General features: G+C 49.5%; 1 long non-coding RNA gene and 1 other non-coding gene across 2 annotated transcripts; one reads left to right on the top strand and one right to left on the bottom strand.

Moving 5' to 3' along the window:
• Window positions 1–33115: 33115 nt before the first annotated feature.
• On the bottom strand, window positions 33116–33254 carry LOC130601574 (small nucleolar RNA SNORA14). Its single transcript, XR_008972705.1, has one exon. It is a non-coding gene; the product is annotated as a small nucleolar RNA SNORA14 (small nucleolar RNA).
• Window positions 33255–66696: 33442 nt separating this feature from the next.
• On the top strand, window positions 66697–68327 carry LOC130601529 (uncharacterized). Its single transcript, XR_008972692.1, has 3 exons — window positions 66697–66813; window positions 67516–67584; window positions 68207–68327. It is a non-coding gene; the product is annotated as an uncharacterized LOC130601529 (long non-coding RNA).
• Window positions 68328–71157: the final 2830 nt, after the last annotated feature.

Genomic DNA, 71157 nt, shown 5'->3' with positions numbered 1-71157 from the left:
AGTGTTGAAGAAACCTGGGAACTGACCCCTCTGCAGATACCCTCCTGAGTGAGAGCCTGCCTCTGATACGTGCTCTGTAAACATTTATGCAAGCTCACCTGCTCCAAACCTTCCTGGATAAGCCCTGGGCTTTTGCCAGGATGCTGATGGCTCTGAGGGTCTGGGGAGCCAGATTTGCTTCCCCTTGTCACACTCCGTGCCTTGTGATACAGATGATTTTCTTTCATTCTGAGTGAGCTTTAGATCCAGCTGAGTTCAGGGTCAGAATAAACCAGGGTGCCACTCGCGTAACTGCAAACCTCTCTGGTTCTGATGATGACTCAACATCTCCTGTGCCTCTGTTTCCTTTTCCTTACCCGGGCTGGGAGCCGTGACTGCGGGCAGCAGCCTCGCTCCTGCAGCAAGCTCTACCCCAAAGGCTGCCCTGTCAATGCACTGGGGCCCAGCCCCTGTGTGTTCTCTTCCAGCAATGACTCCTGCCTGGAGCAGAGATCAGAGGGATCACAAAGGGAAGCTGCTGAAGCAGGAGGTGTGGAGCAGGGAGAACAGGCACTGCCCTGCCTGCGATGGAAAGTAAACCCAGCCTGTTGCCATCCCATCACTGGCAGGGCCCTGCAGAGTCCAGTGTGATCCATGTCCTCAGAACTGGCATTTCTGATGGCTGTCCCCTGTTTTGTTTTTCTATTTGCTGACTTGGGAACAGGTTGCAGGTTACAGCTCCAAGGATGCTTCACTGAGCTGCAACCACAGGAAGATGTCCTGCTGTCCTCCTACCTGTGAGCTGCCTTGGATGCTGCTCTGGCTATGACAAGGTGCTGTCACCACTGACTTGGTGAAAAGACAAACCCTGCTTTGCCTGTTGCCCACGCACATGTTGTCTGCCTGGATATCCTGAGTGTGCCAAGAGGAGCAGGGCTGGAAGGAGCATGCAGTTTGCCCTTTTTGGAGCAGTGAGCTGTGAGGCTGCTCAGCCACCTGCAGCAGGGTAATGTGCAGCTCCCGTGCCACAGATCTGGTAAGATGCTGTAATGAACAAGCCACAGAGGCAATTAATTGCTAATGGCCAGCCTTGACTGGCCAACAGCAGGGTTGTGGGCAGGAAACTGAGTAAAGGTTCTGCAGGTTGTTGCTCTTGCTGGAATCCCCTCACTTCCCCTGAGGCATTTCTAAAGGACCCGAGTGACAAAGCAGCCTCTGATGGCACTGGGAGCATGCTCAGCCCTCTCCTGCATCACTGCCACATCAAGTCACGCTCAGGTCAGCAGAAGAAGCAGCAGGAACTACAAGAGGCAGTGTGGTCCAGTAGCAGAAGAAAGATTGGGCTGTTTGCCATCCTGTATCCTTGTTGGGTAAACTCCCAGCTGTGTTTCAGGAGATGCTGTTACTCATCTCCTGGCTAGGAGCAGGGCTTCCGGGGACACTGACTCATTCCTGGATCACATTAAACCTTCAGATGCTCCCATGATGCCTGTCATCCCAAGAGCTCCCCACTGCCCATGGGTGCCGATCCTCAGTTTCAGCAGCTTCATTTCCCTTATACATACCAGAATTGGCTTTCACAACTGGCATTTGCTGCAGGCTTTCTGCTCCTCCCGTCATGAGAGCCCTAGTACACTCTGCCTGGTTTTGAAGAGCTTTATGCTCAGCTGGAATTTGCTGACTCTCATCACCCTTTCCAGGGAGGTATGTCCCAAACCAGAGTCACACTTATCATAGAAAACCCTGGGGCTCAGCTTCGAAGAGGAGGAGCTCTGGAGCTCACTTTGACTCTGACTCTGTACTAAAATCCCTCTGGAAGAAGTGATGCACATGCATGTCATCTGTCCTCCTGGAGGCAGGATGGCTGTAGCTGTGGGCTTTAGCTGCTTGCTCTGAGCATGGTGAGAGCTGTTGTCCTGGCATTGCTTGGCCCACGGGCAGACCATGGGTAAGGGACATGTATGTGTGCAAAGGGAGGAAATCTCCCTGCACAGAGCAGTGGTACCCATGGCCTGGAGAGATGCTGAGCGGGAGCAGAAACAGACTGCAGTCCAGCATGGTACTGCCCAGACATGGTGTCCTCCCACAAGGACACTTTTTCCCTGCAGCTAGGACCGACCCAGAGGGTAGGTTTGATCTGTTGGATGCCAGAGATTGTAGGGCATCAGGGATGTAGTGATAGGACAAGGGGTGATGGGTTCCAAACTGAAACATGGGAAGTTCAGGTTAGTTATAAGGAGGAAGTTCTTCCCTGCGAGGGTGGTGGGTAAAGGCCTTTTTGTTTCCCTGCTGCCAAACCCTGCAGATTCTGGGGTGCCCTGCTTAAACCCCAATGCTTCCCCCTTGATGTGCAACTACAACCCCGCATCTGAGGTTAGAAACCCCTCAGGTCTGGCAGGTTTCTGCGATGCTGAGGGGCCGATGCAGCAGAGCAGCTGGTGGGGTGACCCATCAGGACATCACGGAGCAGATCACAGCGTGTGTGCTGGGAGTGCTGTGCTGCTGACGGGCACAGCAGCTCCTCTGAGGTTCAGTGGAGCTGAGAGGTCATACCTGTCATTTTCCAGGAAAAAACACAGGTTTGCTTCCCTCTCTGTGCTTGGAACACTTCGTGGCTCCGGGGATGACCAAAATTGCCCTGGGCAACATGGTCTAGTGTGAGGCATCCCTGGCTGTGGCAGAGGATTGGAACTGGATGATTTTAAGGTCCTTTCAAACCCAAACTAGTCTGTGATTCTATGACTAGCTGGAGCTCCTGCTTTTTCAAGAGGAGGCTCTGTTGTATGGGTTTTTTCCCTGGTCATTTGAGTCCCAGGTAGGGTTGGTGTATCTGAGGAAGATCTGTGCTCTTAAACATTAGTTACCCTTCATCTGAGAAGTCTCAGGAGAGTATACATGGGAAAGTTCATTGTGTTGGTGCTTCGTTTTGCCCCAGGTGATGCTAGGAGGAAGCCTGGGGGATTCAGCAGGGAGCAAATCTTTGCCTGCCTCTGGTGGCCAGGATGGAGATGTGGACGCAGGGATGCTGCCAAAGGTGGAGGTGCTTTGCAGCCAGGAGCTGCCATCTCCTTTCTCCCACGTCGAAAGCAAAAATGATCAGTGTCGTCGTCACCCTCCCCCCCCCGCCCCATCATCCCTGATGCAGGAAAAGCCTCTCTGATATTAATAAGAATCTAATTTTACATTTATTGTTCCATGAATTAATTACATTGCAAGTAGAGTTACCTTTTACACAGCCATTAAACTTCAGGAAGGCCTCTTTATACCACTCCATGGATAATTTAATTAGCATAGTAATGTCTTATTAGCTATAAACCCAAAGCTGGTTTAGAATCACTTAAATTAAAACTCAAAAGCCTTCAGCCACCTTGTAACCCCTCTGCCTGAGTGGTGGGCAGAGGATGGAGTGTGCACAAGTGGTGGGCTTCACGCTGCCACAGGCAGAGCCTCCAGGCAGCTTTCTCAGCTGCAGTGCTGCCTGCACAGCATCCACGGGGCTCAGATCACTGGTAGGAGCCCCTCAGCTCTCCTCCTAATCCTTATTTTATTTCCTGTTAGCTATCGTTGGTATTTGCATTAATTGGGTTACTCTGGAAGAGCCATGATAATCCATTATGGATGGACAATTACAGCTGCAGAGGGGAATTTAGGAGCTGAGGCAGGAGCATCTGTGGCATTTCGAGGAGGGTCCTGTCCCCAGCCTAGGGCTCCCTGGGGCTGCAGGGTTGGTGCCACCTTCTCCATAGGTTTTCAGCAAAGGAAACCCCAGAGCTGATGATGGGGCTGGTTCCCAAAGCATCCACCCAAGGCGAGCAGGAGCAGAGGGCATCCGTCTCATCATGATACCAGCACAGCATGTCCCCTTGGCCCCTGGGGTCCCCTCTGTCCCCCACCTCCCAGCAGCATCATCCCCTCCATTAAAGCACTGTGACTTCAATGTTGTGACTGCACTGAGATTTATGCATGGAGCTGGGATTATGTAGCTGTGTTTCACATGATCCCAAACATCCCACTCACACTGGGGTCAGGACTGGCACCTCTGTTCTTAAATATCACAGTTTATGTATTAAACCCATTTTAAAATGACCCCTTCTACTCTTCAATTAATGAGGGTAACTTTTTTTTCTGTAACATATCTACTTAGCTAATAAATAGCTTAATTTGGAGGTTTGGAAATTGACTCAGAGCAGAGTTTAACGAAATCGAAGAGCAAGACTACGGCTTGAATGTGATAATCTGAAAATAATTGATTAATTTGCATGATCCTTCGTAATTGCTTCAATTTACACCCAAGAGGCCACTGTCATCAATAGATGAATAAGACATAATTTTTAAAGTCCCAATAATGCATGGGCTAGAATGGAGGCAATTCACTCATCCTGAAGCACGGCGCAGGCTCCTTCCAGCACAGTGCGGGGAGAGCTCTCATTGTTAGAGAAATCATGCTGTAATTTAATTCACTTGTTAAGAATGTAATTATGTTCATCATCCTCAGGAAAGAAGAGGATCGAGTCCTATCAGAGTGATGCTAACCTTTAGACAGAGAGATTTCAACAGAATGAGGAAGCCAGGAGACAGCATCAAGAGTCAGAAGTAAAGAGATTAAAATGCTGAGATTTGGCACGGATGCTCTTTAAGGAGTGACATAGCAAAACAGCTACCTTCTGCAAGGTACTTAACCACATGCTTCAGCTTCAATTGCCATTAATGAGATTTCAGCATACGCTTAGCTATACCAGGACCTGACAGTACCAAAGGCTCAAACTGCCTGCCTGGGTCTGATCAGCGAGCACGGGAGGAAGGCAGGAGCAAAAGCAGGTAAATGGCAGGGTTCAGGAAGGTGTTTCGGCGCAACAATGGTCCTTCAGAAAATGGAAATCCAACCTTCACAAGGTCAACAAACAGGGGCAGAAAATACAGCATGAAAGAGGGGAAACAGGAAGCCAGCAAGAAATAGCAAGACTTGGTAAGGATGGAAACAAACAATAGATAATTCAAGTCTGCCAGGAAGAGGAAAGCCTGCAAAGGAACGAGACAGGTCTGCTGGCTCCCCAGGAGTTAAAGGGAACAATTAAGGAAGATGAGGACACAGCTGAGAAGTGAAATGATTTCATTTCATAAGTTCTCACCTCAGGGGATGTTGGGAGAAATCTGCTTTTGACTTGCTCTTTTCTGGTAATAAAGGTGAGTTGCTATTAAGGATTAAGGTATCAAATGAAGAGGCGCTGGTGCAAATAGGTAATTTAAAAGATATTAAGTCACTGGCTCTAGATGGGACATTCAGGGGTTTTGAAGAAACCCAGTAATACGGTGGCTGAGCTGCTGGGTGAGCTGCAACAATATTCATCTCACTGCCAAAGCAAGTGTGGGATCAGAGGGCTGGAGGGCAGCAGCAATTGCTGTGCCTCTGTTTCATAAAGAAACACAGAGAAACCCAGCAACTGCTGCTGGTGAGCCTTGTGCTGCCAGACACATGGGTGACACGGTCAGTGCATGCTGAGATCCATCCTTGTGATGCTGGGGGTACATGGGCATGGGGGTGACCTGTCTCACCTTGGGTTGTTCTTCATTAACTCCTTTTACCCTGTCTCATTCCCTTTCTGTTTGCAGGACTTCACAATCACAGAGATGAGGCGGCAGCAGCTTAAGAGATGTCTCGGTCTTGCACCTTCTGCCTGGCACTCCTTTAGAAATCTCCCCAGAGGAGAAGGAAGAGCAGCTAAAGTGGAAATACAGCAAACGTACTGAGGCAGAAAAATTACTCAGATTTAAGGCTGCCTGCTCAACCCTTTGTGCACATATATTAAGGCACAGTACATGGCTATGATTCAATTCCCCTCAAGTTTGCTTCCTAAAAGATAGCTCGCTGTGCCTTCAAATAACATTTCCTTCCACCCTAAGGCGGGCATCTAAGAAAGGTGGGATGATATCAGGCTAGGTGACACTCAGAGGTCCCTGCTAGCCTGAATTAGCCCATTACCATAGGAGTCTTCCTCCAAAGGAAGCCCAGATGTTCAGAAACAGAGCTGTCTACTGAGATGATTACAAACATATTCCAGGTGATTTCTTTCACCTGGACCATTGCTTCTTCCCAGTTTGTGGCACCACAGCGTGCTGCCACCATCCTAACCCTGAATCTAGGGGTACAAACATTGGAGGAGTTAGAAGAAAGTTGATTTGGTGATAAGCCATCTCTAAACAACTTACTTTAGAGGTCCTGCTTGTCCTGAAACAATTGATGCCAGAGACGATATTCTGGCTTAGAGGGATCCCTCAACTGATGCAGTCCAGCGGTGCCTGTGCTCCAGTTTAGACATGACTTTCATGACATGCAATCAGAGTGGAAACTCTCCACCCAAACATGAAACCTTGTTATAAAATCATAGCCCAGCAAACAGGATATTTTAAATCCTGGGTATCCCTCCTCCCAGCTCTCCTTTGCTCTACCGTGGGATTTCATGCTGAGTTTTGCAGCCTGAGGGCATTACGGTTATCTCCAGCAAGGCGCTAAGGTATGGAAATGCAAACATGGTGCTTGGGAAGCCCTAACCATGATTTGTGGTGATGATATGCCACAGAGGCTTGACTGGGGCTGTAGCATTAGGGTGACTTTTAAAATCCGTGTTCAGCTACACTGATATTTAGAGGTGTGATAAATTTATCTTATGCTTTTCTCCTTGCTAAAGCAGGGAAGGGGTATGACGCTGGGGAGTTGTAAAGCCTCTTTGCTGCAAGAACTCCTGCCTTAGCTCTGCTGCCTATGTACCTGAGGAGAAAAGCTGCCTCGCTGCTGCACCTGCCCCCCATTTCCTTTAGGTGTTGTAGCCATGAGGCATAGAAGAGATTAAAAATCAAGGGGAAAACAAACAGTGTGTGGGGCTGTCTACAGGGTCAGTGGTGGTAAAAGCCCGTTTTCAGAAGAAAAACATCTGAGATGATTCTGAGATCCTTCAAAGCATTGCAATGCCTCTGGGTATTTTTCACCATCCCTGTATTTTTCTTGTTAAATGTGTAGTTTATAATATTTCTATCTTAGTGCTTTACTGGGGACCATAAACACCTGATGAAAAGCACTTGCAGACTACCTGGGATGTTCTGAAAAGCATGAGAGCCATAATAGTCCACAGGAACATCTGCATCCTGACAGTATGAGTTTATCTGGGTAGAGCTGCATCCGTGTAGAGCTTCCAATTTAATTTCCACTTTTTTCCAAAGAAGAAGAAAAATGTCTTATGTTTCCTGGGTGACTGGAGGAAGGTTTTACTGTGCCAGGCATCTCTAATCTCCCTGTGCAAGATTTCCTTAGTGGCAGACAGAGCGCAGCAGTCTGACTTGACACGGAAAAGTGGATAAGGTCTGGAAATGATGCTTTATAGAGGTGCGGGGTTTCATCACATTCTGCTTCACTTTCGATAGATCGATGATCATGAAAGCAATTGATGGGCTTGGGGTCTCAGTGAGCTCAGCCCTGCTCCTGCACAGCTACAAATAAACAACGTCCCCAAATCCCTCTCTGCTTCCAGAGAGCCACAAATCTCTGCCCTTCCCTCTTGGAGAAGTCCCAACCGCGCTGTGTTGATGGCAAGCTCATGCCTCACAGAAGCTAAATTAGTGGGAGGTTGGCTGCTTCTTGGAGGGCAGCCTTGCAGGGGCCTGGAGCTGCGAGCTGGAGTGATCAACAGTGCAGAGGGCACCATCGTTGTGATGGGAGCTGGGTGCCAAGGAGGAAGGAGAAGGTGGCATGAGCAGCGATGCAGAGCGAGGTGCTGAGGTGCTGTGCATCTCCAGCAATCAGCACCCACCCAGCACAGGCACAGACTGATGGAGCTCAAGCCCTGCCTGTCAATACATGCAAACGCTGGGGATGGCAGTGACATCCAGCGTGCAGCTGCTGCAAGGAATTCAAAGTGGATTGCCAAACTTTTCACCCTTACAGGAGTCTACCAGCTTACAGCTGTCCCCTCCGCAGCAGGAAGCTGCTTCCATTTAGAGCCGAATGAAGTGGAAAGGGGGGGGGGGGGGGGAGAGAATCATGAATATTAATTTGAATTCAACTGAATTTCAATTAGGCTGTGTTCAGTCTCCACAAATATTTGAGCAGAGCTATTGCAAATATGGTGAAAAAGCAAATCTGTAACTTTAACACACAAATACTCACAAAAGAGAAATTCTGCACTGCGTGCCCACAATTCGTGTCAGCTTGACTTGAGTTCCGCAGTCATGCACTATTGTTCCTGTGCCCTGGTCGGGTGATCTTTAAGGGAGCAAATGGAATGAATACACCAACTTAATGTAGCCTGTTAGGTGTGGGTGAGAGCATGAAATCATGGCACGTGTTCTGGCATGTGCAAGCCGGGATGCTGAGGCTGGTGAGCCATGCTCCTGACATGGTGAGCTGCTTCGTCTTTCCTGACCGTGTAACAGGCTGCCAGCCCAAAGAGGGCAAGGTCATGGCACAGAAATGGGCTGGATCCAAGAGTGATGACACTCACAGATGGGGCTGCAAGGGCTGGGGAGGAGCCAGCGGCAGGAAACCACATTAGGATTGTTAGGTCATAAAGAGAAAGAAAAACCCAACTTGCTGAACATCCCACCACAAAGCATTCAGTGCCATTGACTTCAGGTCACAAAGCATCAAGATATGGTGATTTTTCTCTACACTTCTACTGTGAACACTGGCTGCACATCCCCATGGAAAATGGCCTGAATGAAACCAAAAGTGGCTAAACCATGTCAACCAGAGGAAGGTCTACCCAACGTTGAGGAGCAGTTTGATCAGGAGCTGGAGGTGGAGGTGGGGAAATCCTACCCACTAAGTAACAGGAGTGCTCCCAGGTGAAGGGGGGCTCAATAACGGGAACCTCACCCTTGCCACAGGTGGGTTTGGAGGCCTCACACTGCACAGCTGGTAACAGTTTGGAAGGATTTCAGAGGACAAAGGGAGAAAGGAGCAGGGCTCAGAGTTTGGTACTGTGGTGGTATGGAGGTGATGGTAGGGAAGTCACCCAAGGACCGAGTACGCAAATGCCACAGTGGTAGGAGCACTCACTAGCAGTTCAAGGGGCTTAAGTGGAGAACAACAGTATGTAGGATACTGAATATGAAGGTGAGGAAAGGAAGATGGAGAGGAGCTGACTACCTACTGGCAATGCTGATTTATTAGACACCATGGGCTGTCACAGCCAAGCAGGAGGTAGGCAAACAATAAATCTTATAAATCTGCTGGAAGAGGGACTGTGTGGCTCTCAGATGTTCCACCCAGTCCAGTGCTCTTCCTGCCACTGGTTATACTCAGCTTCATATGAAGTGTGGAGCAGCCAGAGAGTGGGGCAGTAGGATATATCTGCCAGACAGGAAAACCCTTTCCTTGGGGATCTGGTCATGGCACTCCCTACAAAGGGGGGAGTACGTTTTCTTTAAGTTCAGTGGTCTGTGCTGCACCCCACTCAACTGTTCAGGCTATTTTTAGGGGAGGCTGGAGAGAAATGAGCATTTCACAGCATGGCTGGTTTGTTTTATCCTAGGGTTGATATTTCAAATGCATCAGATGAGTTGCACCCTACGTTTCAGTGTCTTTTCATCAGCTGTAGAAGGAGGCCAGGTGAGTAGCTCAAGTGTAAACATCTCTAATGTAAAAATTTCCACTTAGAAATCCCCCTCTGTGTCCTTCACCTACCTCTTTTTTCCTGTGAATAACTGCTTTTTCTGTATACTGGCCAAGCCTTTCGGGTGAGTGATATTCAAACAACAGGCAGCTGCCCTGCTGCTCCCATTGAGTCCCATTGTGAAGCTGGTGAACTGATTGATTGTTTGGTTTCTTGAGAACCTGATGTTGTTTCTGCCTTTTCTCTGGGTGGCTGAAATGTTTAAGCAGGAGAAAGGAACAATAGCAACAGAAAATAAAGAGGGGAGAATTGTGAGAAATTAAGTCTATAGAACAAATGATTAATAGTGCATTTCCTGAGACAAACAATAAGCATTGGGGCTGGGACCTGTGCGTACTGAGAGAGTGGTGATGCTTTTACTGACTCCTTACACAAGATAAATGATGGGGATGGGGGATCCCTTTCATGGTCGGTTGACTGTGGGGCCCTGACGCACAAGTGCACTGTGACAGACCTAGTGAAGAGTCTCAAGATGCCTATTAAAAGCCAGGCTAACAGAGGCAACCTTCACATACTAAGAGGGTGTGAGGTGTTTTGTGTAAAGGGCTTTGTGCTTCCAAGCATGTGGAGGACAACTGAATGTCCTGATCCTGCAGCTTTATGCCTATGAGTGGCATAGGTCTTTATATCCTCCTCTCCTTCCTCTGTCAACAGCGGTTGGGGTGGCTTCTGTCACTTCTGTCACACAGACTGCTGCTACCCCTGGAATTCATTCCCGTTCCCCCAGCAGATTCAAAAACTTTGCAATAAGTCAAAGAAATTTAATTTTAAGCTCAGTGCTGAAGGATAATGAATCTGAAATATGTGATCTTTTGTAAAATTATATTCTTTCAAATGCTTCGATTCGGGCAACGCTATCTCATAAGGGAAGTACACAAAAACCCTGCAATCAAAATGACCTATACAAAACATAAAGAAGAGTTAATAGGATTGCTGTGAATTCTAAAGGGGGTGGTGTAGAACAGCACAAGTAGGCCTTGCAGTGGGGCATTTATAATCTCCCATTCCATTAACAAATTTTAATATAGTCTTTGAGGGTAGAAAGTGGTCGTTAATAAAACTTTAAATTAAAGCATACTGGCTGTCAGATTAGATCATTAAAATTGCAGGGTACTGGCGGCTGACTGGCTCTGCAGGAGGAGACGGCATTGCTAAACCTACATTGTCGACACCATGAAATGATTCCAAAGCAAACAGAGGAAAAAAGTAATGAAACTATTTTATATATGTGAATTACGATTCTATATCATGTTTAACGAAGAGAAAATGCAATCATATTTCATCAGCTTTCAGTGTAATTAATGTTTCTTAACAGTAGGGGCTAGGCGCAGAGGGAGAGGTGCACACATGGTGCGTCAGCAGCTCATTGTACAGATGGACAGCAGGACAAGAGCAGCTTCTAGACTGGTGAAGATCATTGCCCTGGATCAGTCCAAGGATGGAATTGGCTCTAAAATCTTCTAGAGAAGCCACATTTCTGCTAAAGAAACTCTCTCCTTGGGAAAGGTAGTTTTGACTTCTAGAAACAGTTGTTGCCTGGGGATCCGGGCAGCTGCAGGATGAACACGCTTTTCTTGTCAATACTTTCCTAAAGGATTTAGGAAAGAACCTGTAAAGGGGTCCTGGAAAACAGAATTGACAGCTGAGCACACAGCATTACTTGAAGCTGCGCAAAATCTTTTTCTGAGGACAGATATATATCTGTAGGAATCCTTTTGCTTCTATTTATACTTCGCATCTCATGCAAGACTAAAGGAATGAGTCTGGTTCTGCTGTGCCTGACACTGGAAAAAGAACCCCAAACAAATTGAATAGCAAACCAACAAAACCCCCAAAAGATGTGTTTAAAGTTATCAAGGGTGTTCCCAGATGACTCATGTTTCCATTATCTCCCTTCTAAAGACTGTTTGTCCAGATGAGAGGACCCTGATAGAGCTCCCTTACCTCTGCTGGTGGTGTTGGAGGTACAGGTTTGAGGCAGGAGAAGGTAGAACCAGCACTACCAGCACATTTGCCTGTCTGTGTGTCCCAGCAGTGTCCCACGAGACTTAGGTTCAAATAGGAGTGGGGGTAAGAAGTAGAGCTTGACTGATATAAATCCCATGTTCCGTCTGGATATCAAAAACCTTCCCAGTTGCTCAGTGAGTTCCTCACCATTTCACAGCTGGAGAAACAGAGGGCAGAGCATGGACATACTCGACATGGGCAGACACAAGTCTCTGAGAGCTGTAGAGCTCGAGCAAATCAATTCTGTGCCTCCATCACGAGTCTGAAGAAACAAGAAATGAAGAAAGAAGAAACAAAATTACTCCCATTAAGTAATTCAGATGTGCCACACTAGCTAGCGCCACTGCTTGTGGAGATGTTGTTGGTGTCACATGTTGGGACAGGCAGAGGGAATGAACCGGTATTTTGGGGTAGGTGGCAACCAGTGACATTTTGAGGGATGGACCTACAGAACTGCTCCACGTTTGTGAAAGTCGAAGCCGAAGAAAAGCATGTTCAGGTTCACAGACACAGCGAACAGCAAATCTGTTCCTTCAGCGCTGCTCCTAGCTCTTCATATGAATTGCTTGTGAACACATTTGCCTTTCTATGAATTATTCAGCCTCTTAAATGATTGGGCAGATGATTTATGCGAACGTTTCTTGGCCTATTGGGAGATTTTTGCTTGTACAAACAGCCATGCTGGATGTGTCCGATTGGTGCACGGGCAGCCTTACATGAGCAGTTGTGACATTTTCCCTTCCTTCAAGCTTTTAAGTAAACAAAGTGTGGTCGTATGAAAGTCTAACCAGTGTCACTGTGAATCTAGGCATGTATGAAAAATGAATACTTCTATTTAGTCCATGCAAAACATCCTTTTGATGTCGAACCTCACTGGTGAGTGTTTTCTTCACACACAATCTTCTTTCTTCTTGAAATAGACTTTTAGACAGAGCATGAGTTTTAGTTATTTTCCTCTGATGGGTTATTTCTAATTGTGTCTCTCTGGAAAACAGAAGAAAGGAAGGAATTAAACACTGCATACAGGAGAGCCAAGCACCAGGGAGCTGAGTGCTACCTCAGCATCCCGAAGAGAATTCAGCTGAGAGCAGGACTGGCAGCAGTCCCTCCTGCCTGGCCTCCAGAGATGGAGAAGCAGAGGTGGCCTCTCATTGTGCATCCTTTCAGTGCTCTACAGCACACACTTTCATCTGTTCCTCTGAGTTTCTGTCTGTAGACCTGGCTCCTGCAGCACATTTCTGTTTGAATAATTCTGGTACTTATATATAATAAAAGATTATTTTTTTCCTCTGCCTTATGTGCAAGAGAAAAGTAAAGATTTCTTCTGCTGTGCTCCTCAGCTGCGTTCTCACACGTTATACTAGATTTGAACCTGAAGCAGCTGGGTACAGCATTTCTGGGTTGCAGCTCTGATCTAGGTGATGAATCGTGAAATAGTTAGGGTTGGAAAGGACCTTTAGATCCTCTAGTTTCAACCCCCAATATCGAGGAGTATTGAGCTATACCTGAAGGACTCTCACAGTGGATTCTCCTGTGGCTTACCCTTGGACACTCATGAAAGGGTCCTGGGCCCATCACCATGGGGCAGACCAAACACCTGCAACACCTGGTATTCTGCCAGTGACCAGCAACCAGCAACACGCACTACAGCAAAGAGTATGAAAACCAGCCCAGCGCTGAGTGCTTCTGGCACGGTGGTGAATGGCAGCTCATTGGAGCATCATGGGCTGCTGGTGGCAGCCAGACTGCTGTGACTGTGCCACTGACAGCCCTGTCCACCTTGAGCACACCATGTGTTGTTTGACATGCACAAATCCCTGTGTGGAAAAAGTGCTTCCAAGTCATCATTTTAAACCTGCTTCCTGATGGTTTCATTTATTACTGTAATGTCAGAAAGAGAGAGCCACCAACTCCAATTTGCTTTCTCCAAAACATTTGGGGTAGATTTCCATAGCCTTTCCAAGTTGAATAACTTTGGCCTGTTCAGTGTCTTGGCATCAGGAACATCACTGGGTCAGCTTTTTCTGTTGTTTTGGGGTTGGTTTCTTTATGCTGTGTTCTTTGAGATCCAGGATCAGACATACACTTGGTATTCAAAACAAAGATGGGCTGTGGCTGACCATGATGACAATTCCTGTACTGTTATCTCTCTCTGGAGCAGTGTCCAACATCCACTTTGCTTTTTCACTTGGGTATAGGTCTCAGAAAATTTCCCAGGGCACCTTCCACGGTGCTCTGTGAGCTCTTGGATGAGTGGAGGCAGCTAATTCAGAGCTAATAGTCTGTTTAAGCTTGGTTGCCATTCTGGATCTTTTTTCCTCACCTTCACTGACATTACCTTACATGTATTTACACTGAATTTCATCTTCTCTTTCACTGTCAGTAACTCAGTCTTGGAAGATCCTCCAGAGCTTTTCACTGTCAGTGTTAGATTTCATGATCCGGAATAATTTTGTCACATAGGCAAACACTGTCACTCCATTATTCACCACTTTTCCGGATCATTGATGAGTCTGTCACAGTGCAGATCCCAGGACAGGCCTCCAAGGGACCTGGTGGTCTTTGGCCACCATGAACACTGAGCAGTTATCCTTCCCTTGCTTACATGTTTTAAACCACTTATAAATCTGTGGAGGGTTACTCTGTAACATCATAGTGTCTCCAAGCACCTTTTGTAAGAGACTTTGAATATAACTTCTGGAAAATGCAATTTAACTACAGCACCAGCTAATCCTTACCCAGACCAGTACTGACACCTTCAAATAAATTGGATAGATTTATGAGATATGATTTCCCCTGGAGAAGCCCTGTTGACTCTTCAACAATATATCCAGGTCTATCTAGGCTCCTGTTCATTCTGTTGTATATTACAGTCTCGTCTGATTTGCCTGCCGCAGAAAGCACACTTCCTTGTCTCCAGTTCCTTATGCCCTTTCTAAAGAGAAATGATGTCATATTTTCTGCCTCCCACGCCACTTAATACCATGTTGGAGGAGAGCGGAGGAAAGCTGGAATGATATTTTATCCTGTGGCCACATGAGAAATGAAAGCTACCTCAGCAGCCCCTCAATCAAGTTATGCAACTGAAGTGGTGAAGAGTTAGCACCTGCGCAGACACAGATTTACACTTGTACATTCATCTGAGCAGGTCAAGATGCAGCAAGGGCAAGGACAGGATTTGCACTGAGCAGCTTAAAGGGACCAGTCCTCACCTGTGTTTGGCAGCAGATGTAAGATAAGAGGATTGATGTGTGTTGGCACTGCCTGTCTCGATGGTGACTGCTTTCCCTCATCGGGACAAGTCTATAGCTGATATGCCAAGCACATGGTCATGTGGATGGTCTCACTACTTGCCAAACAGGATTTAGGAAGAACTGTGCCCAAGAAGCTGCAGGAGGGCCTCTTCTACACAGAACATGCCACTGTGTTTTTTATCATCAGCATCCCAACATGACTTCTCCATCCCCCTGAGAGTGTAGCATAAGGATGATCATGGTGGTCCAGACCCCTGGTCCTTCTATTCCTGTCTTTAGTAGTCATCATAACTCTGGTAATCTCCCTTGTGTCTTCTGTCACCCAACACCTCTTGTTCAATGTCAGAGATCTCTAGGCTAAGTCATAGTGCTCCGGACTTCTGGCCTAGCTAACAGGAGGGTTGCAGCGATGCTCATTAGCTTTTAAGATGCTCTGTGTCCTCAGGCATGCTGCAGAAGACGGTTCCTGAAGCATGCTGCACCCATCCTGGGCTGGCTTCTAATACACCCTGTTCACAACTTGAAATACTCATTTGAGTAAGACTTTGAAGGTTTCAGTATAAGGTAAATGAGATCTGGCTTGCTTCTGGCAACCTGCCTCTGCATTTGTCCTGGACAGGACATAGATTGCCCCAGAAGACCTTAATCACCCCTTCTTTGAAGAAGGAAGACTGGGACTGTCTGGTCTCAGGATCTGCGCTGGTGCAGGCACCACTAGTGTGATACTGGCAGAAGGGAGGCAGCTTCTAGATCTGTATCAGGTTCCTCAGCCACAGTGCCAGCTCCCTGACTCCAGCCGTAATAAATTCCCCTATCATAATTTTCCCATCATAAAATTCCTTTCAGATCATCCTTACAACATTTTCCAGCCACTTCTGTCCGTATTGGTGGCTATACTCTTTACGTAATACCTATCAACAAAATCAGTGCTCTCAGCTGAGCCGGCCCATTAGCAGATCAAAGTTAATGACTTGTGGTTTCTTTTCCAAAGCCACCAATCTCTAAGTAATGTTGAGTTACAGTGAGTTACAGTCTGTAAGAAGTGACTGATGGAGCTTGCTTTTAGTCCCAGATCCTCGCTCTCACTCCAGGTCTGTTTTCTCTCTGCTGCCTGTTCCAAGGTCCTGCTCTTTCCTTTTCTCTCAAGTTCTAGGGGAGCCCATGCTCCCCTTTCTTACTTCTTTATTTTAGGCTTGGCTTCCTTCCCTGGAGTTACCCCCTCTTTACTGTGGTGGCTACAAATCTTCAAGTTCCAGTGGGCACCCATCCACCACCCAGGCACTGGTGAATAACCAGGCAGGAGGCATATCCCCTTGGCATGCCAAAACAACCTCCAGCTCCAGCAAAAGGGTCCTGAAACCAAGCAGGTACTGCTTACTCAGAGAGCTGTGGCCAAACCGTGCCTGGGAGGAAAGAAGAATCTATTATTTTAGTGTCCCATCCCAGCCTGATTTTCCCTAAACAATGAGGCTGGTGCTTTAAGCACTATTTTTTCCTGGCCCTGTTTTATTTTATTATATCTGTATTGAGATTTCTGCCCAGCTGCTGCCCCCACACAGAGCACCTCAGACATGAGAATAAAGCTTTGCCAGCAGCAGGCTCTTCTTGTGACAAAGCACAGCGTGTTCTGCAGCCAGGATGAGAGATGGGAAAAGCCGGGACGAGAGGCTGCTGTGAGTTTGCAAGTGACTGTCATTGTCCGTTTTGTAATCCTGGGTCATTCCAAGTAGTTTCTAAATTGATTTGTCCCCGTGCAAGCATCGCTGCCCAATTCAGAAAAGCCACATTCTCCTCTGTGCCTCTTAGGCAAGTGTAAGTCTCTACCACACGAAAGTTGAATAGTGCAATCTTTGTCAAGCCTCTTTTTCCTCTGGGTTGCACAGTTTGGGATATGTTTTGAGAAGTGGAGATTGCTTACATATCAAGGGAAAAAGCTGCCTGCCTTTAGCATGCCTATCTTGGCTGTTGCTGAGATAGATACTCTCCCGTGCTGGTTTGATTTTAACTGCTACATTAATAAATCATCAGCAGCAGCCCTGTTGGGGAGGAATGCTGATCACCCCTAATGCGTGCCCAGAGACACTGACTTCTGGGCTGTTAGGACACCCTGCTGTCCCAAGAGGCTGAGAGATGCCACGTTTTCCCTTCTCTCAGCAGATGCTGAAGACATTGAGCTGGCAGGATAAACCGTGAATCTAACTCTGCTCCAGTTATGCACTGGTTTGAGCATCCCCAGTGCTTCAAGTTATTACAGCTCCTGAGGCAGACTCTGAATGTGAAATAGGTGCCACAGCTCCTTCTTGGAATAAAATAGATAAAAAATCAATGCAATTGAAAGAGAAATAAAAAATAATGTCTGGTAGCACTAATATTCCTCTATGGAAGACTGTAAGTGCGGAGCCTCTCACGGCAACCTTGGTTAAGAAAAACATCTTGCTTTAGAGGGAGATTGAAGAGCTAAGAAGATGACTTCTGGGTGATAAGCATAATTACTGATGTACCAATGGAGCTTTGTGTATGTGACTTAGAGCAGAAAAATAAGGACCTGGCCTGGGATCATAAATTCAAACCTAATCTGAGAAGTAGCAAAGCTTCTTGCGTGCGGGCAGAAGGTGTGAATCTGTGTTAGCTCAGGTGTCACACTGCTGCTGGGAGACCTACTCCATGAGTTTTACCCATTGATTTTAGTGAAAGCAAGATCAATTGTGTCTTTGGGCTCCTGTGTGGGAATGAGATTACGTGGAATATTCATTTGGCTTGCAATGGGGCCTGACTGTAATTTTCTGTCAGCAAAGGAGAATTCATGTATTTCCATAAATTCAGATACTTCCATCTATTCATTCCACATATTCATAGACATTATCTCAATTCCCAGCTCTAGTTCAAACAAAAGTTAGTTCCTTTTACAAATAAATTATTTTTCACTGCTGATGATATTGCTAATTTTTCTAGGCAAATTTATACATTTGAACAAAGGAGACAAAAAGTATCTTTGATGTAGCAAAGCCTTTCTGAGAGCCGCACAGAAAGTAAAAGAGAAAAAGATAGCCTGGAAAATTCAGGAACGGATGGGAATGATTCCAAGTTACCTTGTACTTAATTGAAGTTCTCAGAAATGTTCTTTTCTTGTTTTCTGTATTGGATCTCTTCCTTGAAGTACGCATGAATGCCTCTTCAAACTGGCCTTTAATCTTTGACTGTGTTTCTTTCCCTTGTAGAAACGGGAGGGCTCTTTATGGAATTTCTCATTCTTTAGCATCTCTTCACCTTGGTCCCTAATTTTTGGTGAATGTTGCTGGGAGATATGATAGCACCATCCGTATTGTTCGGAACAGGATTTTCCCACTTCCTGCTGCAAATCTCCCTTGTGCAGCACTGATTTCTGCTATAGGGCGACAGCCTTAGCCAGTACAAGCCTGCCTTGCTTCACTGCTCTCAAATTATTCCCACATGAGGATTTCCTTGGGCATCTTCACCTCAACAGAATTATTGTCCGGTAAGAAGGAAATTTGGCTATTTTCCCAGGATTTCTGGATGTTTAACAGCTTGAAGGGGGCAGCAGATGAATGGTGGACACAGGTCTGGAAACCCAGAATATGTTCTCATAGAGCTGGTGCTTTTTGGCTCCTTCAGCAGCTGCTGTGGTGCACTGAGGCAGCACAGGGCACGCATGCATCCCTTTGCCTCCAACCCAGATCCGTCTGGGTGAGGATGAGATTCACATGCAGTCCTCAAAGGCGAGTTTTGACCTTTTTAAAATGTTTTTAATCGTTCATAGACTAAAAATCTGAGTGACTTTGAGTGCTTTAAGGTGCCCAAGTGCTGTGCAGAGCAGAAGCTTGCTTTCACTGTGGTAGATGGAGGTGTGGTGTCAAAGAGAGATAGAAGCGACCAAGCAACATCATGAACATTTTTGTTCCCTGAAAGCCATTTGGCCACCTCTGCTCTCTAATCTGAGTTTGGCAGAGCAGCACCCAGGTGATGTGCAGCACATAGGATCAGAGTTCCCCATGATGAGCCTTGCTGCAAGGTGCTTGTGCCACCCCACTATGGGCACAGGGCAACACCCTGTTTGACAAGGGGAGAGTCACACTGGTTGAAACACGCTCATCCCTAAGGCACTCAGTGCTCCCCGGCAGTGGCTGGGCCTGGTGGCTCTACAGCCCCATGCCCTGTTGGAACACCCTATCCAGCAGCCCAGCTCATTTCCCTCCCAAACCTGCCTCCCCCCCAGCAGCATCCAGGTCAGCAGGAGCCCTGCTGCACTTTATTGAGAAACATGCTTGCCATTCCAGCATGCAAGCATAGCATCTCTGTCTTCAATTACTACCTGCATTTGATTCCTTAGATTGAACTGCTTGAATCAGGGATGTGACTGACCTCTATGGAGCCACTCTTTCTGCCCGTAGTATACTAATCATAGTGGTAGAAGTAATAATACTAATGACAATGTTGTTGGGATATAAAAACTACTAGTGCCACAGCTCCCAGAGGAATCTTAAAAGGATCTATAATTAAGTCTCCACAGACTACAGACCTGCAGCACATGAGAGATGCAAGAAGAAAAGAAGAAAAGACGCAGACTTCCATGTGATTTCAGTATGGGCACGCAAGGAGCCAAGGTTTCCAAAACCTCAATGCAGAATGGAATAGCAGGAGGCGACTTGGAGTTTCTTAAGACCAGTAGGAAAAAAATAGCAGGCAAAGAAGCTGTGTAAGGTAATGGGGCAGCCACGGGTGTGCAGCACAAAGAAGGGGCTTTCTGCAAAAGTATCTCAGAGAAAACCATTGCAGTGTGACAGGCATGGTGTGAAGCCAATGTCAGCTCAAAGTCATTGGGGTACTTTGTTCCAGGGGAAAGAAAGGGAAGAGGGGAAGGGGAAAAAAATGGGTGACTAGGAAAAGACCAGGTTCTTTTCTTAAAGAAAGCATTCTTGATAAGCAGTATACAAATGAATGTGTGAAGAATTAAATTTGTATAAAGAAGGGTGTGAGTAGCAGGGAAGAGAATTAGCAGTGATTTATTGCCACACTGGCAATTCCCCAGGGAAAGATACGTGCATTGGAGAAGAATAAAACACTGGGAAAAGTCAAGTGTGGGTATTAAAATGTATACAGAGAAAGAAACATGGTTTTGGCAACTCTCATAAGTTAGTATGACCTTAGCCTCCTGTAAAATAGCAGCGCAGATAGAGAAAAATCCTATATCTCCACACAGCTCAGAGATAATGGAGCAAGAAGCAATAAACAATATCATTTAAAAAGAAAAATCACTGCAGAGTGACTGCCTTTGAAAATAACAATTAAAATAGATGATTTGGTCAAAATATGCCAAATACTTCTGTACAAGCAAAACGTTATTTAGAGGCAGTCCTGAGCTCAGTATAACTCTGCAGCTGGGAGGTTTGCATCTATAAATGTTTGTTGGATCAGAGTACTTGTGGGTAATGGGAATGCAGCTCCCAGGATGTGAAATGAGAGTCTGGAGCCCCAGTGTCAGTTTGTGGGGCCATGGTGGGCTCTGCTGGTTGAGGGGGGAGAAGAGTTCACCTCTTTAAGATTCCCTGAGAGATGCTCAAAAGAGAAGAAAAAGTTACAGCCATCTGTGTGCATCGAAATAGCGTAAGTGGGGGAAGGGGAGGGATTGCTCCGTATGGCACCTGGAGGTGGAATTTGCACTACTGTGATGGGAAAGATAAGAAAACCTGCATGCCAGCAGGGAAAGGTAAATTTGAGCGAGTATCAAAAGCTTCCCCTAGCATCTGGAGAAGGCTGCAGAGGGCCACGCTGGAGCTGCAGCCTGGAGACACTGCAAACTCGCTTAAACAAATCATTAGCAAACATTGAGCGGGATTCATTAGAAAATATGGAGTGGGATATGGTCTTACTCTTGCAAGTGAATGGCTGTGAGAACCTAATTAGTTATTTCAATCAGGCTCCCTGGAGTCAGTCGTGTCTGGATTTGCCTTTCTGACTCTGCAACCGGTTCCTTCCCTGTTTTTGGGTGGCTGGGAAGAGCTGCGTGGGGGAGCCCTGGGGAGCAGGACCCAGTGCATGGAGAGTGCGGGGCAGAAGTGCTGGGAGCCTTAGGGGCAAATGTAACGGGTGAAGAGGACAAACCAGAGGTGACAGCAATGTGGAGAGAAGGGCAGCAGAGAGGCTTAGGTACTAGCTGCAGATACGTACAGCTTCTCCCTGTGGGCACCCCAATTGCCTCAGTGATCTGTGCTCCAATCTCAGTCACCCCTTGGCTTGGGCAGCTCCCATGCTCTTATTTAAAGTTGTGTGCATGCTGAAAGCATGGCAAAACTGCAGTTTAACAGTGCTCAGGTATTCACTGGGCTGGCTGCTATGAGTTACACAAGGCCCCAAACCTCTCTGATTTGTATCAGAGGGTTAGGCTGGGCGCTTGCAGACAACCAGAGAGCAACCAGCCCGGAGGTGTCTTTCCCCTTGCTCAGCGAAGTGAAAATGTCCTGAGGTCTCAAGCCAGAAACTGCAGTGTTGTCATAGCTGTACAGCTCCAATGGTGCCGCTGATTTCGCTTTGCAACTGAAGCAAGTGTCAATTTTCTGAGTCTTATTTTAGCCCTTTATCTGCTTGTGACACATGCCTGAGCATTGTAAAATGAGGTCCTGAAGACACACAGGCACGTGATCGCGTTTCTGTTGTGTGTGATACGGAGCAGGTAGCACAGGTATGGGTTTGTGCCAGGTTTATGCCGCCTGTGGCAGGACAGGTGATACGTGCTCTGGCACAAAGCCTGGTGGTACAGAGTTAGCATTTCAATACTTTCTGGCTGGTGTGAGCCAGCAACTTGAGTTTATACTGACATGATTCTTACCATCATGTAAGCATGACTGTCTTGATCCAGTATCCCTGGTGTTTGAGTTCCTATTGAAGTGTGGCTATAAGGAACCAAAGCCTAGAAAATGCTGGGTAGGATGGAAGCTCTGCTAATGGCTTTACTTCTCCAGCTTCAGGGTGGGCACCTTGCTGGCCAGGAGCTGACAAAGTTTCGGCAAGTCAAACCAGTCCTGGTGCTTCTCTAGGAGATATAATTGGGGGAAATTAATCAACTTTGTGTAGCAAAATCTTCTGGGCCATCTTTATCCATATGGCAAGGGAAGCATAGGCCAGGAGAGAGTTTTAACAGAGTGGTAGCATCCCAACTCTGAGCTGGAGGGAACAACCCACCATAGAGATGCCACGTGTCCAACAGCAGCCATCAGTCACAGTAATGTGGCACCGTCCCTATCCAAGAAAATACAGAGCCAGGATTCATAGAATCATAAAATCCCAGAATGGTTTGGATTGGAAGGGACGCAGAAGGTCCCTTCTGCAGGGAAAAGCCAGACTCGGGCACCAGGACAGCTTTTAGGGAAGTGCTCTGGCTTCAAGCCATGGCTTTGCTGATTGCCTTGGCCATGTGAAATGTTTGCACAGCCATGAGCAGGAGTGCTGGGGGAAAAGCAGAGGGAAGGAGAGCCGGGGAGATCTCAGCCTGGGAGCACAGGTCAGAATGCACCCGCCTGGCTTTGCCGGGGCTGCTTCATTACTGTATTGACTGGCTCTGCTGCTGTGCCCGCAACGAGGGAGCAGGCGGCAAGGATTCATTGCTGTGTACAGCAGGAAGCAGGGCTGCAGGAGTGCTGGTAGGGAAAACAGTGGTAGGGGGGGCTGCTGAAGGACAGCCCTGGGCCAGCCATGCTCCGGGGACCCCTGCAGGTCCCTGCTTTCTCATGCGAAGCAGGCATCTGTACCAGCACATTCAGTTAAAACTCTTCCGGGAGCACTACATCAGGTTGTGATACGGTGATGGATGATAGCACTGTGAGCAAGGTACAGGCTGCTTGAAGCCCACAGCTGGTTAGCACCCAGCGAGGTTCTCTGAGCTGTTTGGGGTGGGCAAGTTCCCCTCTGTGAGCAGCTGGGGTGGTCCTGTCTTGGGGGCTCTGAAGGTGCTGGGTTTGCAGCTCCTTGCTGTGCTGCAGGATGGTCCCAGCTCTGGCTGAGCCCTCCTGCCTGCCCCGATGCTTTGGGCACAGGCTCTGTCCCCTCCTAAAAGGGGCCATCTGACACAGGCACCTTTTTCCTGGCACGGCTCAGGACAAGAACACAAAACAAGGAAGCAAAGACAACCTCCATGGCACAGGGCATGGCCTTTCCTGAAGCTGCCAAGACTTTTCCCAACTTCCTGCTCTGGGTAACGGAGCCATGAGTGATGGTGGGATATTCCAGCCCTGCGTCCTGGCCGTCACACCCCATGTGCGTACGATGGCAAAAGGGGTATGTGGGCACCAGGGAGGATTTCATGCCCTGTCCTGTGCCGCAGCACAATCAGGGTAGTTTTGCAGTGGCAAATGCCCCTTTGGCCCAGGCCAGCAGGCTGGAGCTGGCTGGGGTCCCAGGGAGCCCACAGCCACACAGGGGAGTGCTGAGGGCTGGAGACATTCTCTGTAGATGGATTTCTTTGCTGAAATTATGCTTTAATTTCCTCTCCTTCTGGTACCAATGCCTATGTTTTAATGAGCTCGCTCCCCTAGCATATCAAACAAGCCTGATCCCTGGTGCTCCCTGTTTGCAATTCCCAGTGGCTCCTAACCAAGAATTGCGCTGTTTAATTTTGCCAGTCTTCTCGTTTACATTGAAGCATTAAAAAAAAACTATAGGCGAAAGGACCATATTTCTCCAGGCCTATTGATAGAGCGTGATAGGTATTAAATTCTATAATTCTTTCACTGGCCTTTAAGCAGCCTTGGTGTTAATATTTAATGATGAAAGATGCTGGTAATCAGGCCTGTATCCCGAGTGTCGGAATGCTTTATGATCTTGCCTTTGGGAGCCTAATTGTGAACCCAGTCTGCCAGAGCTCTCCACCCCAACTTAATAAACTTTGCCATTCCTGCCCAGCACATCATCTGTCTCCAGGCAGGATCTGGCGCAGAGATCATCAGGTAGCACAAGGAGGAAGGATGGAGAAGAGCATGATAATGAGGGTAAGCATGGAGGCTGCTGGGACAGAGATGGGTATTAGGCAGGCAGTGAGCCTGGCCCCTGCAGGGACAGCACAGCCTAGGTAGGAGCATCACCTGTTGATCTGGCAGTGCTCTGGGGATGGCTCTAACTCCAGCCTTGTGGCACAGGCTACCCTGCAGCCCAGCCCAGAAACAAGGGTGCATTGACTATGTCCTCCCCGAAGCAGCCACTTATTGCAGGCTGTGAGCCTGGGGTCTGCATATGCCAGACCTTGCTGGTCCCAACTTGCTGGTGGATGCCTCCCTTTACCCTCTGCCCAATGCTGGTGTCTCTCCCATCTCCGTCAGCTCCCTGAGCTCCTACATGACACTCCTCAGCCCTGATAAAGCCATGCATTTGATTCTGGACTCACAGCTCCATCTCCAGCTGGTTTCCGAAGCCTGGTGGGATGTGCTGGCTGATGTGGAGGTCTGCCACAGAGCAGGTAGTGCTGCTGAGAGTGATGCTTCACTGGGCTGGAATGGCCTCAGGCAAAGTCAGCAGAGCCCTGTACCAAAGGAGAACTGCTGTTAGTTGCTAATAGTACTCAGCACTTACACGTTGCAGAGACATTTGTGTTCAAAGTCATGCACAAACATGATCTCATTAACTGCTGGCATGGGAGCAAGCACTGCCATTCAAAGCCAGCTGCTGGGAAACTGAGGCAACAGAAGCAGACATCATCCGTGTGCCATGACCACATCCCACTGCAGGTTACAGTGCTGCTCCCTCCCTGGCACAGGGCTGCAGCCTCTGCCTCTTCTGATGCCAGCCCTTGGCTGACTGGTCCTGGACCCTACTGGTACCATTACAGCAGGAGCCCTTCCCGTAGCACTGTGAGCACTGTTGTAATGGTAGTGACGTATTTCACCTGTAGGTGCTTTATTCCCATTTAGGAGATGCAATAAGCTTTCTCCATAAGGCATAAAACTTATTTTGCTTTATATTTGTCTGCCTAGGGTTTATGCTTGTATAATGAGATGAGTAAGTAACCTTGCAAGCTGATTTTGTTATACGGCCACATTTAACCATGGCAGAGGCTGGGAGCAAGTCTTCCCTCCCAGGCACAACCCTGAGGAAAGCTTGTCAGAGAAGGCAAAGACAAACACGGTCCTAGACCAAGGAAACATGAAACTCATTGAGGGTGGCTCACATGCAGCAGGTGCAGATGCATGTTGTCCAACAGGAGCTTCACGGGGGCCAGGAGGTGCCGGTGGGATGGAGGTAGAGCATCTCCCCTGCTGCTCACTCAGTATATCCAATTCATCTTCCTGCTGTGTTGCTTAACCTCACGTCCCCCTTGAGACAGTGGTAGCTGAGCCCTCACTCTGCCAGGCAGTGTTTTATTACTGGAAGAAGAGGGAGGAGCTCCTTCTCTTTGTGCCACAGACTCCGATAAAACCCCTTGCCTTCCCTGGTAGCAGACCGGCACCCCTGAGCTCTTACAGGAAGGCTCTTGATACACCACTGCCCCTGGTGAGAAGGGCTCAGCTTCCCAGAGCGAGGACTTGGAGGGCTTGCATCTGGGTTCATCTCAGAGCTTCTTTCATGCAGGCTGTATGAGCCGCAGCCCAACCAGTGCTCCTTCAAGGGTGGAAACTGCCGACGGGCGACGCTCATTCCCTGTAGTGTCCTCAGGTCTGAGCTCCCACCGGTTTTGAGCACCTGCAGGGGCCAGAAAAAACTCTTTCCAAGGGCTGGAAACGCACCAAATTCCTGCCCAGGCATCCCAGGCATCCAGGTTTGACTAAAAGAGAGGAAGAAATGTTGTGTCACAGAGCCAGCTCCTGGGACAGTGAGTCCTGCTGCCCCTGCAGCTCCTGTCTGCTGCTGCGGTTGTGACTGGCACGGGCAGGCAGCTCCCACCTCCTGCTTCAAAGCACGATGAGGGACGGGGAAGGCGGTGATGTGCTGGGAGAGCACCAAGCCGGAGGCTGACGGAGGCAGATAAGGCTGGGCGCTGGCAGGCGGTGGGCGCTGATGTGCAGGCAGAGCTGCCTGCCTGTCTCGGAGGTGTCACGGCTGCTGGGGAAGCAGCAGGCTGGGATGTGGCACAGGATGCTCTCACTGCCCAGGCAGGGCTTGGCACAGCTCCTGCGCAGCCACAGCTCTCCCCATCCCATCACCATCAGCCCTGACGCCTCTCATCTGAGGCTATCTGAAGCCATCAGGTGTCCTCACAGGGGCCCGCTCTGCAGCAGGCTCCTGCGTAGCTGTCACTCCTGCAGGCAGGTAGCTCCCACCCAGCCCTTGGCATCTCCCTCCCACCATCACACAGCCAAACCATGCCCTCCCACTTCTTTAGTCCACCATCACTTGTCACCAGGCCCTCCAGCATTGCCCCCAGCACCTTGTCAGTCAGCATTAGCCATCACTCATATCCTTGTCTGAAACAAGGAGTTTCCCCTGTGCTGCCTTCACCAGAAGTGAAGCTTTAATGAACACCTTGTAAATACAAACCAAACCATGGAAGGGATCAAACATTGCTGGGGCTCTCTGACTTCTCCCTTCTCTTTCTGACTCGAAATATCAAAGGCAAAATCAGATTTTCAGTGTACCAGAGAGCGGTGGAGGAAGGCACACTGTAAACAAACTAATGAGTTTAGTGCCAGTGAGAATAGCCCGCTCTATTACATCTCTCTTCCCAAAATGAGAGAATCCTTCTGATACAATTTACTGACATCATTAGCGAGGCTTCCGGCACTGCTGCAGAGTCTTCCCCCACCACTGCTTCCCATTTGAAGCTTGCAGGCTTAAAATGTTATTGTTTTAATCTTTACATAGCAAGAATCGTTTTAGAATTGGGAGCTAGGTTTGTCTGGGGGGGTTGCTTTAAAATGCTCACATTCACCTAAAGGGATGTAGACTCTGAAGTATAACAATGACAAATTAACTTGCACCGCTAGTAGCCATTTCAGGGAAATCATCTGCTTCTGGCTTGTTCTTTTGTCTTTTCTTGTTGCAGACTGCTCCTTGTACTTCCTTAAGGGAGCTGAGCTGCTCCAGCCATTTTGGGCAATGCCAAAGTGATCCAGCCACCGTCAGCGGGGACTTTTGGAGTGGCAGCGAGATTGATCTAATAAAATATCCAAAAATGTGGATGGTTAGAATTTTGCCTCTGGAAATAGAAAATTTCTGCCTCCAATCCAGCGGGTGTTTGCATTTTGCTTCATTATTCAAGCTAATCGGGCTGCAGAGTGCCCAGTTTGGAGTAACACTGGAGAACCAAGTGGTGTCGGGATGCTTTGGAGTCCATCATTAAGTCTCTTTTCTATGGCAGCAAGGGATGTTAATGTGCCTAACAGAGTATGTAATGAATATCTGGAGTAATGCATGAGTAATCCAGTTTGCACTTCAATACGCTGCTGGCCTGCTTCGTGCCACTACTCTAGACTGCTGAAAAAGCTGCCTCTGAAACCGCTGTAGAATCACAGAATTATTTAGTTTAAAGGGGTCTTCAGGAAGTCCACATTCTGCTCAAAGCAGGGCTGCCTTCAAAACCAAGTCAAGCTCTGAATGAAGATCCCACCACTTCTTTGGGCTGTTGGCCTAGTGGTTCATCTGCCTCATAGGGAAGAACCTTTTCCTCATGTTCAGCTGAGATTTCCCTTATAACTTGTGCCTGTTGCCTCTTGAGCTGTGGTGTAACCTCCAAAAGAGAATTCCTTCTCCATAATCCCTTGAGGTTTCAGTGATACTGTAGGACTGCACCATGTTTCTACTGCTGCTTCCTAAGCTGCAACAAGATCTTTTCCTGTTGCTGCTTTAGCTGTGGAATAGCAGAAGTAATTAAAGAACTTTCCAGATAAATCATCTTCCATTCTCTTTCACCATGCTGGAGGAATCCCAAAATATAATACCATAGAGACGGGAGGCCTGGCCCCTCCAGGAGCCACACAGGGCTCCTGCAGAGAGAGCAGGTTATCTCTGCAGGTTGAATTCCCCACTGCCGCCCCACCTCTGGATCTGCCCTGGGGGGAACCTGCCTTGCTGCTGGCTGCAGATGGAGCCTTTGGATGCCTAAACCTTCATGGGGCTGGCACTCCTTACAGTGCTCTTCCAAGTGCCGGCACAACACGTACCCTCACTGCACACTCACCTCCTCAGATTTGCATTTATATTTAACTTAGGAGCAGCTAACTCAGATTGAGCTGTTCCCTTTCCAGACAAACTTGTCAGACCTTATTTGTATGCCTCTCTTGTCCTCCTTCAGAGCCTCTACCTTTTGCGTTCCTGATTTGTAATTAAAAACCTACATGTGTCCTACAGACCCTGGGAGCAATTTCCAGGTCCAAGGCAAACCACAGCCACATTTCAGATTCCTGCTGGTGCAGGACTTGTACACACACATCCATCCCCTTCTGTCCAAATGCTGTTTTCCATCCAATCAACCAGCTCAGATCTTTGTCCACACAGAAGCTGCGGAATGTTCTGGGAGGTGAAAACATTGATGATGGGTGAACCTAAGTCCAAAGGTACTGTCTAAATACAGGGAATATCTGCACTATGTACTCCCTTGGGGACTGTGGAGACCACCCTCAAGGGTTTCGAGGTCAAATCATCAGTGCGAGGCCTTCCTGAAGAGACTCAAACAGCTCAGTATTTATTGATGACCTGGAAGGGAGAGTCTTTAGGGATAAGAATTAAAGAGGATATAAAATGCAGCAGGAAGACAAATGTCACCAAGGCAGCATGAATCACTTAGTGGGCTGAATTTGTTCCAGAAGTCTGAATTTTGGTACAATGAAATGGAGATCCATTTCATATCCAGGAACAAAGGTATGTACACAAGTTGGGATTGCTGTGGAGAGCATGGATTAGAAAAGCATGGTGGGATCAGATGGAAGCCTTCTGAACTTGAAGTTGCTAAAGATGAGAATGACAAAGAGCAACACACACTGGCTTTGTGTTCACGTGGGACTGTGCATCGCTTTAATAAAAGTACCAGTGTGCTCAATGTCCACTTCCAGGGTCACACATAATGAAAACGTGGAAAGAATCCAAGAAAGAGGTATGAAAGTTAGTGAAACTCTGAAAAAAAAACCCAACAAAACCCCCTGCACCTTGTTTTCTAATGAAAGGTTTAATGAACAGCACTTTGAATAGTTATTTGACACAAGTCTGGAAGTACCCAGCAGAAGAGAATATATTTGAGACTAGAGAGCTCTTTAATCTGGCGATCAAAGGTGTAACAAGATCTGGTGGCTGGAAGCTGAAATTAGACAAATTCAACCTGAAAAGGAGACACATTCCAACAGTGAAGTGAATTAGCCATTAAACAACATCCAGAGGAGATGGTTGATTCTTCCTCACTTGGAGGTTTTTTTACTTGAAATTGGATGTCTTTCTAAAAAAGCTGCCCTAACTCAGCCAGAAATTATAGGTTTGACACAGGAATCACTTGGTAAAACTATCTGGCCTTGGTGATGAAGAAGGACAGAGTAGCCTTTCTGGCCTCAGCATCAATAATCCATGACATCCTGTCACGAAGACATTTGCTCATCTTGATCTACATGACTTTAAAAGCCACATGAACATGTGTAGCTGTGCTTGAGTTACCTTGGGGTATTTACAGATTACTCCACCACATGCATCAAGTTCTCTTTCAATTCCATGCTTGTCTGTGTGACCCGGACACATCTCCTGCTGCTCTCTGTTCATCTCTTCTCCAGGATTTCAACTTCCTACTTGCCTCTTTGGCACAAAATCACCCCACTCAGCAGAGTTCACCCCCTTCCCCCTGCTTCAAGGAGACTCAGCACAACGAGAGGCAGCCATCCTAAGTCATCCCTGTGCTGAGCACAGCAGCAACTCGTTGCACACCCCCGGAAGGGTTATTGATCGACACCCTATCTTTGGGAAGCAGCAGCAGGACAGAGGTGATCATGTTGGCAGTGCCACAGGATGCTTGTGGTGGGGACCGTGCATCCCGCTTTTGGCTGATTTAGGGTGCAGAGTCAGTGCTGATGGGAGGCTGGGTCACTCCCCCTGGAATGGGACAAACCCACCCCTGCCACAGGCTTGGTGGCTGCACAGAGGTGACTCAGTGCTGACGTGATGGGAGCCTGCACCTTTGTCCTTGGCATGGTCCAGAAGAGTGGGTGCAAGCTTTGCTTACCTCCCTGTTTCCAATATTGCTTATACTTTGATTTGCATAATCCAGTACAATAAACAATACATTCAGATGAGACTAAATGAGGGGGAAAAGAGGAAAACACAAACATATTTACCTAGTCTAATGAGCAGCATGCTGATCAGACACGAGCTGCCACCTGGACTCCTGAAGGGCATAGCCTGGTGCTTGGTGTGAATGCTGGGAGGGGAAAAGTGGGGAAGAGAATCAACGTGGTGTGGGGGAAAAGCAGAATCTCTTTCTCAAGGGTGAGGCACATTGCATCTTCCCAGCTCGAAAGGGTCATCCATGCTAGTAATGCCTGATCCCGTGCCTGGGCACTGTGGGATGAGGAATACCTGAGTGCTGTGCAGTTGCTGGAGGGCTGCGCCTGACTCCTGCCTGGTGGCATTCACTTCTGTGGAAGCTGAGCCCCAGTGGTGGGAGCCTCAGGAAGGATGTGGGGATGGGGATGGAGGCGGTCAGAGAGGCCTGAACCTGCAAAGCAGCCTGGTTGGGTACTTCATCTCTTTTCCTGCTTCCCAGGCTTGAGAAGGTGCTACAGGCAGGTCCTGGCAGCAGTGTTGGAAACCAAAATGACTCTCTGAAGTGAGAAACAGCACCTTTGCAAACAGAGAGTGTGTTTGAAAGAAGCGATCAGGAAATCGACACCTGTTGCTGCTCTGTTCCTGAAATCCCAGGTTACAGGATTTTACGGGATTTTGAGAGGTTTTGGGTTTCTTTCAATTAAATGGCTTTATAAAAAACAAACCACATTTCACTTTGGATTTAATGTGACGTTTCATTCCACCCCAAATGACGTTTTCAAGGCTTTGTATGAGAAAGAGCCCTAAAGACTGGCTTTAGCCAAAGGGGTGCATTTTCTTTTGCCTTGGCTTAGAAAACTTTAAGTACAAGATGACTGTACAAAGCTCTCTGCAGCACCACCGTTCCTGACATGTGCTAGGCAGGAGGCACGGATGTGGCGCCAGCCCCATGCTTTCAGCAGGGACTCGACTGCTTTCACGTGCTCCTTGCACAGGTAATAAGAGCCCTGGCAGAAGGCAACCTGCTGCCCGCTATTGAAGTGCATAATAAGGTGTATGTTTTATAAGGGAGACGGTTTTAATGGGGTTTAGTGGATCTAAGAGTCTCCACTGTGCCATAAATTCCTGAGACAAGCTTTTGGTGTCATATTGCTTCTTGTTATAATGAAGGGGATTTGAATAGGATGTAATGTAGTTGGGAGCTAAGCTATGGCAGCAATTTATCACGAGAATCTGCTGCAGCACTTGGGAAAATGAAAGCTTTTTTAGATATAGATACAGATGGATTGGAAATGGACTTGCTTCTCACACAGGAGGCTCCTTTATCACCAATAATATCAGGACAAATACTGCTTTGCACTTGGCACTGTCTCTAATTGCATTAACATATCAGTTGTGAATGGTAATGCTCCTAGCCAGAAACTCATCACCAGTACAGCCTCTGGCATACGAAGAAGGGTGCCAGCTGCTTGTAGGTGTGAATATTGTCATAAATGGGATTTCATAAGCAGAAGTAAAAGATCCACTCATATTTCCTTCTGTAGTAAATGAAGCAGCCCCTTGCTTTGTAGCTCCTTGCTTTTATAGCTCCTTGCTTGCCTTTCCTACCTGGAAGCATGTACCTGGATGTGGACAGAAATAAGCAAACCATCAGGGCAAAAAAGGAAAGGCTGACCCCTCAGGGACAACATAGAATCATAGAATAGTTAGGGTTGGAAAGGACCTTAAGATCACCCAGTTCCAACCCCCTGCCATGGACAGGGACACCTCACACTAAACCATGTCACCCAAGGCTCTGTCCAACCTGGCCTTGAGCACTGCCAGGGATGGAGCATTCACAGCTTCCCTGGGCAACCCATTCCAGTGCCTCACCACCCTCACAGTAAAGAACTTCTTCCTTAGATCCAATCTAAACATCTCCTATGAGATATCAGAAAATAATCATTTTGCTTTTGTACTGACCTGGTATCCTTCTGCAGTAGGACAATGTGTGTCTAATCTTGGCACAATAAAGAGTATAAAGCACTGGCAACTAAGTCAGGGAAAGAACCTAAAAAGATCCTTAAAATAAAACACTGGGGCAAAGTATGGTGCTAATGCTTTCCCAGCCCTGTTACCACCCTGCCTGGGATGGCTGGAAGGGACCTACACAAAGCAATGCCCTGTTACCCATGTGCAGGCAGTGCTTCTCTCCCAGACCCAAGAACACCGCTGCTGTCCCAATACTGCAGGGAAAAGTCAGTTTCTACAGCCTGAGTGTCATGGCCCTAGGAGCACTAATAGGCTTCAATTGCCCCATCAGCCCCACCTGGGTTCCCTACCCACCCATCTAGCAGCTGTTTAAATTCAGGCCTGAGCACTTAGTCCTGTTTGCAGCTTTGGTGTGGATGGTTTTGTTTCCAGCTCTGGTTAGTCTTCTTGGCTGAACCCTGGACCTGATTTGTCACCTCAACCTCTCTAGGTCTGCTGATGGACCTGTCTCTGTCGCCAGCCCAGTCCCATTCTGTTACCTTGGAGTGTGCCAGTCCCTGGATGCTCCTCTGCTGCTGGCTTCCCCTTGCTCAGGAGCAGCCCTATTCTTGCTGCTTTTCACTTTGAGGACCACCTCCAGGGCAACCAAGGAAGCTCCTGCAATGCATGGAGAGCTTGAGCAGAGCACCGGTAAGTGTTTTCCAGCTCCTTCAGGAAGAATCTTAGAATAGCTTTCTGGAAGGAATATTAAAGTTCATCTGGTTTCACCCCCCTGTCGCAGGCAGGAACACCTTCCCCTCAAGCAGGTTGCTCCAAGCCCCCTCCAAGGAGGCAGGGTATATCCTGAAGGGGCAGTGAGACAGAGGAAGAAAGCACAACTGTGCCTTCAGTGCCTGTCTCAAACCATAGAATCATGGAGCAGTTTGGGTTGGAAGAGACCTTCGAAGCCATCTGGTCCAACTGTGTATCTCAGGGTTTGTTCAAGTACCTTGGATGAATTAGAGTACTTGAGTGCTCAGGCTTACAGGTGTATTTAAAACCTTCACTAATTATTAAACATTTAGACGAGTGCTGAAGATGTGAAGTAATGAAGAGCCACGGGAGGGGAGCTCAATGTTTTGGATTAATCAACGGTTCTCTCTGGCATTCACTCTTACCCTGGAAGCTGATAACAGACCTGCCAGGAGGGCTCAGGATGAAGCAGACCTCATGGCTGCTGCTGGCTCTTGCCTTACCACAGCAACAGCCCTGGTGTAAGAGGTGGTGTTGGTTTACCTGGTCATCTGCCAATAGCGAACATCACCACCACCACCACGGGGTTGTCTCTGGGGACACTGGCTTTTCTGACTGCTGAGCCCCCAGGGACAGCACTGCCCACACAGAGAATCATGGAATCATTTAGGTTGGAACAGACCTTTAAGATCAAGTCCAACCATTCCCCAGCACTGCCAAGGCCACCGCTAACCCATGGCACTAAGTGCCTTGTCTCCACAGTGTGTGAACACTTGCAGGGATGGTGACTGCAGCCCTGCCCTGGGCAGCCTGTTCCAATGCCTGAGCACCCTCTGGGGCAGGAATTGTTCCTCAGCTCCATCTAAACCTGCCCTGGTGCAGCTTGAGGCCGTTTCCTCTTGTCCCATCCCTTGCTCCTTGGGAGCAGAGCCCAAACCCCTCCTGGTTCCATCCTCCTGTCAGGCACTTGTAGGGAGCGATTAGGTCCCCCCTGAGCCTTCTCTTTTCCAGACTGACCCCCCACAGGTCCCTCAGCCATTCCTCATCACACTTGTGCTTCAAACCCTGAGCCAGTTAACAAACAGAAGTGACTTCCTAAGGGAAGCAGCCCATTGCCCAGAATACATCCTTCCGGACTATGCCTGTGATCTCCATTTGCCTGATGGTTTTTTTCTTGCTGTCAATGTAGCTCTGCAGCATGATTGCTGGGAATACAGCACTGGGTGGCCATGATGGGTGAGAGGAACTTCTGGGCTTGCTTTACCACCCAGTTTCAGGGTTCTCTGCAGCTTTCTGATGATACCTGCAGGCACAGCTGTAGCTGGCAATGGAAATTGTTGGAAGAGCAGGAAATGCCACCTTGCTGTATAGAAACAGCCTGTAGAGGAGAGTCCAAATCCTCCAGGATAAACTTGCTCCATCCTTCAAAGGATGCAACCTCAAGCTGTACCTGGGGACTGAACCCTGGAAGCATATTGCGGCCAAAACCAGTCCTGTGGGTACCTGTGGTCCAGCTTGTGGGGATCCTGCCTGTGCTCATCACAGCCCCTGCAAATGAGAACATCACATGCCAGTGCTTTCACAAGGAGGCAAAAATCATTCCCTGGCACAAACCCTTAACTAGGAAGCATTTCTCTTGCACTTGTGCTCATTCCAGGTTAAATATGATTGACCTCCTCCCGGTTTTTGGAGGTATAAGAGGGCTGCTTCCAGTATTTAGGCTGTGCTTTGGTGGGATGGGGAAAGACCCAGATCTGTTCTGTTGCTGCCTGTGGGGGTTCTTAAGTGTCAGCTGCTGAGGGATGTAAATGCTGAATACATCAGGTTATTCAGAATTTGGCTTATCCTCTTTTGATCTCATATTTGTGTCTTTTTTCAGGGCTCTGGATCTGTTTATGCACCCCACCCCCTTCACTTCTCTTTTACTTTCTCCTTATAACTCTAATCATCCCTTTTAGCTTCTAAAGATAGGATAATGTTGTGATAAGGAAAAAAAAGTAATTTTGCAATGTGACCTAAAAATGGGCATGTTTGGAGTCAGTCAGTTCTTGGAATGCAGCTTCAGAATTAGGCACAACTTCCAAAACTCCAAATCTGGACTTTTCTTGCTCTGTGCAGAGGGCTAGGTAACCCTTGAGACGGTGCCTGCTCCTCCCCTGCCATGAATGCTTGGCGCTGAGGCATTGTCTGGAGTCCAGGATCAAATAGGAAGGGTGGGGTGGAAGTCTAACATGCTTATGTTGGCTTTGATGGCTTTAAGAAGTGTCATGGCAACAGTGCTAGCTGGATAATTAATATTGCACACAGGATTATAGTGCAGGAATAGAAGACAGTGCTTTAAATGTATAAAATTGCCCTTCTGAATGAGCCTGCTTTCCCAGATGGGTGGGGACAGCTTTATTTTGGGATCAGCAGAGCCATGGGAAAGGTCAGAGGACCTATATCCAGTGCCTTAGCTGACCCTATTTCTAGCACAAGGTTTGGCTTGTGGACACAGCCATCAAGCCTGTTGGAAAGGAGCAGGGCAGTGCTATGTGCAGCGGGTCCTGAGATCCCAGCCAGCAGCAAAGACAGTGGGAAGCCAAAGCAAACAAGCTCTCTGAGATGCATCCTGCAAACCAGGAGCTGCAGGTGAGGGGACATGTGCAGGTGATGGAAGCAAGCCTGGTGTGGTTTTGCCTTGCTCACAGGCTGACCGTAGATCCCTAGGAGTAGAGGGAAGCTCTGGTGGGTGGCAGGATGAGGAGCCCCTCCAACAACTGCTCATTGCCTCAGTGGTCTATGTGGGAGTCCTGCTCCATTCTTGCAGACCAAATCCATGAGCAGGGACAGGTTCAGCCCCCATCCTCTCCTGGCACAAGGCAGTTCTTCCAGCAGGGAGAAGTGGGTGGCATAAAAGAGCCGAAACGAAACCAACCCTGGGCCATGGTGTCTGTGCAGGCACCTTGTTCTGCTCCAACAGCCTCTCAGTTTGCCTTTATGTTTTACTATTGCTTGTCCTTGCTTCTGGACAGCCCATCCCGACCTCTGGATGTTTCCTCCAGATGAAGGTATTTGGTTACTCTGGACAAAGCAGCCATTTCAATTCTCTTCCAAACCAAGCAGAGAGCAGGAGCAAGGATGAGGAAAGAGTTGAGTTTCCTCTCTGGGGCCCAGCCAGAGCCTTTAACCAAAGACAGAACAAAATGCCCGTGGTGAAGTGTGAGAAAACAGAGGGAGCCGCTCTGCTGTTCATTAAGGCAGTGTAGGTGTTGGCTTATATAGGAAAGTCAACCTACTATTGCTATGGGGAGCTGTTAACTTGAATAGCAGTGGTCTGTTACAAGTGAAGTGGTACTATTCGGGCCTGAAAGGAGGAATGTTAGCTATTGTAATTGCAACTGCAGTAATGAGGAGCTTGGGAGTGGGGCTGATAAGCAGCTAGATAATAGACTAATGAGCAGGATGGCTATAGTCTGTCAAAGGAGTAGCTAAGGTATCTGTAGGACCCCTATGGTATTGTACCAGAAGGAAGTGTGGACGAGGAAACAGCCAAATATAGCTTCTAAAAGATGTATAGGATGAACTGAGTACTTAATGCTGATAATAATTGGAGCTTGAGGGTGTGCTTAGTGTATGAATAAAGTAATTAACCAATTAAAAATGCACAAGAGACACATGATAGAAAATGATAACCAACAGGAAAATGATTGATGCCCTGTACAGGGAGCTGGAACATTCAATGTGTGTTATTAGGAGAGATGCCTGGGCTCTTCAGATACAGGCATGTGTAGACCCACTGGGTGCTCTTTGATCACTGGTCTACAGTGTTGTACTTGCCAACTGCTGTGCTGCCTGTGTGATAAATTGCCTGGAATTAATTCAAGCCCCTTGTTTGCAAGAAGAAGGCTCTGGGAAATGTGTGGAATCCATATTGGCTGGCTTTGAAATGACCAAGCATGTGGCAGGGCCCTGGGAGGCATCTGCTCTCCAGGGAGAGGGGATGCGAGAAAGGAGGAATGGCCAACACACTGTGGCACATGTAGAAGTCCCCACAGGAGCTGGGAGGGATTAATCTGGTGAAGCATGATTGAGTTATCCTTTGCTAGTTTATTTTTTTTAAGACCCCAGAAAATGTCAGTAGAAGAGATGAAGATTTCATTGACTTTCAATGCCTTATTTTAAAGCAACAGTGAATTCATGTGCCTCTGGATGAGCACTGTGACAAAGTTCTTGTTGTACAGTCATGATGCTCTTCTCGAGATCCAACACACCAAGAACACAGCTGCTGTGGTGTGGGGATAAATCAGGGCTTATCCTGTGGGCTATAGGACCCTTTGCTTGTTGCAAAACTGGGGAAATGTTAGGAAAAGAAGGCAAGTTGTTGTGGGAAGGGAAAAATTGAAGTGGCTTGATGGCACCCTGGAGAGCCACATATTATTCTTGCCTCTGCTACAGAGCTCCCATCTGATGGCTGGCGAGTCCTGTACACCAGATATTTCACTGTTGATTTCTAATGTGTTCCTCATTTCCTGGTATCTGGCTGGAGACCCTGCTACTTGAATTGCTTAAGGCTGAGCAGTTGCACTACAACCGAAGTCAGTGCGATTCTTGCTCTGAACATGCAAGTCATCCTTGTAATAACTTTGCTGGGGAAAAAAAAGGAAGGAGGAAAAAAAAAAAAGGAAAAGCAATAACCAGGGAAAACCCAAACAGCAAAACAAAGCAGGGACCAGGTGTCTCAGACTGGGTGCCTAAAACTAATGGATCTATTTAATCTTCATAAACCCCTTCACCGTACAGGATCTTGTGCAAATGAATTCCTGACTGTCTGTGAAGCACTTGGATGCCAGAATGATGAGTTTCATAGGAAAGCAGATGAGGACATTAATATTTCTGTTTGTTGCAGGACTAGGACAGTGGACAGGAAAAAGGTAGTCAGCTGCATACTGAAAAATGAGGAGAAAACAAAATAGGAGGCAGGTGCTCACTCATGTGCAGGCAGCCTCACTGCTGTTTACGTATGGGTTTTGCTCCGCGCATACTTACGGTGTTTATTTGCCTTGATGGCCAGCACACAGTTCCTAGTTGGTCCTGTGCTGCATCTCTGCCACAGAGCTGGTAGACTAGGGACAAACCTCATAATCCTGCGAGGTATCAGTTGGAGCAGAGGTGGGATCACGGGGGTAGGATAACAAAGGAACACCAGCTGATGGATGCTTGGCCAGTCTTGATGCACCAAGATGCAAGCAAAAAGCTCCTGTTTGTTTTGCAGAAGCTGTGAGTTTTGAGGTGACTCAACAGAGGACAAAGGGGCTGTGAGCACTTGAGAAACCCATGAAACCGCTTTCCAGCCCTGGGTGAAAGTGCCAGGGGAAAAAAGAAACTTGAGCTCTAATGATTTCAGCTTGCCAGTATGGAGCGTTGCAAGTCTTCGGCATCTCACCTGGTCTGCTGCAATCCAGGCAGTGATTGCCCTTCCCAGACAGGCAGGAAATGCTGCCAGGGCTTCTCTGCCTGGAGAAGCAGAAGCTCCTGACACAGGGACTGAGCAGATGACTGCCATGTCACCTCTGCCGCTGCCGAAGCGCAGTGGCTGACGAACCACCAGGCACTTTGCACAGACAGTGTCTCCAGGGGTGTAGGATCAAAGCACATGTGCTGCATCTCTTCAGTAAATGCCAGCAGTCCAAGTAATTCTGCTTCCTTTTCTCACATCCCATACGCTGTTTTAAATGTCTTGCTATATACAACAAGTGTATGTTGTGCTGCAGTGATATATTGATGTTTCCTTTCCACCAGGTCTTTTGTAGACCTAATCAATGGTAAAGTGCAATATCTGTTTCTCCTTGAATGTGAGCACGCTGTGAGCTGCTGGAGCTGAGCAGCAGACCTAGTGTCCCAGGAGGGCAACAGTTAGCATGCAAATGGAGCGAGCCTTCCCGCAATGCCCCACCAACCTGCCTGGAGAGCAAGGAATAGCCAAGCTGTGATTCCCTCCATGTCTGCATCCGCAGGGGAATCAGAGAAATAATCAGTCTTCTTTTTTTTTTTTTCTTGCCCTTTTTATTCTGCTGCTTTGCCCTACCCGTCATTTTACTGTATCTCCTTTCATCTTTCTTTTTCTCTTTACCTCCTTTCACCATGGAGATGGGCAAATTATTGACTCAAGGCTGTTTATCTGAATGTTTCAACTCCCTGAGTCTTCTCACAATATGACTTGAAGTATTGCATCATATTCATGGGTTTGTTTCTAATGGCTTATTAATCAGTTTCCCTCTGCACAGTGGAGCCTGTAGGGTGACCTCAGACCATGTAGAACAGCGGAGACTCAGTTAAAGGACACTCTACCTTGGGGTATGACATACCAGCTAAAGACCAGGATTCTTCTTGCCTGCATGATTAAATGCTGTAAGTACATCTGCCACTACTGAAAACATACTTCCTTACTCCGTCAGTGAATGAGTTTGGTCCTTTGAATAAATGAGCCTAAGCTCTGGACTTGAAATCCACAGCTTATGAGCATGCTGCAGATATTAGTCACATTGTTTAATGCAATACTGGAAAGCTCTTGGATGCTACAGCGACAAGCACAGTGTGAGCACTTGTACAAACTAGAACAAAAAAGCTTCATCCTGCAAGCAGTCATGAGCAGGCTTAATGTAATTCTGTTTCTAGCAGAGAGGAAGTCTGCCCGACCCACTCATTTTCTCTGCCTCTCTATTGAATGAGTTTGATATCTGTGTTATTGAAGAGAAGTCAAGCCAAAGAGAAGAGGTTTGCATTTATGCCCTGATTCAGAAAATCGCTTGAGAACGTACTTAACTACTTAAACCCATAGTTAGAGTTGAGCAATTGCACAAGTGCTTTGTTTTACAGGGATTGAAGCCCAGATCCAAGGAAAAACAAATCTTAGGTACCTGAAGTGGTACTGGGAGAAAGCTGGCACACCCAATACAGCATAAGGTATTTCTTAAAATCCTATTGAAGTTGCACCCACCAGGAAGATACCCACTTCAGTTGATGTTAAAATGGGCCTTTTTTTTTCTTCCCTAACAAAGCCTAAAAGCTCCTTATCCCTGCTGGGGGGCATCCCAGCAGCAGAGCATCCTTTGGGTCCCCTTCAGAGCCCACTCAGGGCATCAGCAGCCCCACACAATGTTCCCTTGATGGCAAGGGATGCAGGTAGGTGTCATGTCTGGAGGAGAGTGGGGTGTGCTTCCAGGGGAGATGGGATCCTCCTTGGCATGCCTGCTGGTGAGTGCAGGGCAAGGGCAGAGGGACAATGCTCTGGGGCATCCACTGCCGTTACAGGCTATGGCTTCATAATGAGTCATGTTGTATGATTCTATGAGATAATACAATTGCACTGTTAATGTTAAGAATAGCCATAAATGTTCTTGCAAAGGATAATGAGATCTGAAAGACTTGGCAGGGTTTTGTGTGCATCCTGGGGAGGGGTACTCCACTGCTCACACTGTCTCCCTGCAGAGGCTTCCCCTGACTTGGGGTCAGCTACCGTGTGGCAAAATAAGCACGTTAGCTGCATCCTCATGCTCACAGACAGCTGTTTACGTAGCTGAAACTGAGCCTTTCCACTTGAACCAACCCATATCCATACTCCATTTCCATTTTCTGTCCCTCGTCAGCTTCACTGAGGTGGCTCAACCCAAAGATGAGGCACAGAAGGGACCCTTACCAGGGTGCACCTGGGTTTGCATGTCCTGAGGCATCTCCTGATACGGTATTGCCGTGGAGCACCCAACACTCCCGCTCTTCATGAGCGGGTACCAAATCCTGAGCATCTCCCGCTGCAGCAACATCCCACCCATACACAGGCAGGGTCCAAGCAGTTGCCACAGGGGCCAGCTCAGTGAGGAGGAACAGCTTCAAAATCTCCTTTGTGAAAAATGTCAATATTTACATTCCTGAAGTTGAGTTGTTCTTTATCTGACTTTCTCCCAGAAGCGCCCGTTACATGGGTTTGAATAGACAGGGACCTAAGAGCAGCACAACCAGCAACTGACGGAATTAATAAAAGAGAGGCTGGGACTTAAGAAAATAAGATGATATTAACAAGATAATTATCTCATCAAATTAGTCCAGAGGGAGCCAAGCCAAGCTCCACTCAGTAGCCTGGAAGGAAAGGAACTGGCAGGGGAAGCTATTCGTATAACAACAATAGAAACACTCTGCCCTTCTCTAGGAAAGGGCTTGGAGCAGCAGACACCACTGTGATAAGCACTTTATAAATGCAGATAGAGGGAACCTTTTGTCTGAGGAGCTCAGAGCACTTTCCAGTGAAGAACAGCAGCTCTGCAGCCTGCTGTGGGAGGGTGAGGCAAGGGCAGGGACCTCAGCTCCCCAGGGCAGCGGCAGCACAAGGGCTTCACCAGCCTGCAGAGCAGCCCATCCACCCTCACCCATTTTCCCTATGCTATTGTCTCTCTCTCCTCCTTCCTTGCATGTGGTTTTGGTTTTCCTCTGCTCTTCCAAGGCCCACAAAATTAGTTTCCATCTTGTGCCCATCTGGATTTAACCTGAATTTAGCCTCTCATTGATCTCATCTCTTTTGTTTTCTCATCTTCCCCTTCTAACAAAACTAAATGACTTGGTAGGAAACCTGCGCTAACATAACCCCTCTGGTCACAGCGCAGCTGAGCTTTCTATGGGCAGTTCAGGGGGAAGCTCTCCCAGTAAATACAGCAGTGAGAGTGTGTCCTGCTCCGTGTGCCCTGAGCTCCTCTGCCTCCCTGGCAGCAATGCTAGTCAGCCTGGAAGGCAAGGGGGGAGATCTCAGGAGAGAGTTCAGAGGGCTTTCTATTCCTGCATCCAAGCATTTCTCAGTATTGAACCCTGAATCCAGGGGGAAAACCCTGCACAGAGCATCCTCCTCTCCCTGTCAAACAAGCTCATAAAGGATGTGTTTCCCTGTGCTTTCTCAGGCTTTCAAAATGAAGGCATGTGTGTATAATTACACTGCTGTGCTGTATTTCAGGCATTTTAAGTAACGATTCTCATTCTTTGGTGCTGTTTATGTGGTAACAGTTTCCCTCTAAACACAAAGCACCTTAAGGCTTTTGGTGTAGTCCGTTTTGTAACCTACCTCAAAGCAACTGACTTTGTCTGCTCCCCTAGATGGCAACTTAAGACAAGTATTTATCCATCAGAGTGGCGTGTCTCAGGGAACGCTGGTTGGGCAGAAAGGCGTAGGAGCTGGAGCAGATGATGGACAGGATTTTGATGAATGCAGTACGATGCTGTTGCAAACCAGACAAATGCCAGTTTGGGCCACGCTGTGGGTGAGCTTCTGCAAGGATTTCTCATTGCTTCCGTCTCAAATGGGAAGGTTAAATCTCTGCCCGTTTTGCTTTGCTAGAAATGTCATGGAGCCACAAACCTGATTAGTCCCTTTGATGCGCCTAAACAGGGACTGGGAAATGCTTTGAGATCCAGACCTGGGCTGTGCTCCTGCTCTGCATCTTCAAGAGGTGCCCAGGCACCCCCAACTTGGCTCCTGCAGACGATGGGAGGTCTTTGGACTGGGGCCTGGGATGTCCCACATGGGAGGCAGAGAGCAGGGTCCTGTACCGTGCCCTATCAAGGTTTTTAGCTGCATCTCTTCTGGCAAAACCTCCTCTTGCTCTACCCACCATTTCCTTCATCTCCTGCTCATCCTTGTCCTGCTGTTGCTTCCTTGAGCTGATGAGCATCCCATGGGGGAGTGCATGGGTGAGTTGTGGGGCTTCACCTTTGGAGTAGATACTCTGAAAGACCTTCCAGGGTATCTTTGGAGTAGATACCCTGAGAGGGCTGAACTGGTACATCCAGTTTTTCTAGGTTGATCCTGGACTTGCAGAGCAGCAGCCTTGAGGAAGCAAGCTGTGTTTAGATGCTTAAAATGGAGGTTTGTGTAGGAAAGCTGGTGACCAGAGGGATCTGCATACCCACTGAGCAGCAAGAGAGAGCGAAAGATGCTGGGCAGCCACCTCCACGGGGATGCATGGGCATTGTGGGGATGGTGCTATGGTGCTGCCCTGGCAGATGTTGTACAGATGCAGAAAGGCAGTCCCAGCTAAAGATCATAGAATCATAGAATGGTTTGGGTTGGAAAGGACCTTAGGTCTAGTTTGAACTGCTTGTCATGGGCAGATCTCACTCCCCAGTGGCCCAGCACTTGCCATGCTGGCTTGGAGAGTCCACCTTGGTGCAGGGGACTTGGTGGCTGTGCCACAGGCTGCTGCGACTGCAGCTGCTGGTGCTGGATGGCTGCTCCTTCTCTGTTTGCCCTGGCTGAGCACGTCATAGCATCCTTTGGTAAATAAATGCATGTCATGGAACAAGTGAATGGGTAAACCAGTGAATGAGGACTTTTGGCTTCTTCTGGCTGTGGAGAAAGCCGCACGCTCCCTGTGCGCCAGGCTGCTGAGGTCTGCCAAGTGCAAAGCCATCTGAAAACGACTCAGTGAGCTAGAAAATGCCTGGTCTGTTGTGTGAAATTCCTCTGCACCAGCCCTGTCACTCCTCCTCAGCTTTACGCCCAGCTCTGTCTTTGATGGGCATTCCTTGTACTAATTAAAGGTGACAGGGGGCAGGGAAAACAATAGGGTGGGTCTTTTGGAGTCGCACCCCAGCCACCTCTCTGGTCTTGGCTGTCCTTTTGCTCCGTCTTCCTGGCGAGCTGCCACCGAGATCACAGAAGGGGCAAGAGGCAAAATGTTTGGTGCCACTTCCAATTAGTAAATTATTTCATCTTCTGGTTCCCAGCTCTAAATCTGCTATGGCGGCTGTAAGATGCCTCCCGTGGCTGATGAGATGGATGCACAGGATATTCTTTTAATTTGAAGGAGGGGAAAAAACATCCTGTTTTTAACCCAAAGCATCCTCAGATGTGTTCCTTGTGTGATCTCTAGCCCCCAGCTCTGCCGGAGCACAGGCAGCAGAGAGCACTGGGAAACCTGCCTGCCAAGGCACGGTTTGTGTGTTAGTGTTACAGTGTGAGTAATGATCCCCTGCAACAATCACTGCCCGCTGGCTCCCCATGGAGAAATCCAACCTGACGTGGGGATCCAGCCTCCCTGAGAGCTGGGCTGTGGGAGATGTGGCCTGGCGCTCTCCTAAGGGAACAGCAACCTGTCACGGTGCATGGGTTGTGCACATCCTGATGGGACAAGGGGCTCAGCCCCATAGCACTATCAGCTTGTATTTCCTTGGGCCCCTGGGCAGCACCGATCCCAGTCCTCAGAAGAGAGCAGGAGCAAATTGCAAAGGGTTTTAGCAACCAGAGGCTTTGATATGCATGTGTGTGGGCTGAGATGTGAGGGGGATGTTGTGTGGCTGGGCAGGGAGCAGAGCTGGACCCAGCTTTGGAGCTGCAGCATGCGTATATTAAAGGATATATGCATCCTTTCCCACACCTGCCTGCATGCAGCACCGATTTCACTCTCCTGCTATTGCAGACACTACTCTGTCACCTCGACCCTGCAAAGGCCTTGAGCTGGGCCCCACTCCCTCTCAAAATGCTCATTTCTAGACCACCAGTGCTCAAGCACTGAGCACCATGCGCAGGTCCAGGAGTGCCAAGTGCCTGCCTTGGTGCGAGCCTCAACTTGCCAGAGCCCTGAGAGCAAATGGCCGAGGAAGAGCTCTGGAGGGAAGGATTGAGGCTATTGCTTGTTTCATTAAGTCAGTTGCTGAAGGTCTTGGGGCACACCCCAGGGGCATGCCAGAGATGCAGCACCTTGGAGAGGTTGCTGAGATCTTGCCACAGGCCCGGAGCCAGGAATGCTCACAGGGGTGGTGCAGAGGAACCAGGTTCTCTGGAGCAGAGACAAGACTGCTCAGAACCTTAAACACATTTAAATGAGTGGCAAAGTTAAAGGAATGCAGATAAGAGATAAGAACCCACATATGACAGTAACACAATCTTCATAACTGCAGTAGACGAGCAGGAAAAATAGCCGTATTCAAACATTCAGAATATGATCTTGCAAACCAAGAAGTAATTAGTCTGTCAGGAGATAACTTGCTTTCCTTGCCTCAGTTTAGACACTCGGTTGCAAAGGAAGTTTGGGTCACCTGCAAATGGCATGTCTATGCAAAATGAGGGTTGGTGCATTATGAATGCCATTGTGCTGATGAGACTGTTTTCTCTTCAATTACTAACATAAGATTGGCTTAATTTGCATGAGGCAAAGTGATATTATTAGCACAAACTATTTAACACTAAAGAAGGCAAACATACATCTATTGATAGCTGAGACAAACTGGCTTCCTTAACATGGTCTAATTTTGCACTGCTGGGTCTTGTCACCACCAGTGTTTGCTGGTCAGCTTCTTCCCTATTAACAGGACTAGAGCCAAGAAAGCTCTGTATTTCCTTTCAGTCTGTATTTCCTGAGCTTCCAGCTGTGTTGATCAAAGATATTTCTTAGCATTGTTTCCTGCTATCTAAGACACCACTCCCTAAACAAGTTAGGGTTAGAGCACTATCCTATCTATACCTCCATCTCCCATTAGGAAGCCTGCTTGTAGGAACGCAAGAATAGCTGCACTGAATATGTACAAGCGTGCATCCTGCCTCTTGGCTTTGACACAGGCTGGTCCCGGAAAGTGCTGAGGAAGGGTTTGTCAAGAGGGTAAGCCAACAGTTATGGCTTCCCTGATTATACCCTCCAGCAGCAACAAGCAAACTTCTGTTTAAAGGCTTCCAGCGCCAGAGATTGCATCTGTTTCTTTGTTTTCAATTCCCTGTTGGATCTGTGTGCTGCTAATCTACGTAAGCACGTTCTGAGCTCACCTGTACGGGACCACAGAGTCCTGAAATCCCCAGTGCTACATGGCAGTGGTACTCTGGGGCTGTGGAGAAGGTTTTTGCATGCGCTAGTCCTGCTGCTCCATCATTTCATTTGATGTCCCTGGTTCTTCCTCAACGCTTAACAGGTAAAACCCATTCCCAAGTCATCTTCCACCTCACTTTTAGACAGATCTCATTTGCTCAGCTTCTCCCCTGCAAAAGCCATTTCATGTCCCTGATCGCTGCCATCTTTCCGCTCTGTGCTGCTTCTGCTGCTGACAAGTCTTTGGAGATCAGAGTACCAAGACTGCAAGGACTGCTTGGGATGTGAGTGCTGCAGGGACTAACAGTGGGACAGAGGAATGCTTTTTTAATCACCCAGACCCAGGAATACAACCTTGACTTGACCTCTGCTGCCTCCTAACCTGTTGAAAAGAGCTTGCTCCACTGTTCTTTTGAGGCCAAACAACAAAGAGCACAAGGACCTGCTGTTAGTCATTTCTTCTTGTGGATCCAAGCCTGAGGAGTGGTTTGGGAGGTCCTGTACCCAACCCTATTGCCCATCCTGTGGGGAACACACGGCAGTGAGATGAAAAGGATCACAGTATATAAGGAGGCAAAGCAGAATCCTGCCAGTGCACAGTCATTGTGCTCCACTGTCTCCTAATGTTTGACTTTGAAATGCTAATGTTCTTTTAAAGTAGGTAATTTTCATGTAACTTCTATCTACAGGACTCAAAGAAGGTGTTTATTACGATCCTGCCTGTCCTGGAGCACAGGTAATAAATTACAGAGCCTTTCCCTGACCAAAACCCAGCCTGGCTCCTCCTTGCTGCCTTCTCTCCTCCTCGCCCTTTGGGCTGCCGTCCTGGCACGCAGCAGGGCTGGCACCAGGTCCTCTCTGCCAGGCGCCACAGAGCACTGCCCCGACGTGTTGGGGCACCGGTGAGAGATGGAGAGGAGGAGCAGAACCAGCCAGAAGATGGGCTTGGGGAGCAGCGGGAGCTCCTGCGCACCAAGAGCCACGCCATGAGCCCTGGGAGCTGTGGTGCTGAGGTGGTTTCTTTTCGCTTCATCGCAAAAGCAGGATTTGCATGCTGTGTGGCTTGGGAAACCTGGCACTGCAGCCTATCGACTGGTGTGAGCTCCTTGGTTTACCTATAACAGTTACTGCTGTTGTGGGGATGCTTCAGCACGCAAAACCCATCCATCCACATGTGAAGCACGCAGCATCGACAGGAGCATCCCCAGGGTGGCTTGCACAAGCCCAGGCACTATTTCTCATCGTTGTCCTGAAAGGCAGCTCCCCACGAGAGGCACGCACCAGCCTCATCTGAATATTGTTTTTCCTGCGGGTGGTGGGCACGCCAGGAATGTGTCAGAGCCAGGCCTTTGAGCGGGACGGGTAATGTTTGTCCATAAGCATGTGGAGTCAATCTGTCTAGGAGCTGCTCAGCAGGGCACTTAGTCACCCAGAGAGCGCTTGGGGGAAGGAGCTTTGGTAGCTCGGGTGGAGTGCAGCTCTGTCGGGCTGCGGAGGCACAGGTGAGGCTTGGGCCATGCAAAGAGCCAGCCACAGGCCCCCCAGCAGCATGGGGAGCAAAAACAGAGGGAAAATGAGGTGTGTAAAGCTGGGGTCCTGCAAGCATCCTGCTTTGAAGGGTCGCTCTCAAGCCAGGAGAGGAGTGATGCAAGCTGGGCTGTGCTAGCAGCCCAGCCACAGTCTCCACATTGGGCACCAGGGCTTGGGGAAGGAGGATGCTGCTGTGCTTTGGGTTGGAGCCGAGGTTTGCACGCACAGTCCAGCCATGCATGGTGAGTCCCACAGCATTCCCACCCCATGCAGGGCTCCGAGGAGCATCGCTGGGGAGAAGCACAGGGATGAAGGAGCTGAGGCCCCCCTGCCCTCCTTGGAGCAGAGCCGATCCCCTGCCCTGCATCACCAGCGGTGTGAGGAGAGCTTTCTAGATGACTTGGCATGCTGTCCCGCTAATAATGGAAAGCAGGGCTGCCTGGATGCTGTGTTCTGGTGTGAATTATGCGCACAAAATACAATTTGCTTTGCTAATGTTTTTTTGCCATTTTGGTGCTGGAGAACTTTTCAGAAATCATTACCACGCGCTCGGCTCTTGATATTTTTCTCTCTCTTCTCAGGCAATTTGTCAGAAGGGATTTTTTGACAATTTCACTGAACCATGCTGGAGAGCAGGTTAACCCCTCAAGAGCTTAGCGCATTTCCTTCTTCTTTCCATTGGCTCAGATCGGTTTGTTCCTGCTGCCTTTGTTAGGGGCAGTGTGAGGAGCTGGATGGAGAGGTGGATGGTTGGGTAGCTATCTGTTCATGGGGCTTCACATTCAAAATCCTCTTTGACATTTCCAGCACATCCAAATTCTCAGTCTTTCAGATAATGAGGGTCTCTCCATTGCTCAGGGACACATAAACAACAGGATGATGGCAGTAATACTGTTAGGGGTGTCTCCAAAAGCACTGAACCATTGAGCACCCCTGAGCTAGGTAGGCTCTGCCAATGGTTCCTAGGTAGGGGCCAGGCTCCTGAGCACCAGTTGTGCCCCAGCTGTTTGTGGAGTTTGGCCATGGGCTACATGGAGGAACAGAGCTTCCCAGTTCTCATCCCCCAAAACTCTAAGGACCATGCATGTGTCTCTTTCCAAGAGATTTTTAGAAGACGTGGGAATGCCAAGGTGGAAATGGACATTCAGACAGCGGACATGGAAAAGATTTTTGGGCTATGCCATTACTCTGCTTTTTTCTAACAGCCTTTTATCCCTGTGGACCATTTTCTGGATGGCTCCTGTTGTGGGGAAGCAGACTTGAAAACCTCTCTCAGCCTCTGTCATAGAATCCCAGAATCCCAGATTGTTTTGTGTTGGAAGAGACCTCAAAGCTCACCCAGTTCCAACCCCTGCCACGGGCAGGGACACCTTCCACTAGAGCAGCTTGCTCCAAGCCTTGTGTCCAACCTGGCCTTGAACACTGCCAGGGATGGGGCAGCCACAGCTTCTCTGGGCACCCTGTCCTACAGCCTCAATCACATTCGGGAGCTTCAGTATTACATGCAGGCTGCTCCCCTTGGGAGCACAGGGGCCACTCCATGATGTTGAAGGGTCTGGTGGGGATGGAGGTGGCCAGTGAAGGAAAGGGCTGCTGCAAGTCTTATGGAGCATAGTGTGCCCATCTGTGGGATGTTGTACCTGCTCTTTAGAGATCCAAGGGCAGAGCAGCTGGGAATGCCGGTACCCTGCGTGCCACAGGTGATTCTCCATCATGGAGGGAATTGGGGTTCTTGCCTGTGTTACTTTGCCTGATAATTAAGTAGCTGTCATAGCAAAATCTCCTGTCTCCCATTGCAGAGCTGGTGCTGAGGCTCCTGCAGCCATGCCACTGTTGTTTTAGAAGAGCTTGGGCTGTGCCCCCACATCCTCTTTACTGAGAGCATGCTGCAGGAAAACATGTTAGAAATCTTCCCTGGGTCCTGTGTATGCAGAAGCCATGTTCAAACATGAATTCCCTTCGAGCACACATGGACTTCTACACCCTGCCAAGTGTATTTGCATCCATACTACCGTTGTCAGATTTTGAAAGCCAAGCAGCCAGGCTTGGACGGGGTTTGAATGACAAGAGAACATCACTGGGAGGATGAGCATCCTGGAGCAGGCAGTGAACTTCAATGAGGACACAATCCAGCCTCAGAGCTGCTACATCTCTGATGGTGCTTGTTCAGGTGGGGGTACACCTCACCTGAGCAGGGCTATCAGTCACTGTGTGCTGGCCAGAGGATGGGATGGCAGATTCCCTCCTGCTGCCTGAAATTCCCCTATCATGCTAGCTGGCTTTGGCATTGCTTTTCCTCCCTAAGGCTGTGGCAGAGCCTCTGCAGAAAGAGCTGCCATGCCCTGCCCACTGCTCCTGTGCCAGTCCATGCAGGGCTGCTCTAAGTTGAGAGCAATCTTTTGTTATTACTCATTATTTGGATGATTTCTGTCACCTAGGAAGCTTATTTTCAAATAAGAAGCGAATGAGGTTGGTTTGGGTATTGATTGCTGAAGTCTTCCTGTTGAGCGATGTTTATCACCTCCAGTGGGTGCTGCCAGGCGTAAGGTCTATTAATTGTTTCAATGATTTCTGCACTGTTGGGAGCTGGACTGAGATGTGCTGGGGTGCGTGTTCAACCACTGGGTCTGCTGCAAGGTGAAACACTGGTGTTTGTCCTTGCAGGTCCTTGAAAACCCTGTGTCCTGCATGGCTCCTCATGTGTAATTGCTAATGGATCCACCTGGGCCACCACCTCCATGGTAGGTTAATTGTCTGGATTTCTGCTGAGCTGAATTCGCTCCACTTACCTGAAGATGCAACGCATTTTACAGTATCCTTTCCCTGTTACCTATTATTGTATCAAGTGTCCTTCTCATTTGTGTACTCCATAATCTCAACATTGTTGAGATTTAGCCCTTGAAAGCCCCTCTGGTACCTCAGGAGCTGTGCAAAGCCAGGCAAATCTAAGGATGTGCCTGCTGGACTGCAGTGTGATGGCGAGGTACCCGATATAACGGCAGATAAGACTGCCATCACTAGAGCAGCATCTGCAGCTCCCTCAGCTAACCTCTATCTCACACTACCATCTCACCGGTTTCCCATTTCAAACTAGGCAGTTAGCCTGGCTGTGGTCACAACTACGTTGATGAAAAGCAGGCCACGACACAAGAATTGCAGCCTGTAACCTTACCAGAGCTGTTTCTCTGATGCTGCTAAGGACATGAAGCTGGGCAGTTAAATAAGCTGGGAAGCCTATCACTTTGCGAAAGCATCTAAATATCTGTAATGTCACTTTGTGAGAGCATCACTTTCTGAACTGAACTAAATCTCTGTGATGTCAGCCCTTGGAGGACAAATTCTGTGTTTCTTCTTTTACAGACTCGTTTCTTAGAGATGGTTGATGCTTATTTGCCATCATTTGCTGTGGCCTGTTGAATCCATCACCCTCATGTGTGATCCCTCTGATGAAATGCCAACAGCGTTGTGTAGTTCAGGAACCCCAATGGGCTGAGGTGGCCCAAATGGCCTTTGGGAGGTCAGTGACTTGCCTTCTCCCATGGACATTTTGCACCCAGCAAGGTGAGCATCAATTAGAGCACCCAGTTTGTTGAAAGTTCTACCCAAATCAATCGATTCAAAGATTTCAAACACGCAGTTAAAGGCCAACTGTCTCTTCAAATCCTAAGTGAAATAAGCTGGATTGAATCCTTGGTAAATCACCAAAGGCTAAAGGATCTTATGAAGCTGGTCAGCACTAAATATCCTGTGCAGCTCATAAAGCAAAAAAATATTGATTTTTTGGGTGTTTTGTTGTTTTTTTTTTTGTTTGTTTGTTGTTTTGTTTTTTTTTTTAACTTGGAAAGGCAAAATAATTTTAAATGTGCTAAACCTTTAAATTAAACTGAAAAAAAATCCAAGATCCCTCTCTGCTGTTTCTGGAGCCAGAGCACTGCAGTTGTCTGCAGCCCATAGCTAAACCCCCAGGAAAGAGGTTTGCTGTCAATACTTATTGCAGGTATCCCTTTGCCACTTTTGCCCTGGAGGACACAAAGCACAGCAACATACTGCAGGCTGCCTTCAAACTCCAAGCAATCTTCTGACCCATTTTCACATCCTTTTGGGTCAGTCCATCCCTCGGTTCTGCCACCACAACACAAGTGTCGTGGGTGGGAGAAGGACACGAAGATGCCGCTTTCTTCCTGCAGAACGCAGATCTCGTTTTCACACTACAAAGACGTACTTGTGGTTGCAGCCTCAGCCTGCAGAACAGCTCCCACAGCCTACCGCAGAGCTAGAATCATGCTCACGTTCCTAGAAACTAGACTGCATAGATTCGTTAGCATCTACGGGTGGGACAGAGGGTTGAGACCCTTTGTCTCTTATATTACAAGCTCTTTAGCTGATGCTAATGATGGTGCCTCTGCCTCCTTCTGCTCCTGCCTCCTTGGATTCCTCCTTGTTCCATCCAGGCTGTCTTCTCAGCCCCCTCCTTTTAAGCATGTGTCCATCTCCTGTGTCACTGAACTTTGACCACCAACTCTGTGTGGTTCAGCACTGCTCCTCCTTTAAATCTGCTGCTCCTCAGTGCCCGGCTGTCCAGCCTGCTGCAGCTACGTAGCCCCAGGTCTTCATTAGTTTGGCTGTCACTGGAGCAAGCACCCGAAAGAGGAGCACTTTGTGTCCACCCATCCATCTCCCTCTCAGCAGCCCCTTGCTTTTCACCTGATGGCAGCTCCCCCAGGTATCTCAGTGTCAGCCCACTGCCCTCTGCCAGGCAGCTCCCTCTGACCCTCTGCACACACGCTGCTGAGCTGCACAGTCAGGCGTTTGTCACTGAACATCTTGATTACTGCCTGTGCTGTGATCCTGAGGGATGCTCCTAGCCAGGTCCCACTCTGCTTGGTTTCTGTCGCATGCTTCACGACCTGCACATGGAGAGAGAAACACATCAGCAAGCAGGGGGATGGTCCCATGGACTCAGAGCAGAGGTTCCTCTGGCCAAGAGGCAGCCAGGAGTTGGTGATTAAGTGAGAATAGGAGAAATTGAGTTGACCCCATCTCATCTCAGCTGTCCCAGGTTTCCCACACTGAAGGCTATAGCAGAGAACCGTGTTTGAGAGCTGTGGGCAGAGCTGCTCTCTGAATGATTTCGATGACAATGAGCTCCTCAGTGCATCACAGGAGAAGGCACTTCCTTTTGTTTGTCTTCCGTGAGTTGTGGGGTAATCTCATTTTGTTTGTACATAAAGAGAAGTCGTGAATAATCACTCAGTAATCACCTTCCCTCTGCTAGTCATGGCTTTACAAAACTCTAATCACATCCCTCTTCGCTCATCTCTGTTCAAGGCCAGAGCTCTTATTATTTAGTCTCTTTACAATAAAATATCCATTCTTCCAGCTGGAGATGATTCCCCCCTTGTTCCCTCACTCCTTGATGCTGCCCCCACAGCAACTGCATCTTCAACATGCACCAACCACCCTGGAGATGCTGTAGGTCCAGCTGGGCTCTGCTCTGGGGTGAACCCCTCAGTTCCTGTGTTGGGAGAGCTGGAAAGAGCCCAAGGTGTTTGTGGTCCAGCTCCACAAAGCACTGTTCCTAACAGAGGAGGAGAACCAGCATCCATCCAGAGAGGGCTGTGGGTCCTAGTCTCAGCCCCACACATAGTGGTGGGGAAAGCTGGGGGCAGCTGCCTGTGCTTAGGCAGGAGAGGGGAGCTGTGTGCCCTGGGGCTGTGACCAGAGCATTGAGACAGAAAGGACAATGGCTTGGAAACACGCCTTAAGTGGTTAACAAAGGAGCTTTTGCTCCACTGAAAGGGAGCAGTGTCTTCCCCTGGGGGAATTCTCTTTCCCTCTTCTGTGGGGCAGATGTTTGCCCTGGTGACATTCCCCTGTGGAGGGATGACACTGGAGCCTGCAGACAGCCCAAGCCTCCACAAGGGAAGAAGTCTGCATGAAGAGTACAGTGGGGATTGCAGCTTTCACACCAAGGAAGGCTTGCTGGGAATATTCATAGTGGCTCCTGTTGTATTGCCTGGGGTTTGCAAAGCAACCTCATGGGCATCAGAGGGGGCACAGGACATACAGTATTGTGTGCTTATGGGAGAGAAAGGTGCATGTGCTGGGGAGGTGCTGTTGTAATGTGGAGATCCATGGGGCGGGGGGGGAAATGCTCCTGTTCCCATGTGGGAGCAGAAATGTCTCATGTCGCCTGTTTGTGTGCAGGGGAGGGTTCACCAGGCCAGAGCAAGGCCGTGTCTGGGGACCTGGGAAGGACTGAGTGGGTCGGAAGCATTGGGGCAGCAGTGAGGGGGGAGGAAGGGTTGGTAGTGCTGGGGGTGAAGGGATATGTGAGCGGGCATGGGGGTGAGAGTGATGCCCAGGCCATGGCTGGTGGGGTCAAACCTGAACAGGAGCACACTGCATCCCACAGGCACTGCTGCAAGAGGGGAGGGCTCAGCCAAAAAAGGAGCACTCCAGTGTTAAGGTTTGGGGATGCACAGCTTTAAAGGGGACCTGGCCAGCAGACCTGAGGTGTGTGATGTTCGCATGGCCCCTGTGCAACCATCACCTGTAGCCAGAGGAGTGCCTTGGCAGAAGGGCTCAGTGCTGTTGATGGGAGTTTCTGGCAATGGCCAGGTTCCCCAGGCTGCAGTTTTGAGGAGCCTGGGACATCCAGGAAGATGGGCTGAGCCTGGATTATTTATCTGCCTTCACATCACAGCAGTGGCTGGAGGCTATCGATGCACAATCAATAGTACATTGCAAAACCCTGAGCCAGCCGTGGGGAATTGTTAGTACTTCTCCTCGTGTGGGATAACAGCTGTGTCTAGGGTGGGGTTTGGTTTGGACTCTCTTTTCTCTTATTTCAATGTAATTGATTTCCTTTGTTAGCTCGGCCAGTAACTGTTAATGGGATGACCAGAGTTGGGTAAGAGAAGGAAAATGCTAGGGCTTGTTTGAACATTGTGTCCTCAGCACGCTCTCATGGTGAAAAGGCAGAACTATAAAGGTCAGACAGCCCCTGGGTCCATCTGCCTTGTGTGGAGCCTCTTCCCACTGCCAGGCTCCACAGGGCACTGTCACCTGCACTGTCCCAGGTGCGCCACTGTCACCACTACGGGCTGAGACATTGTCTTCAGCAGAGATGGGAACAGTCCCTTCTCCTCACCAAGCATTAAATCAGAATAAGGGCTGGAGCCAGCACAGGGGGTTGAAGCCAGGACTGATGTGTTTGTGGCAGCTGTAGCTGGTACCAGAGGGGACTGGATGCCACCCCACCAACCATATCCTGGGAGCAGAGACATCGTGCTGGGCTGGACAGCAGGGATTTGGGATGCTCTTTTCTCCGAACACCCCCCAGGCGGACAGACTGCTCCACACAATGACAAAGGCTGGCCACATCAGGTTGAGCAATAGATGTAAATGCTCCCTGCTTTCCCTGTCTCCCAGCTAAGGCCGGTATTTTAACCCACAATCCCGCTCAGCACAGCGAGCTGTGCACGGTGACTGCAAACCTCTGAACAAATATTCCCCCCTGGTCCTCCCATGCCAGTCTAAAGTGCACCGTCAGTCAACAGACGACTGAGATTCCGTTTTCATCAACCGGCAGGCCATGGCAGACGAGGCCTCAAATGTTAGTCAAAAGCAAACACCAAAGGGCAAAGGGAGAGCAGGGTGGATTTGTTTGCCTGGCCTGTGACTCGGGAGGGAGGTTTTGGGCACCGGGATGCTGCAGCAGGGGAGGTGCTGCCCAGCAGAAGGGTCCCGGCACTGCGCAAATGCCAGTGAGGGATGGAAGTGTGACGCACAGCCCATGGAAAGGAAGGGGTTGCTGGAGAGGAGAGCAAAACCTACCATCTATTTGCCAACAGAGGGTACCGAGCCAGCAAGCAGCGGGGCCGAGCTCTGCCGCCCGGGTCCCAGGAGGTGCTGGCAATCCGGGATGCTGCCCCTTTAAAACGTGTAGGAGCGGGGGAGAAAAGACGCAAATGAGGAAGCCGGCTGAAAATTAGTAGAGCAGAAAACTCCAAATGATGCAGAGCTAATTCCTTAAGTGTCAGCCTGGCTGCCAGACCCTCCGCTTCCCGGCCCCGCAGCACCCCCAGCCCCGGAGCCAGCCCCCCCTGCGCCCCAGCAGCGCTCAGGGCCGGTCCCTGCAGCGGTCCTGGGCTCCTTTCCGCGGCCGCAGCCCCGCGGCATCACCCGGCCCGGCCGGAAGGGCAGGGGAAGTTTTTTAATATACTTTTATTGGCCTGTAAATTTCTTTTCCTTCCCCCACCGGCTCGGATCGATGTTTGCAGTTTACTGAAGTCCCAGGCACACAGATTAAATCCTCTCCCTCTATTACACTAGATGGGCTTTTATTCTCCCTCTGATCACTCGGAAATAAACACAGTGTGAGCAAGCGGGAGGCGGAGGGGGTCAGGCAGGAGGAGGGGTGAGGGTTAACCAATTTCAGGCCTGTTTATTCCCTACCAGCCTCGGAGCTCACAGTCATTAAACAAGCCGCTTGGTCTGCGGGCTGCTGGATCCCCTGGCTTACACTCCTCCTGCCTTCCCCTTTCCCCTGCCCTCCTGCTCCCTCCTCTTCCCTCTTCCTTTCCCCTCTTTTCTTTTCCCCTCTCTTTTCCCTCCCCCATTATTTTTAGAAGAACAATAATAATTAGGCAGAGCAGCCTCTAACACAATTGTTTCAGCATGAACAGGCAATTAGGACAGGCAGAGTGAGGCTAATGAACGGTGCATTGGTTCCCCCCAGTCCTGCAGCCTGGCCCCCTCCGTCCGCTCCCCGCGTCCCCGCAGACGTGTGGATCTGCTCCCGAGCTGCCTTTTCTAACGCGGGCAGGAGCTGGCAGCCAGCACGGCCCCCCAAGGCCACGGACAGCCCAGCCGTGATGAGCCGGGGAGGGGGGAGCCGGGCGCATGAAGCGAAGGGTGATGAATGGGAGCTGGGAGCTGCGGGCAGGGGGATGGGGATGGGGATGGGGATGGGCCGCACAAGAGCTGCCAAGCTGCAGCTTTGGCAGGGGGACTTGTCTGCAGAATAAGAGTGACAGGCCATGTGCTGCCCCGGGCCCTCTCGTGTGCAGGGGAGCGAAGGTAGGAGCTGGGCATCTCCCTGGGGCTCAGAGCGGGATGGGAGCAGGAGCTCCTGGGGCCCGCTCTGTGGAGAGGAGGGTGGGAGAAGGACCCTGGTGTTACCTTATCATAGATAAGACAGAGATGAGGTATAGGGATGAGAAAGGGAATACCTGGGTCATGGAGCACATGGAGCACAGCATTTGGTCCCCCTGATGCTGGCATCAGCCATGGTACTGGTGACACTGCACACAGATGCCCTGGTGACGACTGTTTGAAGAGGTGTGGTGTGGTACCCGGGGCCAAGCAGCTGCACTGAAATATTCATGCCAACCTCACTTTGAAGACAGCATGATTTCTTGGGAACTTGCTGTGTGTCTTAAATGGAGCTGTCTGCTCCGCACAGCTGCCTGGGCATGATGGGAGCAGCGGGGTCCTGCAGGGCTGGGAAGCAGGAGGTGTGTCTGCTTTTCGTTTGCAATGTTCACACCCTCAAGAAGGACGTGAAGCACGGCCCATGCAGATGATGTCCCAGAGGGACAGGACCATGCTGCCATGGGGACAGTGCAGTGCCATAGTCCTATTGCAGGTGATGCCCTGGGAGCAGCTGGCCCCCAGTTAAGATATGCCTATAGCCGACAAGACAAAGATGCTTCGTGTTGGTGCTGTGATAGGGTGGGCAACGCCAGAGACACAGGTGACTGGGTAGGAGGTGATGGAGAGGGAGGTGGCAGGCAACGTGGAGGTGTCTGTGGCAGACTCCCATGGCAGGCACTGCTGGAGGTGTGGTGGCTGGAAGGTGAGATGTGGTGGTGGTGTGGGCTGCCAGGGCACTGCTCCGTGGCTGAGGAGCTGCCTTCTGCACCCTGCTTGGGAGGTTTGGACAGGAGCCCTGTGCTTAGCCACCTGCTTGTACAGGGTGTTGAGAGATTTCCCCAGCACAGAGCTGATGCTTGTCCCTGGTGTTCCGCACCGATCCAAGTGTGGGGCTGCAGACATGGGCATGCAGTGGGGAAGGGGACACTGGGGACTGTGGGTGCTCACATGGATCTTATGCTCCAGTGTGGCCCCAAACTGGCCCTGGGCTGCCTCAAACTCAAACATCCCTGGTTTTACTGGAGCAACGGGAGCTTTTGGTCCCCTTGCCACTCAGCATGCAAAGGCAGTGTAACACGTAATGGCACCTCAGCACAAGAACAGAGCTCTACCTTTCTGCCTAGTCAAAGAGCCTGAAAGCTGCCTGTGTACAGCCTCCCGCTCTGCAGCCCACCAGAATGTATCACAAATCCCAATGTAATTTGCTGTCCCTCAGGCCGCTCGGTATTACTGCTTTCCAAATGTCTCTCTCCCAGTCTCCATGGTGTTAAATTATATTTCCCCAGCTGGATTACTTTGCATTTGTTCAGAATGAATTTCATTTGGCTATTTCCTTCCTATGCCTGACCCTGCTTTCCCAGTGCATTATCTTTTAGCTCTTTGTCCTCACCAGGATTTGCAGCACCTTCCCATTTCATATCCTCTGCAAATTTAATTAACATGCTCTTTACCCTCCCTCTTTCAGATCAAATGAAGATGTTAACGGCGAGCAGACCTGGCACAGATCTAACCACTAACCACTAACAACAATACAAGTACCTTGCACTTAAATTATGCACTTCCCATCAGAAGATTTCATGGGCCTTCGCTGCACTGGATAAGTGTAATTATTAAAGCTGGGAACTCCGCTATGCTGGGGAATTTAATACTGAGGTCTGCCTGAGGGCATATGTCTTGTTGACTGTTGTGTTACCATAGCCCTTGACAGTCCTGGGGTGGGTGTCCCTGCAGTGCTGTGCCTGTCGCTCCGGTCTGGCTTCATGGGCACAGAGGTCCCTGGCTGGTGGACCCCCAGCTTGAAACCCCAGGTTCAGAAGAAGCAAAGCGGCGACCCAGCAACTGGCTCAGGAGTATCCCTGATTCCGGTAAGTGAATCAGTGCCATGCTGTAATTTTGATGAATTGGGAAATGGTCACAAGATGTTTCAGTCATTGCCTGTGGTCATGCAATGGGGAAACAAAGGCACGGAGACACTGGTTAGTGTGTTAGGCACATGGGCTGTGATTCACCTGCCTTTGGGCGACTGGAAGAGGGGTACCCAGGGTTCTGGCTGCTGGAGCAAGGGCAGCCCTGTGGAGGGTCACTGCCCTGAGCTCCTTTGGGATGGGAGGAACCCCCTTGAGCAGGGTTGGCTTCTGAGGATGTGCGAATCCCAGCTTGATTGTCCCTCACCACAGGCAGGAGGCTTTTGTCCTCCTCCTTCACCCTCCATGGGAAGCACGGGCTGGTTCTTCCTATGGGGGTGGCAGGGCCCAGCCCTGCCAAAGAGCCTGTCTAAAATCCTGCTTTGGTTTCATCTTCATAGCAACATACAACTGTGTGGCAACTTGAGCTGAGTGTAAAAGGGGTTTGCAGGACACCGTTACCAAGCTCTTTACAGAGAATGGCCCTTTATATTTTGACCTGTTTTCCAGCATTTCATAGAATCCCAGCCTGGTTTGTGTTGAAGGGACCTTAAGACTCACCTGGTTCCAACCATGGGCAGGGACACCTACCGCTAGAGCAGCTTGCTTCAAGCCCCTGTGTCCAACCTGGCCTTGAACACTGCCAGGGATGGGGCAATTAAATGTTCTCATCTTGTTAGTATTGCCTTGATGATGAGTGATGTATAACAGCTCCTGCTCTGGGTGATGCTGTATTCCTAAATCTCCATTGCGTTCTGTGCCTGCACATGCAAGTACAAGCCCTCTTTCTGCTGTGACCTCCTCCAGCTAAACCAAGCACAAGAGCTGCCATTGAGAGGAACGATGCTTCAGGAGCATCCTGGTGCCTCTGCCCCCTGAAAAGGGGTTTTCTGTACCCACTGCTCAAACTTTCTCACCTTTGTATTGCGTGACACTGCACAAGCTGTCCTCAGACCAGAGGAACTGAGCGAGCAGGTTGCCAAGAGCAAACCCCTATGGATACAGCTTGGGCGCAGTGCAGGATGGAGCAGCACAGAGGGCCCAGCATCTCTGCAGAGCCTCTTGCTAAGATTGGACAGCTTGCCCTGCAGCTGGAGAAACCTGCAGATTGCTCTTGAAAGGCACTTGCATGGTTTTTCCTTTGCTTGGCTGGAACTTGGGCTTTCCTCATGATGCCCCAGGTCCACTACTGCCCCAGGCTCCTGCCTTGCAGCAGCAATGCTGTTATTCAGTGGCTGTGCATTAGCCCTTGTGGCATTTCTCATTCCTAATAAATCAGCTGATATTCTTGATTTTCACAGCAATATTTCAGAGCTAAGCAGTAATTCAGCTGCTGTTTATACCATAAAGCAAATAAACCCCAGTGCCATTTCAGGAGATTATTGATATGGCACTGAATAGGGGTGAAAGGACTGTGAAATCCCAGCTTGAAATTGGTAGCATCTTTCTAGCACTGGAACTCCCAGAACTGCTCCTCCTAAGAGAAGTGGGATTAAGAAACTGAATTTCTCATATGACAAACCCCCATTCATCCAGGAAAGAAATGAGCTGACACGTCTGCTGGGAGCTGAATTTTCCAACCTTGAGAACCCTCTGGCCTGGCTTTCTGGGTCAGATCTGCCTCAAGTTGTTCCTGTGGCAGTGGCTCCAACATTGTTGCTAACTGATGAGTTAACCATTACCTAGCAACTAGTATTCCCATTTCTCATTTGTAAATGGGAATTGCTTTTCCGTAAGGAGGAGTTTGGACCCCTCTCTGTTTTCCCTCCTTAAGCCATATTTCCAGCCCCCATTGGTGGTGGCCCCCGGATTTCAGCTCAGGAGCCATGGCAGTGACTTGAAGAGCTCCTGATAAACACAAGTCCCCCCAGTGTGCACCTTGCACGCATTTCCAGTGCAGTCAATTGTCTCCAGGTTTGCAATATCCATCCTCATCCATGCGGAGCACGGAGCAGGCTGGCGAGGACCACTCCGGGCTGCATGCTGTGCTGGAGATGGAAGATAGCGTGCACGCCTGCACATCAAAGTCAGGGGTTTTCTCCCTTTCATGCTGTTCTCTGCACAATTTATTATCAGCCAGTTGTGCCCATCTCCTCGTGTGCCTTGTGCTCGCACACACTCATTCAGGCCCAGCCGAGCACAGCCCTTCGTGTCAGCGAGCTGGGAAAGTTACTGCGCTGGATTTGATTAACTCAATCCAGGTAAGTTATCTTGGCTGTGAATTGTCTCCTTCTCGGTGCCAAAGCTGCCTGGCCAGCACATCACACCTCAGCAGCGGCAGCAGCAGCCAGCTCCTCCCAAAGCTGGAGGCTGGGAAGCGCTCCTTGCTTGGCTGGCTGTGAGAATTGCCCACTGCGGTGCAAAGGGTCTGCCTTGGAAATGAGGGGGATTGCAGGAAGGAGGTGGGCGCACGGGAATGTCTGAGAGCAGGCACTTGTTGGGTGAGAAGTGGGCAACCTCAGTAGGAATCTCTCAAATTCTCAGTGCCGTGAATTTCATTTTGTCCTGTTAAATTATTAATCCAGCAATAAAACTCCATCCCCCCTCACCATGCCTCAAAGCCCCAGTCAGAGACTCATGTGGTGTTTATCTCCTGCTACATCAAGAAGGAGCCTGAATGCAGGCAGGGAACAGATCTGATGGGATGGTCCCAGGGGAGGGAAAGGGAAGCTGGATGCACTCATGTTCCTGAGCTGGTGGCTTCTGGTGTTTCTGCACCCCAGGAAAACATGCAGCAGCTCGGTACAGAGAAGATACAGCCGTGTCTTGGCACTGCAGAGTCACCACCAGCTGGTACCCAGAAGGCATCAGAGAATGGGGTTTTTGTGCTACAAAAGGCCTGATCACAACATCAGCTTTGTGGATCCGGTGCTCACTCCTGCACCTCAGAATGGGGTTGAGAAACTTCACTGCCTCTCAGAAACCAGTGCTTTTTTGGCCAGCTCAGATCCTTCACCTGGCCCTTGGAGCGGCTCTGCTGGGGCAGGAGAGGGGCCTGTACATAGTGCTCTGAGTGGGAACAAGCTGAGACAGAGGGAGAGGATGGGGACCAGCAACAACACAGCAAACCCAGAGGACTGCCCCATGTAGAGGGCTGGGAGCCTCTGTTCCACAGATTTATGGGTGCTTCCACCCAACCTGGGACTTTTCTCTCTTATCCCAGGATTAAGTGGAGCAGATCATGCTGGGAAACACAGGGGCAGTGTTTTCCAGCTTCCCAAATGCCCTGGGAATGATAAACCCTCCTTCTCCAGCAGCCACAGAGCCCCATGATGCCAAGTGCTTCATCCCTGCTAGCAAGCCTGCATACAGCCAGGTTCACTGCCATCCCCACCGTACTCCCATCCTGGTGACCCACTGCTGGGCTTTGAGAAAAGCTCTCTGTCCCGAAGCTCCTCTTTCTGGCAGGAGTGAGATCTCATGAGTTATATGGGAGAAAGACGACCCTGAAAGCCCAGACAGACACCTGAAAGCCTCTGGGGCACCCAAGCTGTTCCCAGATTCTCCTTCTTGCATCCTACTCTGGTTAACCACAGTGATGCCCTCATGATCTCACCTCTCTGAGCGCTGCTGGTCCAGCCTGAGCGCAGAGGCAGCAGCTGCCTCTCTGGAGGTGGTAGAGCCCTCCTCCAGCTTGGCAGAAAGAAGTGCTATTGCCAGGACCTGCTCTGCAAATCTCTTTGAGGAAAGCAGAGCAAAATGATGTCCAGGATGGTGCAGAGCGTGCTGGGTGGAAGGGCCACAGCTCTGCCTCCCGCAGGAAAGGATAAGCAATATGTGGATTTTCCCTGCATGGTGCCACTGCTCTGTGGAGGAGGGCTTGGAGGGGGGTACTGTGACAACGTGCATGAAGCTTGAGTGGAGAAGGCAGCTTTGTGTTAAAGAAGATAGGAATTATTCTGGTTGTAGATGGAGAATTATGCATGGGGAGACTGGAATATGGGTTACAGCAGTGTTTAGCGTGAGCTGCCATAAAGAAAGGAAAATACTGTAAAAGGTAATGCCCAGCAGCAGCATGGCTACATATTAGAAGACAAATGTTATTAGAGAGAATACTGCTTTCATGCAGAATAGCCTGGGAATGCTAACGAGGGGCTGTGCGAAGTCTCCTCCATAAGGTTATGTTACCTACGAGTTGGTTTTATTTAGTTCAAGCAAACCACAGCACCAAGGCTGGCTGGTTCCAAACCAATGTGACAGCGTTGTCTAAAAGAGTGTGTGTAAGGAGAAACCGCTGCAGCCAGGGTCAATAACCAAGAGCCCTCCCCAGGGCCGGCTGCTACGAGCGTGCCGAACACACCTTCTGTGCCAGGGCTGTGGTACAACCTGGTGGATGGAGGGGCAGGGGACAGGGATGTCAGCTCTGGGGGCCCACCAGACCGACCTTCCTCACTCCTCCCTTGTGGAGGCTGCAGCATGAGAGCTGGGATCCCAGCCTGCCATTTTAAATGGTGGGGGTCAAGAGGCTCCTCTCAGCTTCCTCCCCAGGGGTGCATGTTGGATCCCACTTATCTCACACCACAGCAGGGAATCAGTGGTGGGTCTTGGTGGGCATTTGCCAAGCAGGAGGCTCTGTATGTGCTGCCTTCCCTTCTCTGACTCCCCAGGAGGCTGGTGTCCTGCTCCCTGCCTCTCCCTGCCTGCTGGCATCTCCACAACATGGAGTTTTACACCACCTTCCACTCGCTTACCCCGACTCACCATCACGTAACTTACACCACCATTCATGTCACCTCTGATTCTGGCCCATAACACGCTGTGTGTCACCTCAGCAGAAGATTAACCAGAGAGAGCTTTAGAGCCAGCCAAGCAGAAAGCAAAGCATATGTCATCCCTCCTTATGTTTACAGGAGAGAACATCACCTGGCATCACCAGAGACAAGGGCATGCGTTGAGTGATCTCCTCCTTGGGAACCAGAGCCTGACGGTGCTACAGCTCCAGCGGTCCAAGGACACTGCCCAGCAGCCCTGCACGCAAGATGCTGCCCATGGAGCCCCTCCGCCAGCTGTACCCGCAGCTGGAAGCTCACCTGAGCCTTGTGTCAGAGCACAACTACATCCACTTCTGTTGTCTTGGGACTCAGAAGGGGAACATACATTTCTTCAGGGCACTGCTAGCATAAAACCACCTGAAAGCAGAGCCCAGCCTGATCTATCTGGTCCTAAGGAGACTTAATTGCTGAGCAGTTTGCTGCAAACTTGCCATGAAATGCTCGTCTCCTTTGCTGTGTCACCACGCATTTGGCACTCCTTTTCATCACAATCTCTTTCTTTAATGTCTGTGTCTTTCAGAACTGCTTCTCCTGCAGCGTTTTTGCTCTTGTATTTCACACCTCTGGACAGCTCTGGTTGAGATCCTTCAGCATTGCTGCTTCATGAGCCCTGGGAGAGCCACGGTTCTATTCATTTGGCCCAGAAAGCTATTGTGGATGGGCAGGGAAATGCATTTATCCTCATCTTTTCTAAGATCTTATTTCTGTTGCATATCAGACCCTAGCTGGCTTTTGTCTCAGTCACAAGAATACACAGTACCTGAGGGCTCATCTCTCTACCCAGCTTTTAAAGTGTTGTACTTGTCTCATCATCGTCTCATGTCTGCAGGAGCTAGTGTGTCAGCGTAATGTGTTACTACCTGCCACGGTGCCTGCTAGTTATCTGCTCCGTCTTCAGTGTCTGCAGCCCCCCCCAGCTCATGCAGTGACAGGCTCTGGGAGAGGGAGTAGCGGAGGAGCCTCCTCCTAGAGACCAATTGCCTGAGGGCTGTTTTAATATCCCCATGGAACAAGATGTTCTGCTGTTATTTCTGTCACAGCAAGGGTAGGGATTGTTGCAGGGGACCGTCATGGGCACCTTGTTGATGGGGGTGTGCTTGCATCCATGAGGGATCTGCATTAGCATGGTCAGGAGAGCAATTCCTGCTGCAAGTAATGTTGCTCATTGTGTGCCAGCAATCACCTGTACCTGTCAGTGCTGGGGAGGAATAAGCCTGTGTCTGGTTTTTGGCCATTCCCCAGTGCTCTCATGCTTGCATGGTGGGCCTTCCACCTTTCCTATGCTCCTACAAGACCGCAAGGTGGGTATCCAGTCAGGGATGCTGAACCACACCAGGATTTGTAAATCCTCTATCTGCATGTTAGGAATCTTGAATCCAAATTTCAGAGAATCGTGGAATGGTTTGGGTTGGAAGGGACCTTAAAGCTCATCCAGCTCCAACCCCTGCCACGGGCAGGGACACCTTCCACTAGAGCAGCTTGCTCCAAGCCCCTGTGTCCCACCTGGCCTTGAACACTGCCAGGGCACCCTGTGCCAGCTCTTCAGTACCCAGGTATGTCTGAGCCTTTCTATCACATACATGTGCCATTAGTGCTGTTACCAAATGATGGAGGCTGGACACAGCTGAGGACTCCGGGTACCAAACCCAGAGATTCTGGCCTCCCCAGTTAGCACTTAAGAGAGGCCAAAGGTGTCCAAGCATGGCCACTGGGGTGTCTGTGTGTACCTCTTATCCCTACATCTCATGCTTACATTAGGCTTAGCATGCATCATCCTATGACTTAGGCAAGTACAATGGGTTAGGCACATGCACAGATACTCTTCCATCTGTGTGGCTATTAGGTCTGCTCTTTATCTAAGTGGGAATATGAGGGTCTCTGGGCTTGTAGGAGGTGTCATGAGCTGGGCAGTGGGCAGGAGAGGGTGAGCTCATGCATGTGTCCATGTGCAAAATGCCTGACACACCTCTAATGAGGATGATTGAAGGCTGCGTGCAGGATGATACAGAACAATGTAAGTAAGTGGTTTTAGTGTCAGCAATCTTCAAACTTGCTGTCAAAGGGAACATTTAAACGATTTTCCTGCTACTCCAACGCATTCAGGTTATATTTATACCCAGAGAAAACTGGTGCTATAAATGTCAGGTTTGGAGAAGGGCTGGCTGCATCCATCAGAGGAGGAATTAGAAAGTAAGGAGGAATGATGTATCATTGCCAGCTGACAGACCTGTCTGGAAAGAAAATCCCTGGGGCCTGTCCCATGCCAAGGTATGTCCCATGGTGGGGTGTCTGCCCTGACACCCTGCCTTCACACACTGTGAGCGGAGCAGGCAGGGCTCCAAGCTGGCCAGAGCTTGGAGCGGGGAGTGCCTGAAGCCAGCTTTTAACAGAACACAAGAGAACTATAAATAATGGTGAGAATTCTGCCTTGCTGGAGTGAGAATAAAAATAAAAGAGATTGCAAAGAAGCCCTGCCCTGCCCATTGTCCAGGGGCTTCATGCCTCCTTCTGGGTTTGTTCTCAGTCTAGCAGCTTTCAGTGGTTTCCAGCAACCCTCCACAACGTCCCCTGGGTCTCTTGTCCCTGTCTCCAGCCTGGCTGGGCATGTCCCCCCCCGGCTCTTCTCAGCAGCCAGGCTGTGCATGGGGTCTCTCTCCTCTGGCTTGCTGCCCTTTGTAAAGCCCTGATGGTCCTACTGCCACCCCTGCAGCTGGAGGGTGGGCTTGGTCCTTCTCTGGCCATGGGGACTGGCTCTTCCAGTTGGGTCTTTGCTAAAAGTGCTTGGTGAGGTGTCCCTGCCCATGGCAGGGGGTTGGAACTGGATGATCTTAGGGTCCTTTCCAAACCAAACCAGTCTGTGATTCTTTTAATCTGTGACTGCAGGCTCCCAGCCCCAGCACTGCCCAGGCTGTCAAGTTTTCCAGAGTACCAGTGGGCAGTAAGGGACCCCCATCCTAAATAGCCCCTCTCAGGAATTCCCTGTGGAGTGATAGGGTTCCTCTCTTCTGCAGGGCATCTCCATGCACCTCCTGCCACCCCCCATCAGAGCTGTTGCCTGTTCCCCAGAGGAGGGGCAGGTGAGAGGCACACACTGGGGAGTCTATCAGAAAAGGAGGATACTGGGGCTGGAGCAGCATCAAGTGTGTGGCTCCTGGGAGAGTGGAGATTGAGGACTTGACCCTTCTCATCCCCCCAGGGATGGCCCAGCACCTGCTTTTGAGGGAGTCAGACCAAGCAAAGCAGTGCAAGGTGCGAGTGTGTGCGAGGAGGTGAGATACATGCAGGGAATTTCAAAGGCTTTATATGCAATTCCTGGGATGTCTGCAGAAAGCCAGAGCTTTCAGAAAGTCCTTCAGGATCTCCTGGGTAATGAGGGATGGTTCTCCAAGAAACATTGGCTGTCCTTTGTGGACATCCTCCTTGCGGCTCAGAGTTTGGAGACCCCTCTGCGCGGAAGGAGGTTTGGATGCTTTTAGACTAAGGTTCCTTTCCCAACTCTGACATCTGTTCAGTAATTCTGTTCATGCCCAGGCTCTATGACAAAGCCAACAAACTGTAATTTCACTGCACCTGGGGCATGGAGAAGACCTTTTGGTGGTACATATGTTGCAGTACAACAGCATCCAGGACGTTGCACAGCTCCGGTTTTGCTGTTGACGTAAGAGGGCTTTGTGAGATGGCACATCTGATGTCAGTGCCTGACCGTGAGCCAAGACTGCTGCTGCTCGCAGAGCCCCTATCCAGCACAACCTCTGATGGTTCAGCTGTTCAAAGCATTCGGTGGAATTTGCTTTTCCCCAGCAAACTTCCTGCCATATCCCATCTTGCCTGCCCTTTTACAGCCAGTGCGTAGCCAGGGCGAAGTTGGAATAAATAGCACGTTGTTGGATGTTGCAAATCTGACAGGAATATGATGGTGTATTCAAACCTGATCCAGGTTAAGCTGGCAGTGGCAGGTGAAGCAGCAGCACACGGCTCCTACTAAACAGAAATTCAGCTAATTGCTGGGTGAACAGAGGAAAAAAATTGACATTCCCAAGAACCTTTCATATATCAGCAGGAAATCATTCCTAGTTCAGTTAATGGGTCATGTTGACAAGTCTGAGAGCAAGAAAAGGTCAGCACTGCAGGGTGTGTAGGAGGGCAGGAGGGGATTCCGGTGGCAGATACAACAGGAGCTCATCTCTGCCCTGAAACCTCCTCCAGCTTTGCCTCCCCCCAGCCATCCCTCCATAGAGCGTGTGCTGACACTTGTGTCTCCTGCCTCCGAGCCATATGCCCTTACAAACTGCTCTGGGAACGGAGCCCATGCACACCACTGCCAAATCCTGCACTCTGGAAAGGCAAAAGCACAGGTCTGGGTCTGGGTCTGGGTCTGGGTCAAACTGCATCGCTGCAAGACCTTCACCTTTGGGTTGCACCTTTGGGGCTCATCCAGCCAGGATGTCTGTGGGGAAATCGCCTTTGCCCACCCTGCTGGCACCTGGTCAAGTGCATCCAGTCCAGGCACCACTTCCACTGGGGTAACAGCCCCTCTCCCATCACAGCAGCAGCCAGTCCCTTGCTGCTCTATTCAGCTTCACCTGTCAAAGTGAGTGGAGCTGAAGTGCCTGCAGGTAAATGATGAATTTGGATGATAAGCCTGGCAAAAGAAGGGGGTGAAAGGGTAACTCCTTCAGTCTGCAAGAGCTTGCTGGGGAATAAAGCTCTGATTATTGGTCTAGGAACCAAAGCAGAAGGAGAGCCAGAGCCAGAAGTAGTACATTGGCAAATCCAAAATAGATAAAGAGGTCTAGAGAGCAGTTAACCACCATGCCCCAGGGCTGCGGCCATTCCCATTTCCTGGCATCTTCATTATTTCTTCACCAGAAAAATAATGTGGTTTAGTTCAAACAAAATTTGGTTGAGGGAAGTGTCAACGTCAGGGTGCCCTGTCAGTATTGTGGGCAGCAACACGTACCCTTGGGGCATCTCTATATGGACTGATCATTGCTCTGCATGGAAAGGGGGTAAAAGTGTCATTCAAATCAAGTCATTTTAGTGCCTGTGGCCCACATTTGTGCTATCACTACTGCCTGGGAGCAGGGAGGAAAGGGGCAGGAGGTGAAGGACTGTTCAAGCAGCTCCGGATCAATGGCCGTCATAGGTGCCAGGTCCTGACACTGCAGCTGAGCATTGGTAAATGGTTTGGGATGATGCATATCCTCACCCTTCATCTGCTTCTTCCTCCCAGCACAGGGTGTTTTTGGGACCTCCCTTCAGTGGTGCTGTTGAGTAGGACACAGGATGGGCTGAGTGCACAGCACCTCCCTCCATCAGAGCCCAGAGCAGATGCCAGGGAAGAGGAAAAGAACCCAGGCAAGCACACACAATGTTCCCCTCGTTCCCCATCCTCCCACAGTCTCAGGGACTTCCTAGCCCAGGCATCATTACCGCATTATGAGTACCCCTCTGCGGACTTCTCTTCCATCCCATTTGCCCTTGAACCTGTAGGGATTTTTAACCTATTTTTGTTCTCTACACACTTTGCGCTTCCCCTTCACAGGTCAAAATGAATGCACAGCAGGGAGGTCAGGAAAGCCAGCCTCTTCTTTTCTGATGCACCATGGAACCAGAGATGGGACTGAGAAAGGATTCATGGAGCCTGGGAACATTTGCATGGCATCAGATAGTGGAGGCGGCAGAAGGTGGAAGAGGGCTGAAATAACACCCTGGAGACTCTTGTCTGGATTCAGTGTCTGTCAGGGTCAGGTTTCTGCAGTAAAAAGCAGAGAGAATTATTGTTGCCCCTTCAGGAGGAACTGGAGCTCCTGTGGGGGGGGAGAAGCACCATCCTGCCCCATCCCCAGCTCAGCCCTGGCTCTGTAGCATAGGCCAGGCAGAGGGATGCTCCCCTGCCACAGCTCTGCACAGCAATGCTCCTCCTGTCCTGGCGTTCAAGTGATCCCAGCAACCCCAATCAGCGTAAGGAGCTGCAGGGCATCACCCCATCCTATGCCATGGGAGGAACAGGATCCCCAGGAGCACTGTAGTGTTCTGGGTTAACCCACATCAGCACCTGGTTTGCTCCAAAAGGGGAGAAGCAGCTCAGCCCCTGTCATGTTCACTGCCCGGTTCCCAGGTGGCTGCATGAGAGGATCAGGACCCCATAGGGTCTTTTCCTTTCTCTGCTGCAACCTTGTTCCATTCACGGGGCTTTTGCTTTCCCACTGCTGCAGACAACCAGGGCACTTCCAGCTGCTACCAGGCAGTCCCAGTCGCCACACCTCAGCATGGGGTTGACGTAGAGATCAGTGCTTTCTCCTGACCTGAGCAGCTCATTGAGTCTTATCTTTGTTAGACAGAGGATGGATCAGAAAGCCATACTTGTTGGTTGTAATCCTATTTCAGAAAACACTCTGAATCCTGTGTCCCTAAGCAGGGAGTTCCTGACTCAAGCTTCTTTCCCAGCTGATATGCCAGACACCTCTACCCTCCCCATGGTTTACCCACAAGCATACCCAGCACATGGATCAGCCCAGTACAATGGTTTGTGCAAGGACCTGTAATTCCAGTTGTTTGCTCCATCCAAAGTAGGGATACTGGGCTGGGAAAATGAGGAAATAAGAATGTCTTCTCAGCCACAGAGCAAACCACAGCATTGCTGGAATAGCAAACTATTAGAAAGGGCACGCCTGCAATGCGTTTTCTTAGGCAGGGGGTAGCAGCCCCCAGGGTTGTCCCACAAGACCTCTCCTGGCCTGCCCATATTGCTGCTCCCACAGCTTCAGAGATGCCACGGCAGAAGTGAGCAGCTTAAAACACTTCCACACCTCTTTTCTTTCCATGCACTGCCACTCCCTTGCTCTTTTATTCTTTTCTTGGTTACTACTATTGCTGATCTGCTGGAAGGAGTGTTTCCAGAGATCCCTCCTGTGCAATTCACTCAGTGATGTACTGGTGCCCATTTAGGAGAGGACACTCCCAGATGCTTCACTACTGAGACACACCAGAAAGATGAGCTAATGGCTTCACACAGCAGCTCACATACCAAAAGTCCTGGTGGTCCCCATCCTCAGCCAGAAACCCTGGGATGCAGGGCTGTAAAACTGGGTACCACAAAGAGAATCCCTGAGGACATGTGGAGATGTGGAACTGTAAAACTCATCCATGAGATTTTGCTTGAGTTCTTGCTCTAAAATGCAAACGTGGCAGCACTGGCCCAGAAGCTGTGAAAGCTGGGGAGTTTTCCCCCCTCTCAACCCTGCAAAGCCCAGGGGAGCTTGCCAGATAGTCTGGGAAATCTCATCTTCCATCCGTGTGACAACTGGGAGTGTCCCAGAGCAGGGCAGGGAACGTGGAGCCTTTGCAAAGTGCAGTGGTTTCATTTCTGAATCTCATAAATCTCCTGCTGGGCTCCAAAGCAGGTGTGAAATGCAGGATGCTGCTCATGTGTCCTGGAGCTGGGCAGGGTTTACTCCATGTAAGTATACAAGCCTCTGGATGCACATTTCTTATCTCAGCAATAAGATTTATAGAGGCCCTGAGATTTATCCTGCCTGTAAAATTCTGTTAAATGAAGGGATGAGTTCTGCAACGACCATTGTTTGGGAATGTATTGTGTCTGCTGGCAGAAAAATGGCCACGTCTCTACTGGATCTCACACGACTGCCAGGTGTGCTGGGACAGCAGCAAAGATGCTCCGAGGGGATGCGAGGAGCCAGATGCTGCTGTCAGGAGGCTGCACCATCACCCACCCTGGCCCTGCGGAAGAAGGACACATGGGCAAGCAGGGGTATCCAACAGGTAGACGAAGGAAAGGTGCTGGGAAAAGCAGCTCTTTGACCACGGAGAGAGTGAGGGGCTCAGTGTGTGAGCCCAGCTGTGCAGCACGGCACCGGCTCAGGGCAGGCGATGAGTGAGGACATCCACTGCGGGACTAGGGCAGGTTGCCATTGGAAATAGCTTCCTGGAGGGCAGGCTGTGGGCACCCGGCTCCCCAGGCTGGGCTCATTAGCTGGCAGGCTCGGTGCTGCTGGGGGAGGCGGTGCCGGGGCTCCCAGCAGAAAGGAGCTTTTGATGGAAACGAAGATTTTTCCCTTTTGAAAAACCTGGAGTCGGGGAACGAGCCTTGGGGTTACCATGGAAACCCATCGCTGAACCGCGCCGCAGCAGGAGACACAGCCACAGTGTCTCTGGGTCTGCCGTAG

The sequence above is a fragment of the Pezoporus wallicus genome, unplaced genomic scaffold (assembly GCF_028554395.1).
Source record: "Pezoporus wallicus isolate ANWC-B61680 ecotype Strahan unplaced genomic scaffold, APGP_CSIRO_Pwel_v1 contig_11153, whole genome shotgun sequence".
In the NCBI taxonomy this organism is placed as follows: Eukaryota; Metazoa; Chordata; class Aves; order Psittaciformes; family Psittacidae; genus Pezoporus; species Pezoporus wallicus.
The sequence above is the reverse complement of the archived record's forward strand: the minus strand, read 5'-3'. Positions and strand labels throughout refer to the sequence as shown.